The following is a 59,371-nucleotide window of genomic DNA, read 5'->3' on the forward strand; positions in this document are numbered from 1 at the left end:
ATTCTTTAGCAACTTGTTGAAAGCGTTTCGGGTCGATCTGAAAGCTTGTTTGGGCTTAGTTTTCACCAATACTGCCTCATCGTTATCAGAGGCTGGTTTTTGGGTGATATTTTGTGGGCCACGCCTACTATACAGTTACTATCCGCGTACTGTATAATACTATCGTACTGTATGATACTATCGTACTGTATGATACTATCGTACTGTATGATACTATCGTACTGTATGATACTATCGTACTGTATGATACTATCGTACTGTATGATAATACACATGCAGGTTTCACTGTACATGTGTTCAAAATGAAAATATCCAATCAGATTATACTGTGTTCACTCATGACTACTGCATGTTTAATTGTACATACTTATATAGTTAAGTAACTAATTGAAATTGTACACATGTAATTGCACATCAGCATTATACCCCTGGAGGGTCCTGCTGATTAACAATAAATAATAATAATGTGCATTTACACTGGAGCGGGAACTCTTTACACAATTAATTTGGAATCTCAAAACCACAGGGCACCCAGTTTCTTCTCCCCTAACAGTCAGAAGAATTTTTCTACCCAACTTTTATCAGTTGGGCTTAGACATTTATCACTTGAAATACTCTTATGTATAGAACAGTCAGCTGGAGCAGTCAGTAATTATCTTGTGTGATTTAATTTGTAGTGACTGACATCATAATGATACAGAATTCTTATAAGTTCATTATGATGTGATCACTACAAATCTTACATGATTTATTTTTTACAAATATTCTTAGTGGGGCATATCTTCTGACTCATCAGCCCACAATTATTATTTATTGTTATTAGCTATCTATTACTGCATATGTGTAACAACTTCTACAAGATAACTATTCAGTACATTCAACCATTTCACTGATGAGTTTTCAGTCCTAAATTTTAAGAAGTGCTAGCCACAAAAGTGCTACAAAATGAGTCACATTTCCAAGACGTTTAACTTTGCCTTGCTTTAAATACCGGAAGCTCCATTGTGGCACTACTGTGAGGAGTAAACCATCATTACGATGGTTAAAATGTAAAACTACGTAAACCTCGTACACATGTAAAATGTACAGTACAGACATGGCAAGGAAGCTAAAACATAGCTAGCTAGCTAGCTATGTGTTAACACACATACATAAACAAGGATAAGGCATGCCAAAAAAATCTGTTGGGAAGAGATGACTGTTTTTGAGCAGCAAATTTATCCAAATAGATCTGCAAGTTACTGCAGTTGTCAGTTAAGCTGCCAGCCAACTACTACTCAGTAGAGCACTGATTGGTATCCTTTTGTAGAAACTCGAGTTATTGTTCAAGCTACAACTCATATGCGTATATCAAACTTACTTTAGAATACGATTATATACTGTTTGGTCTCCCTCATCCGCTATAATTGGGCTTCAACATTGTGCCCTGATTTTTAATGATTACCGTGTGACAGGAAATTTTGAAGAAAGAAAAAGTTGATAAATCAACTGTTTAAATTTGTCAAATTTTAATTTTGTCAAATGTCTTCAGTCATCTAGTGTTGGTATCACTGTACCATGTGAGAGCTTTCCGTATATGAGAAGTGTCTCTGTAATCAAATCCAGTCACACTACTGAAAATAACATACTGAAGCCATGCTGCACATTACTGCGGAACAACACCTATTTAGTGTGGTAGAGGAGAAAGAAATGGGACACAAAGGAGGACAAAGATAGGTCCAAGATGCGCATGCATTGTAGCTGCTGCGGTTGATGAAAGGCATGTCCTGGACCAAAGCGATGTCAAGTTTTACTTGGCTGAAAGCAACAGTTAGTTAGTCAGGCAGGATTGTTCTGAAGATCTTATGGGCTTGGTTATACTTAACCAATACTACCAAACTGCTATGAAGGAAAAGTGAGACTGTTTTTTGGGTGATTTTTCTGGACAAGAAAGCCCAAACCATCTATGAGGTGTGTTTCCTTATAAGCAACATTGTTTATGTGGTGTGTGTGTACTAAGTACTTCCTCATAGCAGTTCATTTCTTTATTTGGTAGTAGTGCACCAATGTGCATAAGTAATTTCTTGGTGCAGGAAGGACCAATTAAGTGTCACATCCTGATGAAGCCATTATGATTAATTTATTATCATAAACTGACCTGATTACCTTATCAGGCTGTACTGCTGGGTTATCTGCACTAGCTGGTGATTCTAGTCCTGCTATGACTTACAGGGGGCACAGCTTGTGTGGCTGTAGATTTTCAGTGGGGTCTGGGAATGCAACCCCCAGAAGCTCAGGATTTTTGCAATTTAAAAATGGATACTGAAAGCATGAAAACGCTACAATTAGCAACTAGCTACATTGCAAACCACTTTGCAGAGAGTTCAGCTACAAATGTAGAGAGTTCAGCTGCAGATAAAACACCCTGTAGAGAGTTCAGCTACGAAAAGATCACCCTGTAGAGAGTTCAGCTACAAAGAAACCACCATGTAGAGAGTTCAGCTGCAAACAAATCATTCTGTAGAGAGTTCAGCTACAAACAAATCACCCTGTAGAGAGATCAGCTAGAAACAAGTCACCCTGTAGACAGATCAGCTAGAAGAAGTTACCTTGTAGAGAGTCCAGCTACAAAGAAACCATCATGTAGAGAATTCAGCTGCAAACAAATCACCTTGTAGAGAGTTCAGCTATGAACAGATCACCCTGTAGAGATTTCAGTTAGAAACAAGTCACCCTGTACAGAGATCAGCTAGAAGAAGTTACCTTGTAGAGAGTTCAGCTACAAAGAAACCATCATGTAGAGAGTTCAGCTGCAAATAAATCACCCTTTAGAGAGTTCAGCTAGAAACAAGTCATCCTGTAGAGAGTTTAGCTAGAAACAAGTCATCCTGTAGAGAGATCAGCTAGAAGGATCATCTTGTAGAGAGTTCAGCTACAAAGAATCACCCTGCAAATAGTTCAGCTACAAACAAGTCATCCTGTAGAGAGATCAGCTAGAAGAAGTTACCTTGTAGAGAATTCAGCTACAAAGAAACCATCATGTAGAGAGTTCAGCTGCAAACAAATCACCCTGTAGAGAGGTCAGCTACGAACAGATCACCCTGCAGAGAATCAGATATAAACAATTCATGCTGTAGAGAGATCAGCTAGAAGAAGATACTGTACCTTGTAGAAAGTTCAGCTACAAACAGATTACTCTGTAGAGAGTTCAGCTATGAATAGGTCACCCTATAAAGAGTTCAGCTACAAGCAATTCACCCTGTAGAGAGTTCAGCTGCAAAGAAACCATCATGTAGAGAGTTCAACTGCAAACAAATCACCCTGTAGAGTATTCAGCTAGAAACAAACCACCTTGTAGATAGACCAGCTAGAAACAAGTCACCCTGTAGACAGATCAGCTAGAAGAAGTTACCTTGTAGATAGTTCAGCTGCAAACAAATCACCCTGTAAAGAGTTCAACTACAAACAGATAACCCTGTAGAGAGTTCAGGTAGAGTCAAGTGACCCATGGCCAGTAGAGAGAATCCTGTAAAGAGTTCAGCTACGTACAAGCAATCACCCTGTAAAGAGTTCAACTACAAACAGATAACCCTGTAGAGAGTTCAGGTAGAGTCAAGTGACCCATGGCCAGTAGAGAGAATCCTGTAAAGAGTTCAGCTACGTACAAGCAATCACCCTGTAGAGAGTTCAACTACATTTCAAGTCACCCAGTAGAGAGATCAGTTGCAAATTATCCTGTGGGAATTAATTGACATGCAACAAATATATGCATTATATATATATAATTTGTACATTTACTGATAAAATCAGAATGAGTTAAAGTATTTATAAAATCTGCTTCATCTTTTTCTTTTTCCTGTGGTCAAGAAAAAAATGTATGAAATACAAAAAGAAGTGAAATCTAATCCAAAACAGCCAATTGCAAGCTGTAATAAAAGAGTGCAGCCCTTGAAAAGGCTTTGGCGAAAAAAGATGTGAAATCCAAGGTGGCGGCCAAGAAATCGCTGTGATGGTAGGTTAATGGTAAAAATTTTAATAACGACAATTCAGGTGAATTTGGTGCCACTTGGTCTTGGCACAAAATTCACCTGAATTGTCGTTATTAAAATTTTTACCATTAACCTACCATCACAGCCATTTCTTGGCTGCCACCTTGGATTTCACATCTTTTTTCACCATAGCCTTTTCAAGGGCCGCACTCCTTTTTTTACAGCTTGGCTGTTTTTGATTAGATTATTTAATCTTGGCAGCACAACTATGAATACAGTGTGTATGATGATCGGCAATATCAGATGAAAACTAATTTTATTGTTGAAAAAATAATGTAACTAGAGTGTTGAGTTCATGGTTGTTCATTTGCAGTGGGGAAAGAACTGATATATAATGTTATTATAAATGTTGGCGATGCAACTTACACTATAGTCTGCAGTTTTTAGCGATTGATAGACCTATTACTTCCATGGCCATGGGTGTACAAGATGAATTCTCAGTACACTTAATTGTAGTAAGTAAATAGTTTACAGCTAAGTCATTCCATTGTGTTAGTGACTGGGTACTTTTTGTGCTGTATATTGCACCAACACTCATTAATTCTTTCCAATAATGAGATAAGTAGTTATTATCATTTGAGCCAAAAATTTAGAACTTGCCTCTTTCTGTAGAATGCAGTTGATGCTTTAGCTCTAACAATTGCATTCTGCAGTTGATGCTTTAGCTCCTTCACCTAGCTAGCTTGTCATAACAAGTCAATGTTATCAGTGCATAGTCAATCTAGACTTTTGAACTCTATGGCATGTACGTAGCTACAGCCTATGCTACATGGGAAGCTATATAGTATATATAAAAATCATAGCTATATCAACAATGCCTCACTGCTAAAAATACTTTTAAGACACTTCCAGAAAGATTTGAAATCTTAACAAGCATTTACAAAAACTAAATAACTCAACACCAATAAAATACATAAATTGATCAAGACTCCACCTACAAAAAGGAGTTCCATGGAACACTTGGAATCCCTTGCAGGACCTCCTGGGAAAAAGCTAAAGACTGTGAGGTCAGATCAGGACATTTGACTTGTATATAGCTTTCTACTAGATTTATAAATTCCCAAAACTCAATGCCACTAAAGTACGCACTCAACCAGTCATCAACTCTTTAGGTCACCTGACATCTTTAGAGCATGATTCTGCTAATTAATGCTAACATTGAGTAGTGTGAACCAAAAACACTTGTGATCACATGTAACTGGTGTCAACACCATAAACCTTTCCCTTTGAAGCATGCTCCTGCCACCACTGAACAAATGTTTTAATTTGTTATTCTTGTTTACAGTAGATGTGTAGTTACATCACAACCACTCTACATATTATATGTGTAAGCATGTAAACTGTGTATGTACAGCCCTTATATATATATTTATTCTGTTTCTAGTTGAACTTGATGGATCTTCGCAGTAATACCCCAAGTCCTCCACACATAACTCCATTTAGTAGACAACTCAGCCACAGCAGCTTTTCCATTTTCCATCATAAACCATTGTCCATTGATGCATAGATCACAAGTGATTACGTTGTGCCAGTGGTCACACTGACTACTGTAGAACCATGCTCGGTTAAGATGTCGGCTGTAATAATTTTGTGTTGCATACAGTGCAACAAGAACATCTTCATGGACAAAGATGTAGTTTACTGGATTCAGAACACGAGTAAGGCAGACTGTAAGATCATTCGGTTGTTGTGACTGCGCCTTGACAGCAGTAATAATTTGTTGCATGTCAGCACAGTAAAGTTCTGCAGTTTCAGCATAGCACAGAAAAAGTTGATCCCTCAAAATGGCATAGTGTGTGCTGAGTGCAGGTTTAAGGGCAGCATTGGAAGTTTGGAGTTTAAAACCAAACCATTGCTTAGTGTTTAGTTCCAGCACCTGTAGATGGTTTCCACTGATAACTAGAAGCAAATTAGAGTAAGACAGCAAAACTGGGAATTTGGTGTTCTGTTTTAAAAGAGGTGGAATTGAAGTATTTATCCATTTGCAATTGGATGTATCTAAAACATTAAATTTTGTTTCTGGTAACTTAGCATCAAGTTCAAGTGCAAAAAAGTCATCTTTAACTGGACAAAATGTGCTCACTTCAGAATCGATACAATCAATTGTATCATTTTGAAGATCAAGGACAAGTACGAAATGTCCCATCATCTTGTATCGTTTCTTCATATCACCGAGAACAAATAGTTTGTTATCACGGTAGTACAGAAAGTGAGATCCATCAGTAAAGACATTGCCAGGGAACTTCATGTTTTGTACTACTTTAATAAAATGTTGTGATGGTTGAAACTTTCTCTCTTCATGTAATCGACTTGTTAGTTTGGCACACTTTGGACCATGGCAGTGTTTTGCCTATGTGGAGTAAATGTTACAGGAAAATTATATTGTGACATGTTTTTCAAACAGAGCTATATACCAAAATACAAAACAGATGTTACATCATCATACACTACTAACTCATGCAATGATCATACAAAGCCTCACAAGCTGTTAAACATACAGTAGTACTTTGTAGTAGAGTTCACAAAGCTTCACTATTTCCATTAGCCAAGTTCAAATATTAGCCACGATAACTTACAATAGTCAAGTACATATGATCAGCTACAAAAAATGCAATCTGAAGTATCTCATTAGGAGTTCCTTTATTGCAAATGAAATTGTGCTTCCTAACTGCCTACCTGACTGATTCCCTCAGAAAAGTATATACACAACTATAGATTTAATCTTTGACACCTAATTGTCTGAGATCATGTGTCCATTTGCATGTATCAGGAGATATAATCTCACTACTTTGCACTTACTATGTCAATTTGCAGGTATATAGCAGGTCAGCACAATCATTATATTTGTCATATAAAAATTCATCAGGAATTGTCCATAGTCTGGCATCATTCTTACCTTTGATGCAGTATAAAGCATCAAGGGATAATTTCTCTTGTTTCTGTAATGATCGATTCTACTAAATTCTTTTCTTTTTTGTGTGTGTATGCATATACATGCAAATGGTTTGGTTGTTGTGTGCATGAAGCTTTTTATAATACCTGTTTTCTTAATGCTCTAGCCCATCTCTCTGTTTCTGGCTCTCTCAGTAGATAAGTTCCTGTAAAATCTAGAGAACCTATATCAGAATGGTGGTGGGATGAGCTAGCCAAATACGTGGTCTTTAACCTTTCTACTTCTGACACTACCGTATCTATAATAGGGCGAGACTTTGGATCATCCATTAAGCAGCTTGTAATTAGCACTTTCAGTTCTGTTGGCTCTTTAATCTTGTCCAAATATGGCTTTCTTTTTTCTACCTGTGATAAAGTAGCATTATCACAAGTACCAGTATCCGGCCAATCATGGGTCATCAAATGTATCATGATGCAGCCTAGTGAAAACACATCTACTGGTTTTCCATACTGCGGATTAGCACATGTAGCTTCTGGTGGTAGAAAGTGTAGAGTGCCTGGAGCTAGTGTGTGTGTCTTGGGATCATCTGGATCCAACAATTTAGCCACACCAAGATCAGCAATCTTGGCAGTGAGGTGTTTTGTTAAGAGTATATTATTGGAGGAAAGATCTCTGTGTATGAAATCTTGAGCATGTAAGTACTTCAAGCCAAGTGATACATCATGAATAATAGATAGCTTTGCATTTACAGAGACGTTACCCTGTGAATGATTTGCTAAGAAATAAGTCAAATTGCAATCCATTTTCTCCATAACAAGCCATGGTAGTTGAGCATCTTCACTGGGGTAGTGGATACCTAGGAACTGGACTATATTGGGATGTAGCAGTTTACTACAGTTAATGCATTCATTTAAATATTTTATTTTAATGGCTTTCAGTCCTTTCTGGTCAGCATGCTCAATAAGAATAGCATGGATGTCTTTGGCAGCACAAGACGTACCATATAGTGACACTTTCTTCACAGTCCCATAAGCACCTCTGCCTATCTCTTCATTCAAATCCACTACTTCATTTAACTGTTTGATATTTTGCAAAGAATCCAGTGTCTTTGCTAGCATTTCATCTTTCAAGTCCTGTATAACATCATACACTTACGTTAGAGAATGTTGTTAACCAATACTGTTCTTTATATGCATAAGCTAATAAACTTTTGACTATATGGACTCAAGCATTAAAATTCTAGTCTGTTAGACACTTAGAATGTTTCAACTACATATAGCTATTCAGACATTTTAGACTTCCACAAAAGAAAGGTATTTACATGGTATACTTATTACATTGCACCATAAGCATAGCTCAGTGATTCTTGCATATCACAAACACTATAGAGCTATAAGTGAGTATACACACTTTTACTGATATGCATATTATATACATAGGCGTAGCAACCTGGGGGGGGGCTGGAGCTCCCCTAGCAATTTTTTGATTGCAAATTGTAAAAAGATTGAGGTACTCTAATAGAGCAGTCAATCACTCTAATAAAGCAGTCACAGTATTCAGAGAAGCAGTGTAACAAACTATGAAGCTGTAAATAATGATTTTTATGTGTTTTATTAGTGATACAATCTATATTTGGTGGAGGGGGCAGCTATTCTTAAAAGGTATTGACTTTTTTTGGTGTTGTTGCTCTTCAACACTGTGCCCTACCAAATCAAGAGTCTAGAGCACCCCCCCCCCTCCCATCTAAAAATATCTTGCTACACTTATGCTATATGCATCTGATTAAATCAGAAAAGTATGTCATTATAATACCTGCACTGCATGTTTAGACACATTAGTTGCAATAATATTGAACAGTGTTTACACTGCTCAATATTTTGCATGCATGATTAATAAACACTTCAGTACAGAGTGCATACTTGTTTACTGTCTTCAAGATCCATCCTTGCTGTCTCCAAGTTGTTTAAGCTGATGTTAATGAGAATTTTATCACCAGCTGAAAAAGCTGAATCACACTCTAATTGTAGTGGCTCACTTAAGGGCAAACCTGTGTACAGGTGACACCATTACATAATGTGTAGATTACAAAACAAGACTTATATGTACTATTGGCTATCTGATCACATAACCATAGCATATCTATATTTGTAGTATGGTGCGTGGGCGGATTAAAGGCCGCTGCTAGTGATACAAACCAGTTGTAAACCAGTTTACAAATGGTTGTAACATGGTTAAGTACCTCCGTTTGGCCACACAGTTTGCCACTAAATAGTCCAAAGCCATCAAAAGAAACCAAACCATGCTCATTCAAATTAAGCTAACAAAGACTATTACTAGTATCAGCTATATCGCTAAACCACTCAGCAATGAATATCATGTCAGCTACATGTGTAAATGTGAAGTGGTACAATGGCTGGACTATTGGACATGGTCATTGTTGGGAATTGTGCTACCAATGAACTAACTAGCTAACAATAAATTAACAAACCACCAAGACAGTAATTAGTAACAATTGTTTCTTGGGTACAGCATGCAGCCATAGCCTGGCTTTCTTGCTTCTTCCATGTTGCAAATGGGTACCTTTGATCTGCACACACACCCCCATACCACAAATCAGTTATAATGCACTCATTTGATTTGTATCTGATTTGTAAACACTCTACCCTTGGGCCTACGGCCCTCGGGTATGATGTTTACAAATCAGATACAAACCTCATGGGTGTGTTACAACTACAACATGTGCCGCTGAACTGATCATAGGCTTTGGAAAATGGACTTTTTGATAATACTGAATACATGCATACATAGACACCATGTCATAGTGTGTGTAAGGACATTAGTTCACCTAACAGGTACATAATATGTGAACAATAATGCAGTTTTCATGCATACATACGTAGCTTCATCCTCCCTACCCTAAACAAATCATTGAAGTATTTGGGCAGCTTCACTGTAAATATCATTTTGATAAAATGATATTTACAGTGAAGCTGCCCAAATACTCTAATGGCCCTATGAACATTTATATGACGATGCTCCAGTTGACATTATGTTTTGCTGCTAAGCACAATAAGCACATGCAATGTAATTGGAACTCAACGCTAATGCTTAAGATTTTAACAAAATCATTCATAAAGGCAAGCACACATACCATTGTTAGAATTTAGAGTGCAGTAACAGCATTATATAAGCACTTTTCCTTCTATTGTAAGCTACACTTTTCCATTTTGATAACAATATCATGGGGAATTCTTTTCTGATCAGGACAACGACCATCCAACTTATCAAGACACACGGTAGTGTGTCGTGCGGCCCAAGAAGCCGGCGCGCAACACCCATGAGTATATTGACAGGAAGAAAGAAAACTCAATATTCGCACCGCCGTAGCTCTATGCTGCCTTGATGAAACAAGACGATTTTTGTTGTGGACATGCCAGCCAACTTCAGTACTCCACATACCAAATTTGAGCAAAACCGCTTCAAGCATTCCCGAGATATGCAACTTCAAAAATTGGCTTAGTTTTTTCGTTGTTTTCTTCTTATTTTTCTTCCTCTTTTTGCACACTTACAAAAACTGCCATAAAATGCAAACGCCATATCCGATTGCCTTGAAATTTGGCACACAGAAGGAGGTATAAAGGCGTATCTCCATACCACCTTTGGCTGGAACACGATAAACAGGTATAAACGACCATTCAGGAAAAATAACACCAATATGTTGTCATGCCTACAGGGTAAACCGCTTACGGGAAGAAGCTGAAAATCAGTGGGTGAATAGGTTAACTATTGACCCTCAAACCTTTGTGGTTTGAAAGAAATCGAGCTAAAAACCACAAAGATACAACGAAAAAACCAACAGTGTGTAACAATTATGCAATCGAGATTAGCTAATAAAAACTACTATTATTATTTTATTATTAAACAGCCAAGCTGTAAAAAAAGAGTGCAGCCCCCAAAAAGGCTATGGTGAAAAAAGATGTGAAATCCAAGGTGGCGGCCAAGAAATGGCTGTGATGGTAGGTCAATGGTAAAAATTTTAATAACGACAATTTTTTCAGGTGAATTTGGTGCCGCTTGGTCTTGGCACAAAATTCACCTGAATCGTCATTATTAAAATTTTTATCATTAACCTACCATCACAGCCATTTCTTGGCTGCCACCTTGGATTTTTTTTACCATAGCCTTTTTGGGGGCCGCACTCTTTTTTTACAGTTTGGCTGTTTTGGATTAGATTTCACTTCTTTTTGTATTTGTATACCCCAAAGCCGGCTTATGGCCAGCTTTGGGGCTTTTTAAACCTATCTTTTTTCTTTACCACAGGAAGAAGAAAAAGATGAAGCAGAACTCTCTACAAGTTAACTTCTTCTAGCTGATCTCTCTACAGGGTGATTTGTTTGTAGCTGAACTCTCTACATGATGGTTTCTTTGTAGTTGAACTCTCTACAAAGTAACTTCTTCTAGCTGATCTCTCTACAGGGCGATTTGTTTGTAGCTGAATTCTTTACAGGGTGATTTGTTTGCAGCTGAACTCTCTACATGGTGGTTTCTTTGTAGCTGAACTCTCTACAAGGTGACTTCTTCTAGCTGAACTCTCTACAGGGTGATCTTTTCGTAGCTGAATTCTCTACAAGGTAACTTCTTCTAGCAGATCTCTCTACAGGGTGAATTGTTTGTAGCTGATCTCTATATGGGTTACTTTTTCTAGCTGATCTCTTCAATTCTCTTCAGGGTGATTGCTCTATTAAGATGACTGCTCTATTAGAGTATCTCAAGATCGCACTTGCTACACCAAGTTGGATTTCGTGTTATAACTCTCTGGCTTTAAGTCTGATTCTTCTACACCATTGAAGAGCCTTTCTAAGATAATTACTCCATCTGTACAGCGATTTTCAAAGCATCACTCCAAGCAGTTTTTCTGGTAGGCCTGGCAAGTAGTCAGTTTTTATTAGCTAATCTTGATTGCATAATTGTTACACACTGTTGGTTTTTTCATTGTATCTTCGTGGTTTTTCTTTCAAACCACAAAAGATTTGAGGTTCAATAGTTAACCTATTCACCCACCAATTTTCAGCTTCTTCCCATAAGCGGTTTACCCTGTAGGTGTGACAACATATTGGTGTTATTTTTTGTGAATAATCACTCATAACTCTTTGCCTGTTTATTGTGTTCCAGCCAAAGTGGTACCGAGATGCGCCTTTATACCTCTTCTGTGTGCCAAATTGCAAGGCAATCGGATATGGCATTCGCGTTTTATGGCAGTTTTTGTAAGTGTGCGAAAAGAGGAAGAATAATAAGAGAAAAAAATGAAGAAACTAAGCCAATTTTTGAAGTCACATATCTCGGGAACGTTTGAAGCGATTTTGCTCAAATTTGGTATGTGGAGTACTGAAGTTGGCCGGCGTGTCCACAGCAAAAATCGTCTTGTTTCATCAAGGCAGCATAGAGCTACGGAGGTGTGAATATTACGTTTTCTTTCTTCCTGTCAATATACTCATGGGTGTTGTGTGCTGGCTTCTTGGGCCGCACGACACACTACTGTGTCTTTATTATTAGCACTTTACAGTGACCAGCACTGAAGGTCTGACAGCAACACATGATGTGCTGCAGCCTACTTGCCATGTCTACCAGAAAAACTGCTTGGAGTAATGCTTTGAAAATCGCTGTACAGATGGAGTAATCATCTTAGAAAGGCTCTTCAATGGTGTAGAAGAGTTATAACACGAAATCCAACTTGGTGTAGCAAGTGCGAGATTGAGATACTCTAATAGAGCAGTCACCCTGAAGAGAATTTTATATATATATATTTTTTAACCCTGGCTAGATGGACTGTCCTTGCCACCACCCCCAGCACTAGGTGTAAAGTGCTGGACAGCTGGAAAGACCAGCAATCAAACAAGGCCACTAGACCCTGGAGAAGAGAATTGAACAGATCAGCTAGAAAAAGTAACCCGTATAGAGATCAGCTACAAACAAATCACCCTGTAGAGAGTTCAGCTACTAACAATTCACCCTGTAGGGAGATCAGCTAGAAGAAGAAGTTACCTTGTAGAGAGTTCAGCTATGAAAAGATCACCCTGTAGAGAGTTCAGCTAGAAGAAGTCACCTTGTAGAGAGTTCAGCTACAAATAAACCACCATGTAGAGAGTTCAGCTGCAAACAAATCACCCTGTAGAGAATTCAGCTACAAACAAATCGCCAGTAGAGAGATCAGCTAGAAGAAGTTACCTTGTAGAGAGTTCAGCTACAAAGAAACCATCATGTAGAGAGTTTAACTGCACCTGTAGAGAGTTCAGCTAAAAACAAATCACCCTGTAGAGAGATCAGCTATAGAAGAAGTTATCTTGTAGAGAGTTCAGTTACAAAGAAATATTACAGAACTCTCTACATGGTGGTTTCTTTGTAACTGAACTCTCTACAAGATAATTTATTACAGAACTCTCTACATGGTGGTTTCTTTGTAACTGAACTCTCTACAAGATAACTTCTTCTATAGCTGATCTCTCTACAGGGTGATTTGTTTTATGTATTATATATATAATTTGTACATTTACTGGTAAAATCAGAAATAGCTAAAGTATTTAAAATCTGCTTCATGTTTTTCTTCTTCCTGTGGTAAAGAAAAGCCTTTGGGGTATACAAATACAAAAAGAAGTGAAATCTAATCCAAAACAGCCAAGCTGTGAAAAAAAGTGCAGCCCTCAAAAAGGCTATGGTGGAAAAAAGATGTGAAATCCAAGGTGGCGGCCAAGAAATGGTAAAAATTTTAATAATGAAAATTCAGGTGAATTTTGTGCCAAGACCAAGCGGCACCAAATTCACCTGAATTGCCGTTATTAAAATTTTTACCATTAACCTACCATCACAGCCATTTCTTGGCCGCCACCTTGGATTTCACATCTTTTTTCACCATGGCCTTTTTGGGGGCTGCACTCTTTTTTTTACAGCTTGGCTGTTTTGAATTAGATTCTGCTTACATGGTACTTCATCTGCTGTGTCAACATCCACAAGCAGCCATGGATCTTGTAAGAATGAGTGTTGAAGAAGTAAACTTTCCTGATTGTAGCACAGTTTAATTTTGTTTTTATTTGATGCACAGTTGCTGTCACAACCAGCACTAATATAAACATCGGTGTACCGAAAACTACATGGAACAGCCACAGGTTGACAATTTTGATAATTGTTATGGTAAAGTCGGACACTGGTACCATGCCCCTTACTAGAATATGGAATAGTAGCATTCTCTTCCAGTAACATGTCAACTGTAGCAGGATGTAGCTGAAGATCAGAATGGATTTGCAGAGCCCCACTTTCAGGTGTGTTCCTTGTAATTGAGTTACTGAATATTCTAGATAAATTCTGGTAGTGTGGGTTGGCTATATATGTCATGTTGTTGGTGTTAGGGAACATATATTGAGCTGTAATCATCTTCACCTGAGGAACCCATTGTGAAGAGAACATTGCAACAAGCACATGTTGTATGCACGAATACAAATGGTTACTATTGTGTACACATATATATAGCTATAAAATAGTTTGGCTGTGACAGTGGGGGTATAACAATTTATGTCCCATCAAAGTTGAAGTTGTATATTATTTCATTTTCAAGCACCTGTGCAGAGCAAGTAAATTAACCGCCAGAAGGAATTATAGAGAATATATATACATAGCATTACATTTCTCACAACAGTATGTGTCTGCATGATTTTAATAATTGGATAACCAGTGATGAGTGTGAGTAGTGCATGTGTGTCTATAAATTCTAAGAGTTTTGCCTGTTTAGCTATATTGACATTGTTTTAAAGCCTGAGCTTTCACAAATTACTCTAAAGTATTTCTTTGTGCTTGTGCATGCAAAAAGTGCAATTCCAGTGATGAACATTAAGATACATGGTAGTGTTGTGCGGCCTAAAAAGCCACATCATGGGTATATGGACAAGAAGAAAAACAGATGCGATTTTCCCCCACACATATGTAGCTCCATGATCCCTTCACTGATTGGAACCAAATTTGCTGTGGACCGACAATTCAGTGCCCTGACAATTCAGTGCCCACCAGATAGGGGAGTCCGCATACTAAATTTGACCAGCCATTTCTAGCCTGGTGTCACCCGCCCCTTCACAAAAAGAGGAAGGATCTGGTCACTCTAGCATATAATACAGAGTTTTAACTATGGAACGTAATTAAACAATTACAATACAATACTGGCAATCAAACCGTTCCTCATTTTGAAAAGGGACGGACTAGCCATTTCCGGGCTACAAGTGGCCCAAGTGTCAGTTTTTTCAAGTTGTTTTCTTTTTTTCACAATCTGCCACGATACACAAACTCATACTCCAATTCAGCTGAAGCTTAGCACTCTTAAAGGAGCTATTAAAATGAATCTCAGTACCAGTTTTGATGGAAATCTGATCAAAGATTCACGAAGTTATGACCAATTATTAAGATCAAGCTTCTGTCATGCCTACAGGGTTAACCATTTTGAGGAATCAATTGAAGGGGTCAGTAGAAAAAGGGGGCATGTGCCACTTTAGATTTTCCATTAGTTCTAAAAATTAGAATGGCTTGTTTTAACCATGTGAATAATGTCGTCACTAAGTAAACAACAGAATTTAAAAGTTTATGGCAGTCTCAAATTAATTTTTAGCAAATATTACAATAATTCAATTATGTCACAAAATTGTGTTTAATGCCCACCATAATGGTCATCTAAATTTTCAAATGGCACTTGTCCCCTTTTGCTGCTAGCCTCTTCATTTGAAGATTGATATTAGTAACCATCATAAGAGTAGCTTTTGGTGGTTTCAAAGAAATCAAGGTTAAGACCACGAAGATACAATGCAAGAACCAAGCGAGCATGGAACCAATAGTCTGTAATAATCACACGCTTGAGTTTTGTTACTAAAAGATGTTACCACGCCTACTAGGCAGATCATTAATAGGCAGGGCCACAGGGGGGGGGGGCAACTGGGGCATTTTGCCCCAGGCCCCAGCCTGAAAGGGGTCTCAGGGGGCGCCATCAAGGGTCCCTTGAATACCTGTTTAAAAGATTAAAAGATCGATATACTCTAATAGAGCAGTCAGTCAGATCTTATATACTCTACAGTAATTTTCAGAGGAGCAGTATAACAAGCTTATAAATAAGGAGATATAGATGGTGAGGGGCAGCTATTGTCAATATTATTAGCATGCATGACTTTCAACTGACAACTAGGCTGAAGTTGTGATTCAGAGTGGAACCTTGGATCCCCACTTTAACTCTTTGCCCTGGGCCCCTTAATTTCTCTGGACAGCCCTGTTAATAGGTATGAGCTGAAAATCGATGCAAGTATAGGTGGAATAATCATCATAGATAGTGTTGGGACAGTTACTTTTTACAAGTAACTAGTTACATATTACTTGCAACTGAACTATTTTACATATTACCCATAAAATAAAGTGACTATAATAATATTACATATTATATTACTTTGTGTCCACAGCCTTAAGCTGTCGCGTGTGAAACTACCACCTTATCACGTGACATGATTGTGTTGTTGAACAATGTGCAAATCTTGGTTATAAGTAAGAAGCTGGTGAATAAGCTTCATTCAGTAGGCTTCATTACTTTGTTGTGGCTAGGCGTTACTCAGTTGATCACTAGCGAGATTAGTAACTTCGTTACTTGTAGTAATAATATTATGTAATATTAGATTCGTTACAGTAACAATATTACTTAGGTAATGCATTACATTTGTAAGTAGAGTAACTTGAATTATATTACCTGTTTTTATAGCGTATTTCGTTATATTACTTAGTTACCACAAAAGTAATAATATTATGTAACGCGTTACTCCCAACACTGATCATAGAATAATTATCCCTTCAGTGATTTAGAATTCACCACTGAGTTATAGCTACTGTGAAAACCAGCTATACATATACATGTAACAAATGCTTGATTGAGATACTCTAATATAGTGCAGTGACCCTATTAGAACATTAGCACAATTACAATTAGAACACTCTACTTAGAACACTCTACAATCAAGTCACCATGCACGTGGAGAGTTCAGCCACAAATAAGTCATCCTGTAGAGAGATCAGCTACAATCAAGTCACCATGTAGAGAGCTTAGACACAAATAAGTCACCCTGTAAGAGTTTGGCAAGTTGCTATGTACGTATACAAAAAAACTACACACATTGTCAAATACACATCATTATCTTCTTCCTGTAGTACAGAAAAACACAATTAAGTAGAAAGACAACTTCAATCTCGAGATCTCTGGCCAGCTTTGGTGCACGTATGCAATTACACAAAGCCTGAGAATTGATACCAAAACAGCCAAACTGTGAAAAGGGTGTGGCTTCAAAAAAGCCAGGGTGTAACTTGAAAATCAAAGGTGGTGGCCAGAAATAGCTGCATAGCAATGATTAGTGCATATAATGCCAATTATTAATTCTCATAATGATCATACGCACACTGATGTACTGAGCTACAGTGGTCCGGCTTCATATGAGTTGTTGGGATCAGTTCCAGTTGCGATTTCCGCTAGTGGCCTAGCTATATCTGTGTATACATTGTCACTATGCATGGCTATAGGACATTATAGACGTTTGGGCAGTTGGCACATCATTTCAAATAAATAAAAGCCGGACTAAAAGTCTTTGCCTTGCTCGATCAAACAGGCTTTGCCGGCAGAGAAACAAAGTCTGCCCAATCCACTGACGTAGCTACTGTCACCACTGACAGTGACAACAACAGTATAATATATACACTATCTATATGAAACTTACGCCGGATCATAAATGGTTCGGTGCGATGTAGACAGTTCTTTTCAAGTGCCTCTTGCAGTCTGCCCGTACGAACACGATAGCTAGGTCTATATACAGCGTACTAACGTCTCGTAGGTAGCTGAGTCACACAGGTGCAAAGCCAGGAGAGGTTAAAGTAGCTATAGCTGCATGGCTATATAGCTGCCTAGCCTCAATAGTTAAATGAAAATCTGGCTGCACGCTTGGCTATTTAACTGGCAAACTCGGGCAAACGCACGCACGCCGTCAGCCTGGCGCGGCCGACCCATTCCATGTAAATGCCCTGACCCTTTCCCTATTACCGGGCTATTGCCACGTGAGGTGTCAGGTGACTTATGCATGCCCCGGTACAGTCTATTTCAGGTTGGTTGACTAGAGAAACGAAGCGTTAAAAGTCACGTGCTTGAAAGTAGCCAATGAGATCAGTAGCCTTCAGTTTAAACTAGCGCCGTCCGCCTGGCGTGAAATTTCATTGGTTATTTCTATTCACGTGATATTTTTGCATTTGGCTTACGTGGACAACCAACCTGAAATAGACTGTAATATTATAGCCTGCAGTGTTGGGTTCAGTTCGAAGTAACGCGTTATATGAACTCGTATGGACTATAATCTAACCATGATACATTTAAACCACAATACATTCACAACTAGCGAAGGCGTAGGGAATAATTAGCTACTAATCTATGGTGAAGGTCACTACTAATTCAGTTTGCCACGGATATACTCACTATTTTGATTGTCACTTTCACTTTTTGGTAGCCACATCATTGTCTTATGACAATAAAGCCTATAAGGGTCACTCACACAAAAGTAGCCAATGACTGTCACTACTGAATTTAGTGGATTGCGGCAGAAATTAGTAGTGAAATTCATTAGCTATATACTGTCTATAGAGCTGAGCTAAAGGTAAAGAAGGTGCATCCAAGGTCACCGTATGAGGAAGACTTTTACTGTAGCTAAGGTTATGCTAAACTTCAGAAGTAAACTAAAAAAAAAGAAGTAACTTGTACAGGTGTCCTTACTAAGTTACAGTTCTGATTAACAAGCTCCACTGTAGCTAGTCTATAGTGACAATTATATAACATGCTGTAACATGGGTGGTATTCCCGACCTGTGTGCAGTGTAGGAAATACATACATATGTCAACATATTTAGCTATTAGTCAGCTATAGACATGCATAAGGTTTGAAATGTATTTGTATTGGTGACTTCAGTACTCAAACATTTCCTTGTTGTGACACATAAATGTAAGTTAATGAAAGGTTGCTTGACACTTGATACTGGTGCATGCAACATTAAACCAAGACTAGTTCATAATATTATTTATGGAGAAAATAATATTATGAATTAACTCTTGATTACACAAATTACAATGTAGTCACATCACCTAATCTGGTGCATGCCATGCAGTCAAGCTTGTGAAATAAAACTTCACTGTAAACAATAAATCACTATACTGAATCTCAATTAATATGACCTGAGAATGTTTTGAGAAAATCTGTTCACTGGCTTCTAAACTAAATAGTACATGACTGGGGTGCCACCTTTCTATTGGGTCATTATTTAGTTTAGAAGCCATGAATATATAGACAGTGTTAATTGACACAATTATAGTTTCAGTACTAATCTAATGTTTACACAGTAAGACCATAAAGACCACCAGAGGTTGAAGCTGTTCATCATATTCCTACTTGTTCTTTTAAACATTAGCTATATAGACCATGATCATTTGCATGTATGGGCCATGCAGCATATATAGTCATGCAGTGTATAATATAATTTTATACTGTTTACTTCTAATGTAATAAGTTTCCAAATGAAATGTAACTTAGTATAATATTATTAGCTTCATCAAGTTACTTTTTGTTATCCTACTACAGTAATAAAAAGTCTGCTTTCTCTACCTGGCTTTAGCTCAAGTTGCTGTCAGTCCTTCAGTACTGGTCACTGTAAAGTGTTGATAACAATAATAACTCTATGATTCAGCCATGCATACCTAGGGCTTACACATAATCATGATTATAATTATATAGTTATTAGCTGTAATGTATTCCTAACTTTTATATAGAACATCACTGATGTAATAATGTTACTGTGTGTTAGGTAATATTATTACTTCAACACAAACCATTCCCAACTCTGCACGTCTATAATCTGGACACTTGGTAATGGTTTTAAAGTATCTGTTAGCATGTAACTGATCTGGAAAATCTTGATAATCAGGACACTTTTGCTTGGTCCCATGCAAGTTGTCCTTAATACACATGCAGTTTTTGTACATGTAACAACTGTTAATACACTGAGCAAAGAATTCCTCCAGTGTAGATGCACAGTAATCATGAGTGACACATTTTCATTTTGAATACACTCCTACCCTGACAGTCAGAAGAGGAGAATGTTTTCTACCCACTTTGGTGGAATCAGGTGGGCCTAGACATACTACTCAAACTATAGAACAGTCGGCTGGAGCCTTTTTATTCTGCCTCCCTATACATATAAACTCTTGATCACATCTATAAAATAAAATTACACAATAATAATTACTGGCTGTTGGCTCCAGCTGATTGTTCTATATTTTGAGTGGTGTGTCTAGGCCCATGCAAACAAGTGTTCATAATATTATGAACTCTTGGTGTGACCTTACATGATTTATTTTTTATTTTTAACTTAGTGGGGCATATCTTCTGACTCATCAGCCCACAACTATTATCTATTACTGCACATGTGTCAAAATGTCTACATGATGACTATTCAGTACATTCAACCACTTCACTGATGAGTTTTCCTACATTTTAAGAAGTACTGACCACCAAAAGTATTGCAAAAATGACACATTCACAAGATTTTTAACCTTGTTACCTGCTTTGAGTACTGATAAAAAAGCCACATGATTAGCTATGACCTGCAATTATAGTTTGAGCATTAGTTTCAACACATGATATTTCTTTGTAGTTTCATTTTCACAAAGGAAATAAATTATTGTTCTGTTCAAAAAGAAAACAACTCCTATTTCCAGTGTTCCAGTACTAGTTCTAGAAGTGGAACTGGAAGCTGCTTCTGGAATTACTTTTAGTTCCAGTACTGAGAACTATAGCTAATCCATCTGAGATTTTTGAGTACCCTTGATCATATTACCCCATACAAAAACAACATATTCACAAAAGTACAAGTAACTGGTGACTACAAGAATGATCTCCCTGATATCTGGTGTGGCCAAGAATGGCAGCTGTATATATATTGCGGCACTATATTGTGAGAGTAAACCATTGTTATGATGTTTAAAACGTAAATTTCATATACGTACATGCAACTCTATAAATTATGCAAAATGTACAGTACAGGCATGGCAAGGAAACTGAACTAATAGCTAGCTATGCTATTAGTACACATGTATAAACAAGGATAAGGCTAAAATGTTCTACTCAACTCAAGCAAGAGATCTTGATTTTTGTCAATTTATCAAGTGTGTGTTTATCAATTTTTCCTTTTGGCTCTCTAGTCTAGGGTGATAACTACAGTATGCTGAACATAGAACTGCATGGCCAACTCTGAAGGAAAGAAACCAAGTCCATCATGTTTTACAAAATCATTAGCTGACAACTTAATCTCCGGCATTCCTTTACACTGTTCAATAGCATAGGCGTAGCAACTGGTGTGAAAATTTTTTTTGGGGTGAGGTTTTTGACTTAGAATATTTTTAAATGTACAAACACAGAAATAAACGGAGATAATATGCGGCATAGAATTGCGTTTGTGCCATGTGATGTCGCAACGCAGACCAAGGGAAACAGACCACCTAACACACATGGATGGTATTGAGATGGTACAATATCCTAGCAACTTTACTCAGCTTGGATGGCAGTGGTGAGCGAACTGATGATGATGCCTCAACAGTGACAGCAATTGTCCGTGCTTCTTGTGTAGCAAGTACCATGTTATGAGTCTGATCCATCTCTGAACTGAATCCATGTTGTGTACTAAAATATGGAAGTTGAGTCAATTATTTATAATAAACAATTTGTGTTTACCTGTGGCTTTATATAATTGTACAGACCAGGCTGAGCTGGTAGTGTGGTGCTTGCTTTCCTTCGCTTAAAATAATAAAAGGGGAGACCTGTGGTGCTGGTCTGATGTGGGAAGTCATAAGTATGTATCATTTACTAACGTCAGTAATATCCACATTCTGATCGTCTACTTTACCACGTTGGTTTGGGTGATGCAGTGCCCAATGTTCCCTCATCAGTTGTGACCCACATTGTTTATTCCAATTACAGGTACAAATACGTACTAAATACCAAATGATGAAAGTATCTATTGAGCTGTTTACCTACAAATTTTAATCACTAGTGAATTGGTCAAATAATTTTTTTAACGTGTACTTTTTTTTTAATTGTGCAAAAGATAATAATATAAATCAATAATAAACAGTGGGCAGAGAGGCAAACTCTGCCCAGTCCTGGGATGATGGAAAATAATTGGTTCATTGGTAATAAACTATCCCACAGCACACTGTCAAACATCTGGGTATACTATCATTGCAGAAGGGGGATTAGTCCACTTCCTATTAAGCAGCAACATGAACTAACCATGATTGATACCTCCTTTATTGTGTAAAATATATTTGATGCTAAAATGACAAAATAAACTCAATACATATGATTGTCTTAGGTTGCAGACTTCCACTAAATAATCAATTAATTGATCGGAGTCTAGAACTCCAATAACTGGTAAATGTTATATAAGTAATTGTCAGCTTCAAAATGTTTAAAAACACTAAATGAAGTGTCTCAGCAAGGAAGAATGGCTCTGCCAACTACTGTGATGGTAAATAAAAGATCGATCAATCAAAATCAGCAATGTAATAGTATATGTAGTGAAATATACAACTACAGTGGAATCATAGAATTAGAACACAGTACGTAGTATCAATGGCTAAGGTACTAAGTTTATTAAACTTGCAACTAGCAGTTGTGTAGGTTTTCTTTCCCATCCATTTAAATTAACAAATTGTAGTAATTTTTAGCAAAATAATTTTGGATACAGAATTCTAGAGGCCACTGTATTACGTGGTTTGATTATCCCATTCCTATCCTTGATTCTGCATTTTGGGTGTGCTCCCACCTGTGAAGCATTAAATTGATGTGAACTGCTTTAATTTGTAAAGGTGTTCTGTGTTTTATTTACCATACGGAAGGAAACTTAAATTTGGTGAATCAAGCAAAATATCAGTTGGCGAAATAGAATTTTTATAGCAAAGCGCACAACCTTCTTTAATTAATTAGACTACCAATTGCTACAATAACATGACATGCCATGCCTGGCACGAAGGCCAAACTTTAGTCCACCGTCTGGAATAGTGGATATAGTTTAGTCAGTTCGAGTTACCACCTGGCCTCATTAGTCAATGTGGACACTGGCAGGACTCTAGCGCAATAGCCCAGTGGCATGGTGAACAGAGTTGCTCAAGGGACTGCTTGGTTCCATCAGCAGCAAGCGTACAAATGCTTAAAATACATTGTAAAATAGAATTGTCTGCATACTAGGTGAGCAATTGTTTTCCTGACGAGCAAATTTTTTTGGATGGTAAAAATTTGCAGTTGGTTAATTCATGGTCATTCACCACATTTTGCCAGTGCCAACGTTTCCCTGCATACAGTATGCATTAATAAGAAATGGCCAGGAGTCACTAGTTACCTATAACATTAAATTGTTAACATCATTGTATAGTGACTTAGTCCCAAAAATAAGTAGGTGCATTTCATGACCTCATTAATAAGACCACCTCATTATAGTGACCATGTCAAACATAGCTAAGGATTACCTCATCACCACTACATAATTAGCAAGACAACTTCACATTATTTTTAGTCCCAAAGATGGCCCGCCATTATTGAGGCTTCACTATTTTAAGAATCCTGTACAGGCTATATTGGCAGTTTGACACTCTTCCTTAATATTGTATATTATAAACTCTTGGTAACATTGTTTCATTTTTTTCCAGAGGAAGCTACATGGAGAAGAACTCAACTTCAAGTTGTCAACATCTTTTGGAACATCATTGGATTTTCTCTCAAGTGTTTATCAAGAAAATAGCTATACTGTTGGCAAATAACATCTTATTTAAAAATACAAATACAGCACATTTCAAATAAAAGCTGGGGTCCCGAACACAACTTGCATTATTGTAGTAGTGGACACACAAATGTTAAAATAGCTGTTGTCTTTACTACTTTACTAAGATTTTGACAGACTCCTAGTTGCTTTATTGTAAAGATGGTCAATGTGGTGGGACCAAGACATTGATTGATACCTAAGTGTGAATGCTGGTTCTTTAGTACTGCACAGTATAGTCTTTCCTTCCTGGCACCACTGTCATAAAGTAGCCACTCCTCCACGTCAGCTTATTGAACTCTTGCAACCAGCCACAGGACCTATGAAAAGCAGACAGATTAACTTAAAATTTGATTACGAAAAAGCAGCTGTATGGGGAAATGTTACAGCATTAGTACAGGGTTGCTGTATTTGGCGGATCACGGATTACGGATCACGTGATGAACACATTCCACTGCATACTGTAGCCGTAATCCTATGATCATTCTATAATTTACCTTCTTTTCTCATGGGAGGAGAGTGTGCCCTAGCCATCAGACCACTGGATTGCCCTGCTTTCCTGTTCAGAATCTTCGCTTCAATCGAGATCGTCAATAGCTAATCAGCTCGCCAAGTTAACTTACTCAGAAGTCGATGAAATCCATAGTCTCCTCAAACACCTGCCTATCCATGGCTAACGATGTACACGTGCAGTGCCAGATATAGATGTACCGGAGTGACGGCCAGTGAGGCCTGTGCTTTCTATAAACGTTTAGCTTCCTTGCTCTGTGAAAAATGGTCTGAACCTTATGCTGCTGTGATGGATGGCTTCGATGCTGCTTGTCTTTCTTTGTTACGTTCTGCCATCCAATGTGTGAGATGATCTCGCTAGCTCTTCTGCAGGCTCCTTTGGTAGACCTGAGGGTAGACCAGTCTTGACAAGCTCTGTGGAGCTGGTTCAGGAAGAAACAGGACTCACTTCGTTCTTTGTTTTTGTGTGCTTATGTTAATTTAGCCAAAAGGAAAAAGAACAAACTATGTATGTATCGGGAATGTAAGACCGTAAACGGCCGTAGCTAAATCCGGATATCCGGAACAGCGTGTGGGCACTTTAGTGATGAAGTGAAGTGTGCAGCGTTTTGTCATCATTAGTAAAATGATTATTATATCAAGTATACTACAACACACTCCAATGAACAGTGGAATGTATTCATCACGTGATCCGTTGATCCGTAATCCGCCAAATACAGCAACCCATTAGTACACCTGTTATAGCATGTTCGTGTTGAGCTGAAACCTCTAAAACATTTAATAACTCATGGATGCAATTATACAAGTTCTTGCTTATTTGTAGTACGTATACTGCTTAACCCACCAAAAATGTTTTGAAACACACACAAAATTTTTTTTGTCTTTCTAAGCAATTTTAATTCTTAATTACAATAATAATTACCAATGCAGTAGACAAAGTGGCATACGGGCAGATGACAGGAAACAAGGAATTAATAAATGTTAGCCTTAGAGAGGTTTCACTGTAGATATTTTCATTATATGTGACTGGGCCTACGAAAACAGGGCATGTGAGCACATGATTTTGCTTACTTTTTCAAGCTTTCATCACTCATACTTTTTTGTACCATTATGCTATGGCAATGCAATTTTCAGCTCTTAGTAAGCATTTAATTGGCTTTGTAATGCAAGTTACAGAATGCAAATATTCTGTTCCAATACTGAGATATGACCTGTAGCATGATGGGATGTGGTTTGTGCCCACACGCCCTGTTTTTGCAGGCCTGGTCACATATATTTAGTACATATTTGTACCTGTAATTGGAATAAACAGTGTGGGTCACAACTGATGAGGGAACATTGGGCACTGCATTACCCAAACCAACATGGTAAAGTAGACGATCAGAATGTGGATATTACTGACGTTAGTAAACGATACGTACTTACGACTTCCCACATCAGACCAGCACCACAGGTCTCCCCTTTTGTGAAGCAGTATTATTTTAAGTGAAGGAAAGCAAGCACCATACTACTCAGCCTGGTCTGTACAATAGAGGATATGCGCTATTACGTAGTATCAATAATTTGAACGAAAAATGATCAATATAACAAGATTTGCGGCGTGCCCAAGAATTTTTGACGGTGAACGACTATCGTGATTCCCATACAAAAGTACGGGTAGCAAATGCGACTCGGACTATAATTTGCCACATGAACTACGGATGGGGCTCCTCCTTCCAGTTACTCTGTTATACACGTAAAGGAATCTATCGCTCTAAAGAAACTTGTGTAACTGGGTGATTCACACTTTCTATGCATACCTACAATACATTCGTTCACCGTCGTGACATAAGAAAACATCACATTTTCATTAGAATGTTTTCGGTCATAAAGTTAGCGCATATCCTCTATTATATAAAGCAAGGGGGTGTCACTCAGGTTCTTGCTGTAGGTAGATCTGCGACTGCGGTTAAACTCTAAGTCAATGGTCAAGGCCACAAAATAGCTCTTACAGTGGGTCAAGGGTCAAGACGATACAGAAGGTTCGAAACCACAATCGAAAACTATATGTAGCTATTATCAAGTTTACGGAATTATACGTAACTTACAAGAAGTAAGGATCTCCAAGAAGATGTTTTAAAGCTCCAACAGGCATTTTGCCGTAATTATAATGATTTTTCTCTCACAGCTGCTGGTAGCATGCACTAAGAAAATATTATACTAGGTTACAAGCGCAGGTGCATATAGGAAAATAGAGAAATAAGTGGAGGTAAAAAGTTGGACAAGAAGCGCTCAAGTCACAGGTCAAAGACGATAAACGCTGCAAGTCAAGTGAAATTCGCGGTTGCAGATCTACCTACAGCATGAGCCAACATGACACCCCCTTGATAAAGTCACAGAAATTGTTTATTACTAGACATATGCTACTGCATGTTGGGGCGAGCCTGAATAATATTAAGTTAATGTTTTATGAATGTGAATTAACATAGAGATTACTTTTTTATTAGAAGCTGTCAAGCAGAACAGTTAGCTACTTTTGCCGTATTTCATGGTACCAAGAGGTATTTCAGAATGGAACAGTCTGTGCAGTATTCTAGATGTTGAAATATTTATGTATATAATATGTTAATTTATACAGATGTAATGGTAACTGATGAATTGTTAGGACTGTGATTGTGACAACTTAAATTGAAATTATTACACAACGGTAGCCATGACTATTATTGTAGACTATAAAGGCATAATTACAACTACAAGAAGTAAACGTACAGATGATATTGTCCAAGTGATGGCTGCGTACGTAATTGTTGGACTATTGCCTATTTCTGTCATATCATAGATAGTATATACCCTATATACTATCTATGGTCATATGCAGTCCGTCTAGCCCGCCTGTCAGTGTGATAAGGTTCTATTAGTACTACAAGTACAACTAGTTAGCTCAGTACCTGGTCTCTCTTTCTTCAGGCGTTTCTTGTGCTCTTCGTAGTCTGTCGCGCTCAAGTGGTCGCGCTCAAGTGGTCGCGCTCTCTCCTTCTAGCCAACCTTTCTTCTCGTTCAGCCATCAAACCACGTGCTAAGCCATGTGGAGTAAAAGTACACCGCTCATGAAATTTTCGTGAAGCAGTGTGCAGCAACCCGTTTTCTTTCTTTCTTTCTTTTTTTTTTTTTTTTTTTTTTTCCGTTTTCTTTCTACGGTGGCCGGTTCTGGTCGTTTCCCGGAAAATTCTCGACAATTTCTCGAAAAATTTCCCATTTCTCGGTTATTTCTCACTTATTTCTCTCTTACTTCCCGACTATTTCCCATTTCTCATTGATTTCTCTCTTACTTCCCGGATATTTCTCTTTTCTTGATCATTTCTCTCTTATTTCCCGAATATTTCTCACTTCTCGGTCATTTCTTGACTATTTCTTGACGATTCCCCGCCTCCTTCTCGACCATCTCCCTTCTACTTCTCGGATAAGCTCCCAAGTCAAGTGCGAGTTGGTAATTACTCAGTGGTTCTACGGAGTCCTCTAGCTAGTAGCTAGTCGACAAGTGAGTTTAAACACGTGTTCACTCAGTTCACTATGGTACAACATGATGATCAAACTTTGATAGCCATCCTGTAAGCCTGGTGCCAAACTGTGTGTTGCATTAGATCATTTTATTCCTTTGAGAACAGCTGCAGCTACACTCACATCAACTGTATATAACTTGTAAAAGTAAAGTATCAAAAGATAAGACTTTCTTATGCTTAATTTAGTGGTGCAGAAAACTCCACTGAACCCCAGTGGTATGGTTGGAAGGCCATCATTACTTTATTCCTTGTTTCCTGTCACTGCCCATGTCATTTTTTATGTAGACGCACCACATTTTAATTATTCAATTATAGATCATGTGAATTAGGGTCGGGAGGTATTTAGGTATTAGTAGTTAATAAAGATACTTTTCAAATACCGAAGTGGTTTTCTAAAAATACCGAATACCGTAGTAATTAATCTTTGGTGGTTTAGTGGTGACCGTACATACATGAAGTCAAGCCCCATACAACCATGTTTATGCTGTACAAGCACAGAGCTACATGTGTTGAAGTATTCACAATGGTTTTTACTCAGAGGAGGGTGGACACGATGTAAGCGCTACTGAAAATTACTTACCATTAATTGAATGTTTGTAATACCAAGACTAAAATGAAGTGATAAAACCTGTTTAGCAACGGCCACACTAATTTATCTTGTGCTTCTTGTGAGAAACGGAAGAAAATGAGTACGAAGGTGTCCTATTTCCTGCTTGATTCTCCATGAGGATACGCTAGTGGCATCCGCTTTCCTTTTTTTAAGGTAGAGGCTATTTGTCCGGTTCCGGACGCCGATTTTACCAAGTTATTCGTCCGGCTCGGTTCACATGAATAAAAACTTAGACAAAAAAGGGTCCTCAAACGAAAAAAAAAAATCATGACTTGTCCGGGAATCGAACCCGGACCTCCAATGTGTGAGGCAAGGATCATAACCACTCTACTGCGTGGCTCCCAGCTACCCACTTCTCTTAGTTTCTACTTTATATACCGTCAGTCAAGAAGAAACTTATATTAGAAGAAACACCCAGTGAAGAAGAAACCAAAGCTGAACCCGGCCCTAACCCTAACGCTAACGTGATGTTTGCCTGTTAAGCACAATGATGACTTTCACTGTCTGTATGAAGCCTTCACTCGCTCCAACCCTAGCTCGCCTCGAACTCACCCAAAAACTTACCTTCATACAACTAGTGTGTTTTGATACTCGAGTTATGGGTGACACTGTCGGACGAATAGTACCGGACGAACAGGACCATGTGATCCGAACCGGACGAATAACCTGGTGAAATCGGCGTCCGGAACCAGACGAATAGCCTCTAGGTTTTTTTAATTCCATGGGAGCGAGCATAGGAGGCTTATTGTATATCATAATACCTTTTTCAACGATTGTTAGGCTTGAATACAAGCTTATAAGGTGTCTCTAGAGTGCAACGCATCAATTCCACCAACAAACTTACCGCACACGTGATCCTCTATAAATTCAAGAGCGATTTACATGCCGGGAATAGTGAGGCAGACCGGCTAAATATACTAAACGTGAAGCACACTTTCGAATGGGGATAATTTAAACTTTGCTGAAGGCTTGGTTATACTTTTCATACAAAGGTATGCGTTCACATGCGCATGTTCACCCTCCTCTGGTTTTCACTTTTTGGGATACTTCAAAACTTACTTTGTGACACGATGTTATTGTTGTTTCATTTGATCCTTTTAAAATACTAATAGCGCAATGTGGGTATAAGTGAAAATCATAGCTTACCTGTGTTTTTAATAATAGTGTAAAATATACAAGGTATTTAGTGATACCGAGGTATTTTTCCTAATACCGTACCGTTCTTCAAGAATGCAATACCACCCATCCCTAATGTGAATGTCTCTATTCATAGCAGAGGAAGGCACAGAATGACTTAGTTGTGCATATAACCATAGCAGAAAGGTAACTAAAGGGTTGGAGTCTGTACACTAGTTCTCTTGTTCAACAGCTAGGGTGCACTTCATCAAGATTGCTATATATACTCTAATAGAGGAGTCATAACATGCAAACTAGAGCTTTAAATTACTGAAGCCTTTTTTTGTCAACTATTTTGGTGATAACTGATAGAACGATCTAACATAGTAGAGTGGCATAGTGCAAAAAGTTGGGCCATTTTGTGCACTTTGTGTTAAAGTGTACCTGTCTCTGGGAAAACCAGTTCTATCGCCTATTTACAAGTATCGAGAAACACCAGTTTTAAATATTCAGTGTTGTAGCTTGCCAATGGTGGCAGCTACGTGTACCAAATTTTCACACTATTTACTACCTTCCAGATCATCCAGTGAAGAAGTAGTAAACAGCTGAGTTTCCAGCCATTTTAGCACTCGTGATACTACTTCGCTCATCCAACTGCTCAGATTTTTATCTTATTTGGTGGGAAACTCTACTAGTAGCCAAAAGTACTGGAAGTGGTCTTATGCAAACAAATAATCATGGGTTCAAATAATAGTCTTAGTACTATTATAATTATCAAACTTTTGTCAAATGACAAAAGTTGTACAGAAAGCTTGGCCTGCAAATATGTTCCCCGCAAGCACGAATATATAGCACAAAAATACAAAGACTATGCACCAGACATGGGGCCAAGTACATTTGAAAGTACTTAAGTAAAGTACAAGTACTTTTGAATTTTCCAAGTATTAGTACAAGTACTCTGGCGACAATCAAGAGAGTACTTAAGTAAAGTACAAGTACTTTCAAATCTGTACTTAAGTGTACTTAAGTATAAGTACTCATGTACTTGGCCCCATGTCTGCTATGCACTAATACAAAAGCAATAAACTGAATAGAAGATACAAAAACAATGTATAAGCTAATACAAAAGCTACACAGATAACAGTATAATAACAAAATACAAAGCCACAGTTAAAAAGAAAATTCCTGATGGCAACACATGTACAGAGTATGGTTTCATATTGGTTATCTGTAAGATATTGGCAGGTAGCTATGTTGTTCCAAAGAAATGGTGAGTTAATGAAAATGAATAACAGTAAGGATTGATGGTGGATATAGATTGATGGATGTCTATATAGAGAATATGATGTTTGATGATATAAAATGTTGTGTAGTTGACAGATAGTGAAAGTAGGTTTGTTCTGATGTAATGATGACAACTGGTTATTACAGAAAGAAGAATAGCTTTGCTGAGTACTGCGAGTTTAAATAATCAATCAATCAAAAAACATCAGAGTTAATGGTGATAATCAATAGCTGCAGTGTTTATGTGTTTATGTGCACGTGAAAAAACAAAGTTTGCAGTATTTAACTATTGAGATGCAGTAGCTAACTAGCTATTCAATACCTATGCATACTGAAAGAATTTGTCCCGAGATAGCTATCGAAATTCACAAAGAATTTGTATCTACTGATTTACTATGTGGATTATAACAAGAAAATTACTTTGTTAAATGCGTTGAAATTATTGACTAGTCTATATGCACAGTGTAATGGCAAAATTATTTCCCCACTATAATTGTATCATGTACATGATGATGTCATTACAGTATCCTACAGGACAAGAACGAAGTGATGAACTTGGCCAGTACTTTTATGGGTGTGGCTTAGTATAACCGTGACTACCAAGTGTTTGAGGTTAGTGGATACATGCATTTTCATTGTCATGCTCACCCCACCCCCTTAGGGTGCTACTGACAACCACACCCTTGATAACTTGTGTGATGTCATGACTTGTGTAGTAATACTTCTCTTGGTGAAGACCTGGACCGATATGCTGTTATCAACTCTGCCTCTCCGGTCAAGACCACCTTGATGTTAGGTATCAAGTTTACAAAAGGTGCCACCTGGCAACTGAGAGAAATGAAGAACACAGTTAGCTAATTCTTATGACTTCATCCACATTTGTGATCATTGATGTGAGACTACACATGGTGCCTGACAAAGATACTGACATCATGATGTCAGGATCAAAACCAGTTCAGAATCATGTATCCAAATGACCCACTAGCCTGGAATACTTGGTTCTGTGTCATAATGATACAGGCTATGTGTGCAGCATTACTTAGAAGTATTCTCATATGCAAGCACTGAGCGTAACTTAAAATTTATATACTTATGTAGGTGTACATTATTCAAGCACTGAACAGCCAGAACACTTTATAAGAACAGACACATATCTTGACTTGAAACTGCTCCCACTCTCTGCTTCCTTGTGTAATTGTATTCTTTACTGATTCATTTTCAATATTTCATCATCACCGCACATCATAATGCACATGATCCAATACAGAATCCCAGAGAGAAATGGATAATTTGTAAAGTGTCCTGTTTACCTGGGCTAAATATCACCCAAACTTGGCCAGGTTCAACCCTATACTGTACATGATAGACCTGCTTTTGTCACAATAAGAAGTATGATCACATGCATGCACTGACATGTTGTGTTTATAATAGTTGTACATCCCTTTCCAGCTCACCAGTGGTTCTGCAATGAGTTTGGCTACTACCAGACATCAGACAGTGACAATCAACCATTTGGAAAATGTTCCCACTCAATTTCACAGTTCAGCAGTTCCAGGATGTGTTTGGACTAGAATACAACCAGTACTTCATCTCATCACGTATAGCATGGGCAATAAAAATATCAGACGTTCAGAATATTGTCCACTGAAATAGTTCCATCGGCCTGTGACATGCTCTTGAAAGTCGGTGAACCCTTTCACCACTGCAGTGTACATCATGGGTACTGCTCACTGTGCTAACATGTACCCTCCAAAGAAGGAAGACTTGAAGACTTTGATGGTAAATGCCAGATAAACAATCTCACATAAAGTGGGAGAGTTTCTTGCAAAGGGATGAGGATGTGTCATTGAAACTGCTAAAGATGTTTAGTTGTGCTGAGTACATTGTGTATATTTCAAACTAGTGTTTCTGTTAGCTGGTATGCCTACGGAATCATACTGAGGATAACAATGAATATTTGAATTCTTATAGCTTCACACTATGGCTATGCACTTGTGCGTATGTGCCACCATAAGAATGACATGTCATAACGGGTGGTCTAAGCTGGAGGTTCTTAATAGACTGGGTATTGGAAACCGTAAAATCTTAAAGCTGAATAACGAAAAATGAAAGGCAGAAAATGGTCAAAACTTCACATATGTTGCAGTGAAACCTTACTTAGTGGGAAAAGATTACCTTGAATAAAGGCCACATCATAACAATATGTACATGCAGTATAGCTACAGCCCAAGTACGAACATTATTAATAATATTAATAAGGCCTCATGATAGTGGCCATGTCAAGCAAGCACCAAACATCTGTTGCGCACTTCATGACCTCGTAACAATGTTGTCTCCAATATTTTGGTCCTTACGTCATTCACTCAGATTATGAAGGTTGCAGTCCCATGCACCAGTTAAGACAATTAGTAGATACAGAAAGTACTCAGTTGTTCAGTGGAGCTCTGCCCATGCAATTGATGTAAAACCTCATTACAATCAATTCACCTATTAGGCCAAAAATAATTAGCCTAATGTGCACCACAGAAAAGCCTGACATGGTCACTATAATGAGGAGGTCTTATTAATGAGGTCATGAAGTACACCTTAGTTATGTTTGGGACTTTTAGACAATGGCATGTCAAGAATGCTTTGATATTTGCAAAGTATGCAGAGTTTTTATTCTAGTAAGACACCTGTAAACAGGTGGAACCTAGTAAGACACCTAGCCACAAACTTCAACAAACAAATTGCATACCTTGTGGGTTCATAACAAAATTCCAGTCACCACAGGCCATTGTCTAAATTACTAAGACATGCATTGCTAGGATTCTTCAGTGGATAAACACCCCTCAGGAATGACGTAATAATCACCTCGGCTCCGCCTCGGTGATTATTACATCATTCCTTCAGGTTGCTTATCCACTGAAGACTCCTAGCACTGCATGTCTTACCTATACATGTACTTGACATGATTACTGTGTAGTGAGGTAGTCTTATTAATGGGGTCATGATTGCACCTTAGCTGTGTTTAGGACTTCCAGTAAAACCTCTATATAATCGGAAAAATATCCTAACCATCTGGCAAACTCCTGTAAGTGTTCGTGTGTTAATCGGATGGCTGCAGGTTCAAGGCTGCCCAGGCACAGTCATGGATTTTTTCTCTTTTCTCCACCTTTTCAAACATACTTTATGTAACAAATTTAAATAGGCTGTAGGACCAGGCTGTGTTCTACAGACCTTCAGCACTTGTACTGTAAAGCCTTAAATAAATAATGTTTGTTGCACCAAACAGACCTTTTCTACTACCCCTCAATAAAATCCAACGTTCTCACTAATCCAATAAAGGTTTTGAGCATGAACGAACATCGGATTATAGAGGCTTTACTGCATGTACTTCATGTGTTTTATTGTTACAACGTGGTCTGGTCTTTTCAACACCATAAACCTTTTCTTTTGATGCATGCTCCTACAACCAACAAATGCTTTGTTATTTATTTACAGTAGGTAGTTACTGTACATCACAATAAACCAAAAAGGTTGCATCATCCATGCATTCTACATGTGTAAATACTGTGTATGTACAGCCCCTATATGCATATTTATTCTGTTTCTAGTTGAACATGATGGATCTTCGCAGTAATACTCCAAGTCCTCCACACATAACTCCATTTAGCAGACAACTCAGCCACCGCAGCTTTTCCGTTCTCCATCATAAACCATTGCCCGTTGACACACAGATCACATGTGACTATGTTGTGCCAGTGGTCACACTGACTATTGTAGTACCATGCTCGGTGAAGATGTCGGCTGTAGTGATTTTGTGTTGCATACAGTGCAACAAGAACATCTTCATGGACAAAGATATAGTTTACAGGATGCAGAACACGAGTAAGGCAGACTGTAAGATCATTTGGTTGTTTTGACTGCAACGTGACAGCAGTAATAATTTGTTGTATGTCAGCACAGTAAAGTTCTGCAGTCTCAGCATAGCACAGAAAAAGTTGATCCCTCAAAATGGCATAGTGTGTGCTGAGTGCAGGTTTAAGGGCAGCATTGGAAGTTTGGAGTTTAAAACCAAACCATTGCTTAGTGTTTAGTTCCAGCACCTGTAGATGGTTTCCACTGATAACTAGAAGCAAATTAGAGTAAGACAGCAAAACTGGGAATTTGGTGTTCTGTTTTAAAAGAGGTGGAATTGAAGTATTTATCCATTTGTAACTGGACGTATCTAAAACATTAAATTTTGTTTCTGGTAACTTAGCATCAAATTCAAGTGCAAAACAGCCATCTTTAACTGGACAAAATCTGCTCACTTGAGAATCAAGACAATCAATTGTATCATTTTGAAGATCAAGGACAAGTATGAAACGTCCCATCATCTTGTACCGCTTCTTCATATCACCGAGAACAAATAGTTTGTTATCACGGTAGTACAGAAGGTGAGATCCATCAGTAAAGGCATTGCCAGGGAACTTCATGTTTTGTACTACTTTAATAAAATGTTGTGATGGTTGAAACTTTCTCTCTTCATGTAATCGACTTGTTAGTTTGGCACACTTTGGACCATGGCAGTGTTTTGCCTATGTGGAGTAAATGTTACAGGAAAATTATATTGTGACATGTTTTTCAAACAAAGCTATATACCAAAATACAAAACACAAAACAGATGTTACATCATCATACACTACTAACTCATGCAATGATCATACAAAGCCTCACAAGCTGTTAAGCATACAGTAGTACTATGTAGTAGGGTTCACAAAGCTTCACTATTTCCATTAGCCAAGTTCAAATACGTATTAGCCATAATAACTTACAATGGTCAAGTACAGATGATCAGCTATAAAAATGCACTAAATCAATCTGAAATTCCTCATCATGAGTTCCTTTATTGTAAATGAAATTGTGCTTCCTAACTGCTTACCTGACTGATGCCTTCAGAATAGTATATAAACAATTATAGATTTAATCTTTGACACCTAATTGTCTGAGATCATGTGTCCATTTGCATGTATCAGTAGATATAATCTAACTACTTTGCACTTACTATGTCAATTTGCAGGTATATAGCAGGTCAGCACAATCATTATATTTGTCATATAAAAGTTCATCAGGAACTGTCCATAGTCTGGCATCATTCTTACCTTTGATGTAGTATAAAGCATCAAGGGATAATTTCTCTTGTTTCTGTAATGACCGAACCCTACTAAATTCATTTTTGTGTGTGTGTGTGTGTGTGTATATGCATATACATGCAAATGGTTTGGTTGTTGCGTGCATGAAGCTTTTTATAATACCTGTTTTCTTGATGCCCTAGCCCATCTCTCTGTTTCTGGCTCTCTCAGTAGATAAGTTCCTGTAAAATCTAGAGAACCTGCATCAGAATGGTGGTGGAATGAACTAGCCAAATATGTGGTCTTTAGCCTTTCTACTTCTGACACCACCATATCTATAATAGGGCGAGGCTTTGGATCATCCATTAAGCAGCTTGTAATTAGCACTTTCAGTTCTCTTGGCTCTTGAATCCTGTCCAAATGTGGCTTTCTTTTCTCTACCTCTGATAAAGTAGCATTATCACAAGTACCAGTATCCGGCCAATCATGGGTCATCAAATGTATCATGACGCAGCCTAGTGAAAACACATCTACTGGTTTTCCATACTGTGGATTAGCACATGTAGCTTCTGGTGGTAGAAAGTGTAGAGTACCTGGAGCTAGTGTGTGTGTCCTGGGATCATCTGGATCCAACAATTTAGCCACACCAAGATCAGCAATCTTGGCAGTGAGGTGTTTTGTTAAGAGTATATTATTGGAGGAAAGATCTCTGTGTATGAAATCTTGAGCATGTAGGTACTTCAAGCCAAGTGAAACATCATGAACTATGGAAATCTTTGCATTTACAGAGACATTACCCGGTGAGTGATTTACTAAGAAACAAGTCAAATTGCAATCCATTTTCTCCATAACAAGCCATGGTAGTTGAGCATCTTCACTGGGGTAGTGGATACCTAGGAACTGGACTATGTTGGGATGTAGCAGTTTACTACAGTTAATGCATTCATTTAAATATTTTATTTTAATGGCTTTCAGTTCTTTCTGGTTAGCATAGTCAATAAGAATAGCATGGACGTCTTTGGCAGCACAAGGTGTACCATATAGTGACACTTTCTTCACAGTCCCATAAGCACCTCTGCCTATCTCTTCATTCAAATCCACTACTTCATTTAACTGTTTGATATTTTGCAAAGAATCCAGCGTTTTTGCTAGCATTTCATCTTCCAAGTCCTGTATAACATTATATACATGTATGTTATATGATTATATTTGATTAATTAATGTACAACCTCTATAAGAGGAAAAATGTACATATTTTGATAAGAACATAATATAGTCAGTTATAAAAATAACTGTTACAACTCTTTCTAAAATGTTCTAAGTTACTAGAAGTAACAACCTGCCGGCAGATTGTTCCATAACGTGACAGTTGAAGGAAAAAAAGAATCGTAGTAAGCATTAATTCTGGTTGGAAATGTAACTAGTTTAAAGGGGTGCCCCGAGTATGGTTAGTGTTGTATTCTAGGTTATGGTCTATAAGTACAGAATTGTTCAGTATCTTGTACATCATTATCACTTTTGCTTCATTTCTTCGTTGTTTGAGCATTGGTAACCCTAGTTGTTCTATCATACTTGTGACCGATGAATATCTAGAAAAGTCATTCATTATAAATCTAACAGCTCTTCTTTGAACCATTTCTAGTTTCAGGATATTGAGTTCAGTAGAAGGAGACCATACTGGTGAGGCATACTCAAGAATACGTCTTACCATTGTCTTATAGCATGCTTCTTTGACTGTTATTGGGCATGAACTTATGTTTCACTGAAGAAAACCTCTGATTGAGTTGGCTTTATTTGAGATATTAGTGTTAAAGATTGTTATTTAACAAATACTAACTGTGCCTTGTATGCACAAGCTAACATTAATTATAATGTTGGACACATTACCAAAACAATGTGCATTAAAATTCCAGTCAGTTAGAATGTTTCAACTACATATAGCTATACAAGACATTTTAGATTTTCAAAAAAGAAAGGTCTATACATGGTATACATATTACAGGATTTTTTTTTGCACCAGACTCTTGCATACCACAAACACTATAGCTATACTATATTATTGTGGACAATAATATACACAATGTGCATATTGCATGGTTAAATCAGAAAACTATGTCATTACCTATGCGTTTAGATACATTAGTTGCAATAATATCACAGGCAGCTCCAGGATTTTTGGTAACTGGTTACTGATCAGGAGCATAGCTAGACTTTTGGTGAAGACCAAAAAAAAGGTAACTACCTACTGAGAATAATTACCCTCCACTAACTATATATGATAAAGTACATAAAAATCCTTATTTATAGCTACATAACTGGCTACACTGCTTATCTGAATACTGTGACTGTTTTATTAGAGTGATTGACTGCTCTATTAGAGTATCTCAATCTGAATATTTTTTGCCTTTCCAAATCAATGGAAAAATATATTTTTACTGCTTGAATACACTTGACCTGTTCTGGAAACCTCAGAAACCCCCTGAAGCTGCCCTTGAATATTGAACAGGGTTTACACTTGTTCATGCATGATTAATAAACACTTCAGTACAGAGTGCATACTTGTTTACTGTCTTCAAGATCCATTCTTGATGTCTCCAAGTTGTTTAAGCTGATGTTAATGGGAATTTTATCACCAGCTGAAAAAGCTGAATCACACTCCAATTGTAGTGGCTCACTTAAGGGTAAACCTGTGTACAGGTGACACCATTTCATAATGTGTAGATTACAAAACAAGACCTGTACATGCCATATACAGTAGCTATCTGGATTACATAACCATAACATATCTATATTTGTAGTATGGTGTGTGGGCAGATTAAAGGTTGCCGCTAATGATACAAATCAATTGTAAATCAAGCTTACAAATCGTTGTAACATGGTTAAGTGCCTCTTTTTCATACAGTCTGGCCTCTAATTAGTTCAAAGCCATCGAAAGAAACCAAACCACACTTTTTAGCCAACAAATTAAGCTAACAAAGACTATTACTAGGTATCAGCTATATTACTAAACCACTAGCTCAGCAATGGATATCGTGTGTAAATGTAAAGCAATACAATGGCTGGACTAATTGGATACACTCAGTTGTTGGGAAACGTGCTACCAATGAACAAACTAACTACCAAATGAATTAATAAAAGTAATTAGCAAGTAAAAATCATTACTTAGGCACATGCAGCAATAGCCAGACTTTCTCGCTTCTTCCATGTTACAAATAGGTGCCTTTGATCTGCATACACCCCATGCCACAAATCAACTATAACACACCAATTTGGTTTGTATCTGATTTGTAAACCTACCTGATTTACAAAGCTCATGGGTGTGTTAGAACTATAACATGTATATATGTAGCTGAACTGATCATAAGCTTTGCAAAATGGACATTTTGATATTACTGATTTTACATGCACACATAGACACCATGTCATGGTAGTGTGTAAGGTCATTACAACCAGTGTGTTATAACAACAATAATACAGTTTTCACGCATACATAGCCTACCCCAAGAAAAATGATATTTACAGTATAAAGACTCTAATGGCCCTATGAAGCATCTGTCATCATGATGCTCCAGTTGACATCTGTTTTGCTGTTAAGCACATGCAATGTAATTGGAACTCAATGCTTAAGATTTAACAAAACTATTCATAGATGCAAGCATGCATACCATTATGTTAGAATGCAGCTAGCAGCATCATATAAGCATTTCCCCTAGGCTATTTCTAATTGTATACACTTTTCTTTTTTGATAACAATATCAAGGGGGATTTCTTTTCTGATCAGGACAATGACCTATTCTGCTTACATGCATGGTACTTCATCTGCTGTGTCAACATCCACAAGCAGCCATAACTCTTGTGAGAATGAGTGTTGAAGAAGTAAACTTTCCTGATTGTAGCACAGTTTAATTTTGCTTTTATTTGATGCACAGTTGCTGTGACCATCAGCACTAATATAAACATCGGTGTACCAAAAACCAGCCACAGGTTGACAATTTTTATGGTAAGGTTGGACACTGGTACCATTCCCTGTACTGGAATATGGAATAGTAGCATTCTCTTCCAATAACATGTCAGGATGTAGCAGGATATAGCTGAAGTGTGGGCTGGTTATATATGTCATGGCGTTGGAGTTAGAAAACATAAATTGACTCTTGATCTGAGGAACCCATTGTGAAGAGAATATTGTAACAAGCATATGTTACATGCATTAACACAAAGTCAATGTAATGGTTACTAATGTGTATAGCTATAAAAGAGTTTGGCTGTGACTTTAGTGGGGGTGAAACTAACAAAACAATTTATATGCATGTCCCATCGAAGTTGAAGTTGTATATTATTTCACTTTTAAGCACCTGTGCAAAGCAAGCAAATTGACCAGAAGGAATTATAGAGAGTGCATACATTTCTCACGTGATACAGATAACAGTGTACTAAAAAGATGCAGGCATGTGTCTGCATGATTTTCCTATACTGATTTTTGTGTGAGTAGTGCATACTTGTCTAAGAGTTTTGCTTGTTTAGCTATATTATCTTGACATTAAACTGTTTTAAAACCAGCTTTCATTGATTCTTCCAAGGTGATTTCTTTGTGCTTGTGCAGTCCTAACAAAGTATAGTGATGAACATCAAGTAGTCCCAAGAAGCCAGCACACCACATTGTGGGTATATTGACAGGAAGAAAGAAAACTGATGCAATATTAATTTTCACACAAATACGTAGCTCCATGATCCCTTCACCTATTGGAACCAAATTTGCTGTAGACCGACATTTAGTGCCCACCAGATAGGGAAGTCCATACAAATACCAAATTTGAAGGAAATCACACCAGCCATTTCTCACCCCACACAAAAGAGGAAGGGTCTGATTACTCTAGCATATAACACAGACATTTGACTATATGGAGTGTAATTAAACAATAATGGCAGTAAGAATGTCATGTCTAACAACCATACTAAGTAAGTAGTTCTTAAAATAGATTAACAAATGGCTGCTAGTACAGCCAAAGATACTTTCCATACTCCTGGAATAGGCAGCATCACGAGTACATTAGTTCCTATTACAAGACTCTCCATCTTTAGTTGTGTTCTTTTATGGAACACCCTACAGTAGTTATTGCCAACTACAAACAGCCTTAATCATAATGCATCTTCACAAAACTTCACCCTACATATTAGATGATTTTATAGTAGTTATGGTAATTAACACCACAAAATTATGATCAACACAATCTGATTGGTGTTACCATAGATATTAAAACCATGTTTACACACCCCTCTAATATCTATGGTATTACCTGTTTTCTGTAACATGCTATAACAATTTTTTTTGTGAGGGGCTATAAAGCAAATCTCAGTACCAGTTTTGGTGGAAATCTGATCAAGATTCACTGAGCTATTATTCGTGTAAAACAAGATCAAACTTCTGTCATGCTTATGGGTAAACCATTTTGAGGAATCAGTTGAAAATTGGTCTGTAGTTATAGAGTAACCATTGTAGGAGTGCCTTTTGGTGGTTTAAAGGAAATCAACCATGAATATACACCCCAAGAACCAACAGTGTGTAGCAATCACGCAATTGAGTTTCGTTAACAAAGTTGCCATGTCTACTAGGCAGACTACTTATAGGAATGAGCTGAAAATTGGTGTCAGCATAGATGGATGGAGTAATCATCATAGAATAACTTTTCAGTGGTTTAGAAGAATTCACAATAAAAACCACTGAGTTATACTGCAAAAACCAACTACGTGTTACAATTGCTTGATCAAGAAGTCTAATATATAGTGCAACAGTTACCCTATTAGAACATTTAGTCCTGTGGAGCTAAGTGACCATTCATGTAGAGAGTTCAGTTACAGACAAGTCATCCTACAAAGAGTTCGACTATACACTGCAATATTGTCAAAGAATAACTGGACTGTTTTAACTATTTTTGTAATGTAACTTACTTTGTGCATATACATGCTCCCTTGTGAGGCCTACATGCACTGTAGTACAACCAAGTACTAAAGATAATATGAAATGCGGTTGAAATTACATCATTTATAATGAAATAAATAAATAATTAATAATGTTTGAGAAAACTACAAGGCCTAACGTTTTGCACTCACCGGGAATAGAATCCATGTTGTATGAAGAGACAATCGTATAATGGGCGGGTGTTCTCATGGAGGTGATAGAAACGTACGACAATTCTATTTGATGCCAATCAAAACAGTTAGCACGTGACGCCCGCTAGACAAGCGAACTACTGTTCATTTGTGTTTGAAAGTGGGCGACAGCAACTATTTCGATTGGAAGATGAGTGGTTGCTGTTCTTGCTTAGTTATTGAACAAAGCAATAGTGCAAAATACCTCGGTGTTACTATTACAAACAATCTCTCATGGTCTGAACACATTAACAAGATAACCAACAAAGCCAATTCAACTAGAGCCTTCTTGCAAAGAAACTTAAATCAGTGCCAACCGTCTGTCAAGTCAGCTGGCTACACTACTTACATCTGCCCTACACTTGAGTATGCTTCAATTGTCTGGTCTCCACAACTAGTTGGAGATATAAATAGAATTGAAATGGTCCAACGTCGCTCAGCGAGGTTTGTGCATAACAACTTCAACCGAACAGCTAGTGTAACATCAATGCTAAACCATCTGAACTGGCCAACTTTAGAGTTCAGAAGAAATCAAGCCAAGTTAAATATGCTTTACAAAATTATCAATAATCTTATATCAGTACCACATGACCATCTTATCCAATCATCTACAACCACCCGCGGTCACAGTGTGAGATTCATACACCTGACAGCCAGAACTAACATGTACCTACACTCCTTCTTTCCCTCCACCATCCGACTTTGGAACACCCTCCCAGAACATATTGTTACATCACCAGACTTGGACAAATTCAATGCACTTTTAGAAAATCACTTATTTAACTAATCACTTGCATGTTTTCATGTACCATATACTCAATTCTGAGTCCTGTACATTACAAATAAATAAATAATAAACAACATGATTTGAAGTTGCTACTAATTGCTGGAGGTTAGTTTGTGTTGGTTAAAACACTTTAATAGTCTTTTTCTTTAGTCTCATGTAACTGGGCTACCTTCACTCATGTATGGGATGGGAGAAAGTCTCGCCTGGCAGGCCATTGTGTGCAGTTTCCAGCTGGTAAGTTTGTGTGATGATGCATAGCTCTCCACCTGAAGCCTCACATCTCCATGGCCGGATAATCACTGATTGTAATTACATACTAATACATCCCTTATGTGTATGTGCCAGTCAATTCCTCTAGAATTGTATTATTGTGCATCTTTTCTACATCGAGATACTCTAATAGAGCAGTCACTCTATTAAAGCAGTCACAGTATTAGAGCAGTGTGTAGCGAGCTATGTAAGGATTTTTATGTAGTTTATCAGCTATAAATGCGTAGTTGGTGAGGTGGGAAGCTATTGTCAGCTGGTTGTGACCTTTTTTTTTTTTGGTCTCACCTTACCAAACCAGAGCCAATGTAGTGCTTCAGTTCATTTTTTTTACCATAAGTCTGGATCCACCCCTGGTGAGCCCCCCTCATATCAACTACTTCCTCCGCCCCTGACTCAGAGCATTCTCCTTCTAGGGGGCCTGGGCCCCCCCCAGAAAAATTTTGAAAAATAGGTGCTATGAGATTGAATCTGGAGGCAGTTTTAGCCAATAATCTTAATCACAGTAATGCTAGATAATTATAAATAGTCATATAGTTGCTATAATTCAGCATTAAATACTTGAGGTATTAGTTGCTACAGTGACCCTGTAAGCACGCTGACAAGCGGTGTTTATCACGTGATAGTCTTATGACATCATAAAAGCACATTTGTTGGGGGGTCTGCCCCTGCTTTTTGAAAATTGGGGGGAGGCTTTATCCCCTGTAGCCCCCTCCTCCCCCTTCTGCTGCCACTGAAATCTGCATTCGGTGGAGCATAGAATATCTATGAGTGGAGAGCCGATTCACTTGCTGTGACATTATTATTAGACTATTTGTCAAATAAATAGCTAAATAAATTAAAATAAAAAAAGTTAATGCCAATCATTAGTGATCTTCATATGACTAATTGGGGCGAGCCTGAGCGAGCCCCACAAATGGCAGTAGTCACTCGTACATACGTATGACCATACGTCTGACCATTCCCGAGAGTTTACATAATGAACACGAAACAGTGCGGGCCACATACATGGCTCACAACTTATTCTTATCTACATTGACATGGACAAAGAAGACCGTCTTGGAAGAAGGCCAGAAGAGAACGAGACAGGGCGAGGAGGGAACACTGCCTGGTGAATGCCTGAGTGAATGGTACGTGCGTCACGTTCACCCACGAAAACTTCCTGTATGAAAAAGGCCATATTTGCGCCACTTGGCTTAGAATTTGTCACGTGGGTTACAACCTATCTATATAGACATGGACAAAGAAGACCGTCTTAGAAGAAGGCAGGAAGAGAACGAGACAGGGCGAGGACGGTAGCAGAAATGCCAGATGAAGCAGAGGCATGAGAGGCAAGTCACTCGAGGCAAGTAGACACCTGATAGATGCCATGCACACTCGCAGAAGAGAGCATGCATTTGGCCAATGAAACTGCAGAAGACAGGGAGATAAGTCCTAGCTGACTATACTTCCACACAGTTATGTAGTGTAACTCATCGGTTATCGACCACTACCTATTATCGACCAGGATACCACACCTATTATCGACCAGTCAGTATACGAATAAATACGCAATTATACGGGAAGGTTATCTAGAGACCAACTTTGAGACCTTTGTTGCTGTCTGGTCTGGCGTAATCCAATGCCTAAACGGAAGCGAACATCTACCGCTAAGAAAGGATGGAAGACAAGAAATAAAATATCGAAAGTACAGCATCTTGGCGCTGTTAAACGCCGCAAACTGTGGGACCCTGAATCTATGACTAGAGCAATGAACGCGGTTATTTCAAAGGAGATGGGGGTGAATAAAGCTGCAGAACAATTTGACGTGCCACGAACTACACTAAAGGACAGAATTTCTGGACGAGTGAAGCATGGAGCGAAGCCTGGTCCACCAGGCTTCCTAACACCAGAGGAAGACCAAGAATTGGTTGATTTCCTAGTAGAGTGCTGCAAAATGGGGAATGGAAAAACAAAGAGGGAAGTAATAGACTGTGTGAAGAGGTTGACGGAGAAGAAAAGAGCAAAAGAGGGTTTGCAAATGATAAAATTTAATGGAGAAGGATGGTGGTATAAATTTATGAAAAGACATTCCAAATTGTCCCTACAAACCTCAGATCCACTATCACATTGCAGGTTCAATGCAGTAAGCCAGTCAGCGCTAGACCACTATTTTGTATTGCTAAGGAATACCTTGGAGGTGAATGGCTTGATGGATAAACCCAGTTACATTTATAATATGGATGAGTCGGGCATGCCACTTGACCATAAGCAGCTGAAATGTGTTGCACTTAAAGGGATCAAAAAAGTTCATGGACCATCTTCGGGGAACAAGGCACAAATAACAATCTTAGCCTGTGCTAATGCTGTAGGCACTATGATACCACCAATGGTGATTTTTAAGGGGGAACGCTTGAACTATGAATGGACTAGAGGTGAGGTACCAGATACAAAATACGCAATGTCACCCCAAGGGTGGACAGACCGCGAGCTGTTTTTTGAGTGGCTGAGTAAACAGTTCACAAAAAGTATTCCACCTTCTCAACCTGTGTTGTTACTTTTAGATGGCCATTCCTCCCATTTTACTTTGGAGGCTATAAAGTTTGCAGCTGAAAATGAAATTATTCTTTTTTGCTTGCCACCCCATACCACTCATGTCGCTCAGCCTCTTGATGTGAGCTTTTTTGGCCCTTTAGAAAAGCATTGGTCTAGAGTTTGTCATGAGTACATGGCCGACAACCCTGGTAAAGTGGTCACCAGATTTCAGTTCTCATCACTTTTCAACAAGGCTTGGTTTTTGTCTATACAACCACATACAATTGTATCCGGATTTCGAAAGGTGTTTATCCATTCAATTCCACTGCCATCAAGCCATATGATAATTCTTCAATATCTAATAAGATACCAGAAGCAACACCAGTAATGATGCCAGCAGTGACACAGCCCAATGAACGTTCAAGTGTTTCACAAGATGGGTTTAGTGAACACAATCTAGAAGAAAGTGGTCCGGGACTATCACCTGTTTCATATAGTGAGGAGCAAATTGAATTGTTTCAGAGAAGGTATGATAATGGCTACAACATTTATGACGATCAAATGTATGTGTCATGGCTACAGCAACAACATCCAGATGACCTTCCAGAGAATTTGTCATCGAGCACCACCATAGAGACACAGGTAAATGGGGAGCAAGTTGAACCACTGAACTGTAATACTAGTACCGAAGATGACAGTACTGTAGACAAGGAAAATGTAGTGCCATCACCAGAACAGCCTATGGACAGTACAGTAGACAAGGAAAATGTAGTGCCATTACCAGAACAGCCTATGGACAGTAAAGTAGACAAGGAAAATGCAGTACCATCACCAGAACAGCCTATGGACAGTAAAGTAGACAAGGAAAATGTAGTGCCATCACCAGAACAGCCTATGGACAGTAAAGTAGACAAGGAAAATGTAGTGCCATCACCAGAACAGCCTATGGACACTACAGTAGACAAGGAAAATGCAGTGCCATCACCAGAACAGCCTACGTACAGTCTTTCAGCTAGTCTAGCAAATACCAGAGTGTTTGTGTCAGAGCTTCGGGAAATTTTGGGTGAAAGAAGAGTGGTATCGAAAGCATCCACCAAATCTAAATCAACTGCTAGAGTGCTCACAAGTGCTGAGTCTTTAGCACTTCTAATTGAAAAGGAAAAGAAGAAAAAGGAAGAAGAGGAACAGAAAGCAAAGAGAAAAGAGGAGCGAGATAGAAAACGACAAGAGAAAGAAGAAGAAAAGAAAAGATGAATCGAGAAGAAAGAAGGATGAAGAGAGAGCAAAGCAAAGAGGACAGAAACACAAGAGGTCTGCAAACAAGACACAGAAGGCACCAGTGGTAGCTGAGCTATCTTCTGACTCAGAAGTAGAAGACGAAGATCAATATGGTGTACAAGACAAAGAAATTTCTAGTAATGAATGTGCCGTATGCTTTGGGTTATACCAGGATGATTTGTCAAGTGCTGCATGGGAAGCTGATGAGGGAGTGGGTTGAGTGTACTAATGAACGGTGCAAGAAGTGGATGCACAGCCAGTGCTTACAAGTTAACAATGACTTGTATATATGTGGAATCTGTAAATATAAATTTAGCTAATTTGTGTGTGCATAACTCTTGAACTATAGGTTCAAATGGATTCATTTTTTAGGTGTAGACCCTTCTCGTAATAGTGGTTAGGCCATACCTATTTGATCTTATGTTGCGCGGGCCCGACCGACTGCATTTTTCTTCAAATGAAATAATTTTGAAAATCACGTGTGCGGATCACATGTTCTTAATTAAAGACAACACATCATCAACACCCTCGTGATATAGTCCAAAACGGGCCATTGAAGATCGTCCAATGCTCTAAAATTGTAGAATACGATGGGAAAGCTCTTTTGGAGATATCTGATGCTACTAGAAGAGTATGAAACCTAGATTTTTAACTGTGTATGTACTATTATAGCTACATTCATTAATTGCATTTTGTATAAATTTTTTATCATTTTCATTTTCAAACCGACCTACCTACCCAAATTTAAAATAATTTTGCCCGCGCAACATAAGATCAAATAGGCATGGCCTTAGACTGTTTGCATAGTTGTATTGCTTCATGAAATTCATAGCGATCTATTACCAGTTTCTTGGGAAAAGTCGATAATAGCTAATTGGGATGTACACGTAAGTCGATAATAGATAGAGGATAGAGACGGTCGATAATAGATGAACGTACGCCCTTAGCTATAATCACCACTGTATTTGCGTAGTTTTAATTGTTGGAATGATATTTAGCAGATGTATTAGGCGTTACTTTATCTAGTTGTGTTGAAATTTTCACTGTTCTACGACGTTGTATGGCTGATTTATGACGCGAGAAACGTTAACTGGTCGATAACCGGTGAGTTACGCTAGCTATACACTGGCAGGCCACTGAGCCTCCCAACTTAAGCTTTTTTCACCTTCCTCCACTGAGCTACCTCTAGAGTAGCCTGAGCACTTCTGTTTGTATAGCTACAAACGTACACAAATTAAACGCTATTCATGGAAATACAGTTGATGCCGCATCACTTTTTACACAGCTCATGCAGGCTCGCCCCATCATGCTTTTAGCATCTGTCTAGTTATGAGTTGTTGGTATCACTTTCAGTGGCGATTTCCAAGAGTCAGTATAGTCTATAACGGCCCAAGTGTAGACCCGAGTCCGTGTAGACCCAATAGCTACATCGTGATACATGGACATTATGGACGTACGTACGTACGTATAGCTGCTATACCGTCACCACTGACAACAACAGTCTATATGAAACTTACGCCGGGCATAAAGCTCATATGTAGTGCGATCCCGGCAGTAATGTCTCTTGCAGATCCGTACGAATAGCCGTATTGACGTCTCGTAGGTAGCTGAGTTACACAGATTCCGCGGCAAAGTTAGGAGAGCTATGAGTATAGCTATACATGGCTATAACTAGTTAATTAAAACTCTAGCTGTACACTTAGCTATTTATTAACTGTAAATTATTAAGGGTATATCCCTACTTTGACGTTATAGTCTGGCGCGGCCGACCCTAAAAGCGCGTTGCCACCGCCCTTATATTGTCATGTGAGGTGTCAGGTGATTAAATTTGAAATATAGCTAACTAGACATGAGTCCAGTCTATAACCATCATATACACAACTAGTGAAGGTCACTTAGTAATTTTTGCCACAATATAGCTAGACTAGCTATATACTCTATTTTGATCGTCACTATCACTCCTTTTGTAGCCTATAGCTACGTCTCTGTCCACAGCACTATATACTATGACAAGAAAGCCTGTATGAGGGTACTACACGAAAGTAGCAGTGGCTGTCACTACTTGGTATTGTGGCAGTAGTATAGTAGCGAAATTCATTACAACTGAATTTTTTATACTGCATGTGTAGAGCTGAGCTAAAGGTAAAGACGGCATCCCAGGCTGTATGAGGAAGACTTTTTACTGTAGTAATAAGTAACTGTATTAAACTTATTACATATGCAATGCTAAAGAGTATATAGTATCTTGTAAACACTGTCCTTACTAAGTTATACATGGTTCTGATTAACAGGCTCCACAGTAGCTAGTGTAGTAACAATAAGCTATATGCCATAACATGGGCTGGCATTCCTGTGTAGTGTAGGAAATACGTATGTGTATAATCAGAATGTCAACATATTTATATAGCTGTAGACATGCATAAAGGTTTGGAGTGTGTTTGTATTGGTGACTTTGTTATGTAGTACTCAAACATTTCCTTAATTGTTGTGACACATAAATCAGTGTAGGTTAATGAAAGGTTGTCTGACACTGCAAGGGGCATGCAACATTAAAGAGTCATAATATTATTTATGAAGAAAATAATATTATGAATTAACTCTTGATTAGCTACACAAATTACACAATGTAGTCACATCGCCTAATCTGGTGATCTATGCTGCATGCCATGCACACTTGTGAAAAATAACTTTGCCATGCTGTCAGTAAACATTAAATCATCAATTAATATGACCCTGAGAATGTTTTGAGAAAATCTGTTCACTGCATGCATGGTTCCTAAACTCAATAGTATATAGAAACTGTTCACTTAATGGCTAAATTAATATGGTTCTTATTTAGTTTAGAAGCCATGCAATGAATAGACGGTGTTGTCCTAATTGACACAATATAGTTTCAGTACTGATTTAATGTTTACACATAACAGTACAGTTGTTTTTCACAAGTGAGATCAGACCACCAGAGAGGTTGAAGCTGTTTATCACACTTGTTTTTTTTTAAAACAGTAGCTAGCTAGTTGCTTATAGTAGAAGACCGGAGTTATTTTAAGGGCAGACAGTGACATTTTTTTGTTTTTGTCAAAAGTAGACTTTTTCCCATGACAAAAGGTGGTCTGACCAAGCAAGACTAGTTGTAACTATACCATGCAGTATATATATAGCCTGATTGTGATTGCTTTTCTTCATCATGTGGTAGCTATACTTGCACATTGTGTGGTCTGGCAGTGTAGTCAAAACCGTCTGGCTACATGCAGCTCTACAACACTTAACAAACTCACTACTGCATGGTTAGCTATATCAGTATTGGGCAAGTTACTTGTGTTACGTATATATATACTGTTTACTTCTGCATGTAATAGTAATGTAATAAGCCAATCAAATGAAAAGTAATTTAGTAAGTTACTTTTTGTTACAGCCAACTAGCCAGCTACACTAAAAGTTTTCCCCATACTAGTTAGGGTGCTTTTTCTACTTTAACTCAACTCTATGGTTCAGCCATACCTATAAATGGTTAAACCTAATTATTATTAGCTGTAATGCATTCCTATAAGCATGATGTAATTAGGTAGTATACATTACTTTGGTAATGTGTTACTTTAGTAATTTGTTATTCCCAATGCTGCACCTGTATAATCTGGACACTTGGTAATGGTCCTAAAGTATTTGTTAACATGTAAGAAAACCAGGACACCTTAATAATCCAGTGGTGGATACAGAGGGGTTGCAGCTGAAACCCCTTCTGAAAATAGCATGTGTCCCAAATTTATTGACGGGTCATCGTGTGAGTGATAATTTCCACGAGTCATGCATAGTGTGTTATAGAAGGACTTTCTACTGGCGAAACTTCATACTTTTGCCTTTGAAATCACAATTATGGCATTCTACAGCAGGTTGTGACCTTTTTTTCTCTCTTTTTTTTGGTCTTGGACTTTCAGCTTGAGTGGAATCTGAAATGCTCTCTGAAAATTTCTAGATCTGCCACTGTAATCGGGACACTTTTGGTTGGTCCCATGCAAAGTGTTCTTAATCATTATAATACACATGCAGGTTTCACTCTACATGTGTTCAAAATGAAAATATCCAATCAGATTATATTGTGTTCACTCATGACTACTGCACGTGCATTTACACTGGAGCGGGAACTCTTTGCACAATTAATTTGGAATCTCAAAACCACAGGGCACCCAGTTTCTCATCCCCTGACAGTCAGAAGTTCTTCTACCCAACTTTTATCAGTTGGGCTTATACATTTATCACTTGAAATACTCTTATATATAGAACAGTCAGCTGGAGCAGTCAGTAATTATCTTGTGTGAAAATAAATCATGTAGTGATTAATTCATAATGAACTTATAAGAATTCTGTATCATTATGATGTCAGTCACTACAGATTAAATCTTTACAAATATTCTTAGTGGGGCATATCTTCTGACTCATCAGCCCACAATTGTTATTTATTGTTATCTATTACTGCATATGTGTAAAAACTTCTACAAGATAACTATTCAGTACATTCAACCATTTCACTGATGAGTTTTCAGTCCTACATTTTAAGAAGTGCTAGCCACAAAAGTGCTACAAAATGAGTCACATTTACAAGATGTTTAACTTTGCCTTACTTTAAATATCGGAAGCTCCATTGTGGCACTACTGTTAGGAGTAAACCATCACTACGATGGTTAAAATATAAAACTACGTAAACCTCGTACACATGCGAAATGTACAGTACAGACATGGCAAGGAAGCTAAAAAATAGCTAGCTAGCTAGCTATGTATTATGACACACATGCATAAACAAGGATAAGGTTAAAATGTTCTACTCAACTCAATCAATTGCATGCCAAGAGAATCTGTTGGGAAGAGATGACTGTTTTTGAGTAGCAAATTTATCCAAATAGATCTGATCTGCAAGTTACTGCAGTTGTCAGTTAAGCTGCCAGCCAACTACTACTCAGTAGAGTACTGATTGGTATCCTTGTGTAGAGTAAAGCACTGATTGATATCCTTGTGTAGAAACTCGAGTCATTGTTCAAGCTATGACTCATATGTTTATATCATTAGAATACGATTATATACTGTTTGGTCTCCCTCATCCACTATAATTGGGCTTCAACATTGTGCCCTAATTTTTAATGACTACCATGCTACAGGAAATTTTGAAGAAAGAGAAAGTTGATAAATTTGATGAATCAACTTTTTAAATTTGTCAAATTTTAAGTTTTTCAATGTCTTCAGTCATCCAGTGTTGTTATCACTGTACCATGTGAGAGTTTTCCGTATACGAGAAGTGTCTCTGTAATCAAATCCAGTCACACTACTGAAAATAACATACTGAAGCCATGCTGCACATTACTGCGAAACAACACCTGTTGAGTGTGGTAGTGGAGAAAGAAATGGGACACAAAGGAGAACAAAGATAGGTCCACATTATAGCTGCTACGGTTGATGATTGGCATGTCTTGGACCAAAGCAATGTCGAGTTTTACTTGGCTGAAAGCAACAGTTAGTTAGTCAGGTAGGATTGTTCTGAAGATCTTATGGGCTTGGTTATATACTTAACCAATACTACCAAACTGCTATATGGTGTATGCTTGAATAAGAACTGTAACTATATTGCTTGTCAATGCTGCAGATCGTGCTGGTCCTAACATCTCACGAGCACTTCAGAAGTTGGAGTTGACTATTTGAACAGCATTTGCAGTATTTAATTTCTGTAATTGAAATACATTAATAATTATTTAAATACTAAATAACAATTGGGGATAACCTTTATACCAGCATAGGGATAACCTTCATCCTACCTATACGGGATAAAGGTCATACTATTGAGAGTTGGGATAACCGTTATCCCTGGATTTGGTATGCTATATGTGTCAGCCACTTTATCCCTGTTTTGGGATGACCTTCCAACCAACTATTTTAACAGTGTATGAAGGAAAAATGAGGCTGTTGTTTGGGTGATTTTAATGGGAAAGCCCAAACCATCTATGATGGTGTGTTTCCTTCTAAGCAATATTGTTTATGTGGTGTGTGTACTAAGTACTTCCTCATAGCAGTTCATTTCTTTATTTGGTAGTAGTGCACCAATGTGGGTAAGTAATTTCCTGGTGCAGGAAGGACCAATTAAGTGTCACATCCTGATGAAGCCATTATGATTAATTTATTATCATAAACTTACCTGATTACCTTATCAGGCTGTACTGCTGGGTTATCTGCACTAGCTGGTGATTCTAGTCCTGCTATGACTTACAGGGGGCACAGCTTGTGTGGCTGTAGATTTTCAGTGGGGTCTGGGAGTGCAACCCCCAGAAGCTCAGGATTTTAGCAATTTAAAAATGGATACTGAAAGCATGAAAACGCTACAATCAACAACTAGCTACATTGCAAACCAGGCCTCTCAGCATAGTCAGATTATTTAATCTTGGCAGCACAACTATGAATACAGTGTGTACGATGATCGGCAATATCAGATGGAAACGAATTTTATTGTTGACAAAATGATGTAACTAGAGTGTTGAGTTCATGGTTGTTCATTTCCAGTGGGGAAAGAACTGATATATAATGTTATTATAAATGTTGGCGATGCAACTTACACTATAGTCTGCAGTTTTTAGCGAGGGGTCCGCCACTCAGGATTATGATCGACGTGATTCGGAATCACCGCGTAATTCCAGTTGATTCCTAGATTCCGAACATTGAATCCTCTGGTTCCTCTGATTCTGCCAGCGATTCCTCGCGATTCCTTTATTCCGTCTAATTCCAAAAGGGATTCCTATAATTCCATATGATTCTAATAATTCCGGCTGATTCCGAGGCTGATTCTGTAATTCCAAGTTGATTCCACGATTCCCTAGAATGGATTCTGTACTATAGGCGAGCCAGAATGGTGACTATCACAGTGTATCACTTTAGCTACCTCTGCTGAACCTATTGGTGAGTATTGAAGTCATGTTAAGTTCCACCCGGCATGGACTCGAGCCGCTGCGAGCCGCTAGAAATTCGCTGGCAATAGCCTATTTTTATTTATTTATTTTATCATTACTGGGCAGGCAGCTCTATATTTCTGCTTCTGGCAAAAGTGTCAGTGGACACCGTCACAACACTAGCTAACCCTGATGAAAGACCTTAAACTGGATCACATCTTTCCTGACTGGACGTACACAGAGTGTTGTGTGTGGTGGTTGCACTTCCACCCCTGTGATGTTTTGAGTGGTGTCCCACAAGGTTCTGTACTAGGGCCTCTGCTATTTTTTACATACATAAATGATATCAATATGCTACTCGTACTACACAGCTATCTGCACAGCCACCAAGATGTAGAGTTTCTTTTACTCAAAAGCATTTTAGATCTTAAGCTGCCCACTGGTGAAATGCAGTTCCTAATGACATGTTAACATCTCCAACTTTTCAGGACAATTTATTTTCTTATTTGTGTAAAATTTGTTGATGATTTTTATGTTTGTAAATTGTTTGCTTAATTGTTTTGGATGTGCTATGTGTGTGTTGTAATTTTTTGTTCAGTCTTTGTGTGTGTGTGCAGTTGTAATTTATATGTGTATATGTATGCTATTTTTGTGCTTCCTCCTCAGTCAGGGAAGAACAGCATTGCCGACTGACTTGAGGCTAATTTAAAAATCAAATCAATCAATCAAATCGATATCACTAACGAATTAAGTTCTATTTGTCGCTTATACACTGATGACTGCATTCTATATAGGAGAATTGATAGTTTAACAGATGTTAAAGATTTGCAAGATGATTTACAGATATTGGAGCTATGGGAGAAAAGTGGAAAATGTCTTTCAATGTCGTGGTTGTATCTATAACTCTTAAACGAAACCCTATATACTCCAGTTACCACCTTCATGGAGAACAACTTACTGTGGTTCAGTGTGCCAAGTACCTGGGAGTCTCAATTGATTCAAAATTATCTTTTAACCAACATGTGGACAATGTGTGCAAAAAGGAAAAGTCTGCATTAAGTTTTGTGAGGAGAAATTTTGCAAACTGCTCCTGTAAAATCAAAGAATCGACCTATTTCTTACTTATGTCAAGCCCACATTGGAATATGCAGCTGCAGCATGGGCTCCTTACAGCAGACGGTCAAAAAACAAACTTGAGTCTGTGCAAAGATGTGCAGCTCACTTTGTAATGAATGATTAATATATCAAACCAGCAGTGTATCAAACATGTTATCATGTCTTAACTCGAGCACCATTGAAACTCATTTCAAACATTTAATGCTTCAGATGTTCCATAAAATTATTCATAGCATTGTGGATGTATCACTTCCTGATTATATAGCTCATAGATCAAGGTATACCAGAAGTAGTGAACTTAAATTTATACAGCCAGACACAGCTATTGATTCTTATAAATACAGTTCCTTTCCTGCTTCAATTTGATTGTGGAACACTCTACCTAGTGATATAAATTGTGACAATATAGATACTTTTAAGGAACTTCTGAAACATATTACATTGTAATTTATTTTTATAGCTTATATTTGTAGCCTCATGATTTTACATCTATATTGTAATATACTCACCCATATGAGTTCTGCAATAATTATAGTAAGAATGTATTGCAACTCATTAACAAGCTAGTTAGCTAAGGGTTAGTATAAGTCTCGTTGGGAACACTGGATCCGGGCCCCACTGAGAACTTGTAGGAGCTGTTATTGAAAATTGTTAGATTACAGGATGTTCTGGAATCTGGGAAACCTCGATCCAACAGCCAGCCGACGGAGAATGAATTAGCTAGTATATAGTGGCTGTAGTTAGCTGCTTCTGCGACGGCTCGCACTCACTCGCGAAGACTTAAACCTCACTAGAAACGCACAGGAACACTCACTGTAATACACGTAGGCGTATACACAAAGTGTAAAACCAGGTGCAAAACAAGTGAGAGTTAGCGTCTTTAGCTTATGAGTGTGTTATACTGTGTTAAACGGTAATTTACGATATAATTTTCATAACATTTATTTCAAAATATTTCTAATTACAAAGTTGATTCCGCTTCAGATTCCCATAATTCCATGATTCCTTGATTGATTCCAGTGATTCCTGAGGTCTTCGACGTGATTCCGAATCGTGGCGGACCCCTCGAGGGGTCCGCCACTCAGGATTATGATCGACGTGATTCGGAATCACCGCGTAATTCCAGTTGATTCCTAGATTCCGAACATTGAATCCTCTGGTTCCTCTGATTCTGCCAGCGATTCCTCGCGATTCCTTTATTCCGTCTAATTCCAAAAGGGATTCCTATAATTCCATATGATTCTAATAATTCCGGCTGATTCCGAGGCTGATTCTGTAATTCCAAGTTGATTCCACGATTCCCTAGAATGGATTCTGTACTATAGGCGAGCCAGAATGGTGACTATCACAGTGTATCACTTTAGCTACCTCTGCTGAACCTATTGGTGAGTATTGAAGTCATGTTAAGTTCCACCCGGCATGGACTCGAGCCGCTGCGAGCCGCTAGAAATTCGCTGGCAATAGCCTATTTTTATTTATTTATTTTATCATTACTGGGCAGGCAGCTCTATATTTCTGCTTCTGGCAAAAGTGTCAGTGGACACCGTCACAACACTAGCTAACCCTGATGAAAGACCTTAAACTGGATCACATCTTTCCTGACTGGACGTACACAGAGTGTTGTGTGTGGTGGTTGCACTTCCACCCCTGTGATGTTTTGAGTGGTGTCCCACAAGGTTCTGTACTAGGGCCTCTGCTATTTTTTACATACATAAATGATATCAATATGCTACTCGTACTACACAGCTATCTGCACAGCCACCAAGATGTAGAGTTTCTTTTACTCAAAAGCATTTTAGATCTTAAGCTGCCCACTGGTGAAATGCAGTTCCTAATGACATGTTAACATCTCCAACTTTTCAGGACAATTTATTTTCTTATTTGTGTAAAATTTGTTGATGATTTTTATGTTTGTAAATTGTTTGCTTAATTGTTTTGGATGTGCTATGTGTGTGTTGTAATTTTTTGTTCAGTCTTTGTGTGTGTGTGCAGTTGTAATTTATATGTGTATATGTATGCTATTTTTGTGCTTCCTCCTCAGTCAGGGAAGAACAGCATTGCCGACTGACTTGAGGCTAATTTAAAAATCAAATCAATCAATCAAATCGATATCACTAACGAATTAAGTTCTATTTGTCGCTTATACACTGATGACTGCATTCTATATAGGAGAATTGATAGTTTAACAGATGTTAAAGATTTGCAAGATGATTTACAGATATTGGAGCTATGGGAGAAAAGTGGAAAATGTCTTTCAATGTCGTGGTTGTATCTATAACTCTTAAACGAAACCCTATATACTCCAGTTACCACCTTCATGGAGAACAACTTACTGTGGTTCAGTGTGCCAAGTACCTGGGAGTCTCAATTGATTCAAAATTATCTTTTAACCAACATGTGGACAATGTGTGCAAAAAGGAAAAGTCTGCATTAAGTTTTGTGAGGAGAAATTTTGCAAACTGCTCCTGTAAAATCAAAGAATCGACCTATTTCTTACTTATGTCAAGCCCACATTGGAATATGCAGCTGCAGCATGGGCTCCTTACAGCAGACGGTCAAAAAACAAACTTGAGTCTGTGCAAAGATGTGCAGCTCACTTTGTAATGAATGATTAATATATCAAACCAGCAGTGTATCAAACATGTTATCATGTCTTAACTCGAGCACCATTGAAACTCATTTCAAACATTTAATGCTTCAGATGTTCCATAAAATTATTCATAGCATTGTGGATGTATCACTTCCTGATTATATAGCTCATAGATCAAGGTATACCAGAAGTAGTGAACTTAAATTTATACAGCCAGACACAGCTATTGATTCTTATAAATACAGTTCCTTTCCTGCTTCAATTTGATTGTGGAACACTCTACCTAGTGATATAAATTGTGACAATATAGATACTTTTAAGGAACTTCTGAAACATATTACATTGTAATTTATTTTTATAGCTTATATTTGTAGCCTCATGATTTTACATCTATATTGTAATATACTCACCCATATGAGTTCTGCAATAATTATAGTAAGAATGTATTGCAACTCATTAACAAGCTAGTTAGCTAAGGGTTAGTATAAGTCTCGTTGGGAACACTGGATCCGGGCCCCACTGAGAACTTGTAGGAGCTGTTATTGAAAATTGTTAGATTACAGGATGTTCTGGAATCTGGGAAACCTCGATCCAACAGCCAGCCGACGGAGAATGAATTAGCTAGTATATAGTGGCTGTAGTTAGCTGCTTCTGCGACGGCTCGCACTCACTCGCGAAGACTTAAACCTCACTAGAAACGCACAGGAACACTCACTGTAATACACGTAGGCGTATACACAAAGTGTAAAACCAGGTGCAAAACAAGTGAGAGTTAGCGTCTTTAGCTTATGAGTGTGTTATACTGTGTTAAACGGTAATTTACGATATAATTTTCATAACATTTATTTCAAAATATTTCTAATTACAAAGTTGATTCCGCTTCAGATTCCCATAATTCCATGATTCCTTGATTGATTCCAGTGATTCCTGAGGTCTTCGACGTGATTCCGAATCGTGGCGGACCCCTCGGACCCGGATGACCCACTGACCCGGATTCAGTAAATTAAAGCCGAGGCGTGCGATAAGAGCTATGTTTCGGCTAGTCTCGAGCGAGCGAGCGAGACTACGTTTTGTGCGTTCGATTCGTGTTGAGTAAATATTGTAACTTCAGCCTAGCTGTAGGTTGAAGACCAAAAACAAAAAAAAACAAACAAACAAACAAAAAAAGGTCATCACCTACTGACAATAGCCATAGATACCCTCAGTTTCGTGCTACATATTGCGCTTACTAATAAACGGGCGTAGCTGAGCGTATGTTGGTAACGCGATAAGTGGGCGTGGCTCATGAAAGAGCTACGCGATAGCGATTATAAGTTTCCACGTCATCAAACGAACAATTTCGTTTCTCACGTGATCCAATCCGGGTCAGACCAGGATAATTTGTAAACCGGGTCGGACCCGGAGAAAATGTGACCCGGTTGACCTGACTCGGTTTCAACGCTGCTGCAATGCTAAGGGTTAAAATTATACTGAAGGCTTCTTTTAATTAATACATGATGTTGAAAAGCTTCTACAACACAAGTATGTTCCCCAGTCCACTTTTTAAACAGATCACCTCATCCAATATTTATTGGTGGTAGCAGTAGACTGGTGTGGCTGTGCCCAAATGTTTGTGTGAATATAAGAGTCTAGGCTTCATGATGGGCCAGTAGGTACTATATTCTTGAAAGCCACATAGTCTCGTGCCACCCACCTGGCTCACAATATCAATAGTAAGTTGACTTGTTTTATAATACTGAGGTTGTGGGTGCATGGTGTCCTGACACTAATAT

General features: G+C 38.1%; 2 protein-coding genes and 2 long non-coding RNA genes across 7 annotated transcripts; 1 reads left to right on the plus strand and 3 right to left on the minus strand.

Annotated features, from left to right (window-relative positions):
• Nucleotides 1–5,287: 5,287 nt before the first annotated feature.
• On the minus strand, nt 5,288–17,893 carry LOC136267786 (uncharacterized). 2 transcript variants are annotated; one of them, XM_066062959.1, is made up of 5 exons: nt 17,697–17,893; nt 13,896–14,352; nt 8,841–8,968; nt 7,068–8,054; nt 5,288–6,378 (listed from the first exon to the last, which is right to left on the minus strand). In XM_066062959.1, exons 2-5 carry the CDS (start codon nt 14,344–14,346, stop codon nt 5,398–5,400), a joined length of 2,547 nt encoding a protein of 848 aa, XP_065919031.1. In that variant the 5' UTR covers nt 14,347–14,352; nt 17,697–17,893; the 3' UTR covers nt 5,288–5,397. The 2 variants fall into 2 exon arrangements, with proteins under 2 accessions (XP_065919031.1, XP_065919032.1); XM_066062960.1 differs by lacking the exon at nt 13,896–14,352 and having other exon boundaries at nt 17,697–17,892.
• A 2,686-nt stretch (nt 17,894–20,579) lies between these two features.
• LOC136267788 (uncharacterized) lies at nt 20,580–28,045 on the minus strand. The gene is made up of 4 exons (XR_010706757.1): nt 27,263–28,045; nt 24,025–24,145; nt 21,743–22,835; nt 20,580–21,691 (listed from the first exon to the last, which is right to left on the minus strand). It is a non-coding gene; the product is annotated as an uncharacterized lncRNA (long non-coding RNA).
• LOC136267789 (uncharacterized) lies at nt 27,463–33,709 on the plus strand. 2 transcript variants are annotated; one of them, XR_010706759.1, is made up of 4 exons: nt 27,463–27,852; nt 31,409–31,496; nt 31,546–32,273; nt 32,334–33,709. It is a non-coding gene; the product is annotated as an uncharacterized lncRNA (long non-coding RNA). The 2 variants fall into 2 exon arrangements; XR_010706758.1 differs by having other exon boundaries at nt 27,483–27,852; nt 31,546–33,709.
• A 640-nt stretch (nt 33,710–34,349) lies between these two features.
• Nucleotides 34,350–41,978, minus strand: LOC136267787 (uncharacterized). Of its 2 annotated transcripts, XM_066062962.1 has the most exons (5): nt 39,784–41,978; nt 38,540–38,667; nt 36,164–37,150; nt 36,011–36,053; nt 35,248–35,446 (listed from the first exon to the last, which is right to left on the minus strand). In XM_066062962.1, exons 1-5 carry the CDS (start codon nt 40,031–40,033, stop codon nt 35,394–35,396), a joined length of 1,461 nt encoding a protein of 486 aa, XP_065919034.1. In that variant the 5' UTR covers nt 40,034–41,978; the 3' UTR covers nt 35,248–35,393. The 2 variants fall into 2 exon arrangements, with proteins under 2 accessions (XP_065919033.1, XP_065919034.1); XM_066062961.1 differs by lacking the exon at nt 36,011–36,053 and having other exon boundaries at nt 34,350–35,446; nt 39,784–40,340.
• Between the last annotated feature and the right edge of the window lie 17,393 nt (nt 41,979–59,371).

Source organism: Dysidea avara, chromosome 9 (genome assembly GCF_963678975.1).
Source record: "Dysidea avara chromosome 9, odDysAvar1.4, whole genome shotgun sequence".
NCBI lineage: Eukaryota > Metazoa > Porifera > Demospongiae > Dictyoceratida > Dysideidae > Dysidea > Dysidea avara.

Coding starts and splice junctions, on each gene's coding strand:
- LOC136267786 (XM_066062959.1), bottom strand. CDS start 14,346: ATGATTACAGCTCAATATATGTTCCCTAACACCAACAACATGACATAT. Junction 8,969..13,895: donor CACAGCAGATGAAGTACCAT/GTAAGCAGAATC, acceptor ACCTGTACACAG/GTTTGCCCTTAAGTGAGCCA. Junction 6,379..7,067: donor CTAGAGCATTAAGAAAACAG/GTATTATAAAAA, acceptor TACTCCACATAG/GCAAAACACTGCCATGGTCC.
- LOC136267787 (XM_066062961.1), bottom strand. CDS start 40,033: ATGCTACTATTCCATATTCCAGTACAGGGAATGGTACCAGTGTCCAAC. Junction 37,151..38,539: donor ATCTTGAAGACAGTAAACAA/GTATGCACTCTG, acceptor AATGTTATACAG/GACTTGGAAGATGAAATGCT. Junction 35,447..36,163: donor CTAGGGCATCAAGAAAACAG/GTATTATAAAAA, acceptor TACTCCACATAG/GCAAAACACTGCCATGGTCC.